At 43.7% G+C, this 71,783-nt stretch overlaps 1 protein-coding gene across 1 annotated transcript; it reads left to right on the top strand.

Annotated features, from left to right (window-relative positions):
- The first annotated feature begins 12,699 nt into the window (after window positions 1–12,699).
- Window positions 12,700–65,696, top strand: LRIG2 (leucine rich repeats and immunoglobulin like domains 2). The gene is made up of 18 exons (XM_056139071.1): window positions 12,700–12,903; window positions 36,380–36,445; window positions 38,559–38,633; window positions 38,788–38,922; window positions 40,062–40,205; window positions 40,314–40,457; window positions 40,959–41,102; window positions 41,544–41,687; window positions 44,730–44,810; window positions 45,480–45,551; window positions 45,689–45,757; window positions 50,646–50,809; window positions 52,066–52,386; window positions 53,796–54,077; window positions 55,819–56,268; window positions 57,190–57,339; window positions 60,433–60,726; window positions 64,221–65,696. The coding sequence occupies exons 3-18, from the start codon at window positions 38,563–38,565 to the stop codon at window positions 64,445–64,447; spliced, it is 2,892 nt and encodes a 963-aa protein (XP_055995046.1). The 5' UTR covers window positions 12,700–12,903; window positions 36,380–36,445; window positions 38,559–38,562; the 3' UTR covers window positions 64,448–65,696.
- The last annotated feature ends 6,087 nt before the right edge of the window (window positions 65,697–71,783 follow it).

Raw genomic sequence — 71,783 nt, 5'->3', positions numbered from 1 at the left:
GTGGACATGGCTATCGAAGAGATTTGAGTAGAAGTCATGGATAATCTTCTCCATTGCCATTCTGGAGGATGTGATGGATCCATCAGGACGTCGGAGGGCAGTCATCTTGGTCTTGTAGTTGGCGAAGGACAGGCGGGCGTTACGAATACTTTTCCCGGCTTCTGCCGCATCTACCAGTACTTCTGCTCTTCTCTCTTTGAGGTCTTCCTTGATCACATCTCGGCACTACTTTGCAAGCTCGGATGTTAGCTTGCGGTTGCCTGAGGCATGCGCCAAACCACGCTGGCGAATTAGCTCAAGAGTTTTCGAAGACAGGCGTTTTTTGGTGGCTATCTCTCTCTTGGCGTTCCTCGCACATTCATGGAGGTGCTGAACCAGTCAATCGTATTCCTCGTCAATGTTGTCAACAATGGCATCTTCCCATGTTGCGGCAATAGTGCCAAAGACTTCCCAGTTGGTGGTCATTCTGGGAGTTCTCTTTTTGAACTTTGCAGCCCTTTCTCCCTGCTCTGTGAAGTAGAATTTTGCACGAAGGAGACGGTCGTCCGATCCCGTTCGAAATTTTGGGACAACAGCGACATCGGTCAGGCAAAACCGTCAATTGAATATGATGTGGTCTATTTCATTGTGGAATCGTCCACCGGGAGACTCCCATATCCAACGTTTAGATTCTGCCTTCTGGAACTGTGAGTTACCATGGATGGTCTTGGTCGACATGATGAACTCAGACAGTCTCTCACCCTGTTCGTTCCATTCTAGGCCATGGGTCCCAATGTGAAGTTCTTCAGCTGATCTTCTCGGTCCTATCTTGGCATTAAAATCACCCACAATGATCTTGTAGAAGGTGTGGTCTTCTTTATAGAACTTCTCCAGCTCCATGTAGAACTTCTCAATTTCTCCTTCATCATAATTGGATGTTGGTGCGTAGACAATGAAGATAGAAACTGCAGGCAGTGAGCCACATCTATTCAAATGTAAACGTCCGATTTGGGTTGTTAAGCATTCGAATGAATCAATGCTCTTGGCCAAGTTTGTGTTGACAAGGACACCGATGCCTCCGACACCTATTTTATCGCATGTTCCGAGGAACAATTCTTCTCCAGTGTCGAAAACGGCATGGTGAGATTCGTGCCTTCTTGTCTCTGTCAGACCAATGATGTCGTACTTGATCATTCGCTCTTGTACCATCAGGTCCTCGATGGATGCATCTGATGCTAGCGTACGTGCATTGAAAGTACAGACGATCATTTTTGTCTTCCTTCATTGTGGCAGCCTAGTTCGGCCTTGAGATTTTGTCGGCCTCTCCTTTCTCATCCTTCTCAGTGCTGCCATGTCGGTGAAGTCTTCAGGGTCAGGTGAATGAGACCAGTTGTAGTTACTGGTTTTGGCATATCGAATACACAACGGATAGCTTGCCAGGCTCTTCCGTGCGGGCGGAATACTCTCGGTAGCTTGCCAGTCTTTCCGAGAGGGATAGAGGCTTTTGGGGCGACCTCTAATCACCCTTGTAGGTGTTACCATATTTGAACCCTATCAAATATGGTACAACAATTCCTGATGATGGGTATTTAGTGTTTTATGATGTGTCGCGCGGCCGCTTTGCGGCCGTGCAGGTCCGGAAAGCGTCCTGAAGTGTGGTGACCGCTGGGTAGTGGAGGTAGTGTCAATTGTTGACAACATTGACGAGGAATACGATCGACTGGTTCAGCACCTCCATGATTGTGTGAGGAACGCCAAGAGAGAGATAGCCAGAAAAAATCGCCTGTCTTCGAAAACTCTTGAGCTTATTTGCCAACATGGCTTGGCACATGCCTCAGGCAACCTCAAACGAACATCCGAGCTTGCAAAGCAGTGCAGAGATGAGATCAAGGAAGACCTCAAAGAGAGAAAAGCAGAAGTGCTGGTAGATGCGGCAGAAGCCGGGAAAAGTATTCGTAATGCCCACCTGTCCTTCACTAACTACAAGACCAAGATGACTGCCCTTCAGTATCCTGATGGATCTATCACATCTTCCAGAAAGGCAATGGAGAAGATTATCCATGACTTCTACTCAAATCTCTTCCATAGCCATGTACACCTGCCGACATACCAAATTCCACAGGATGGATATGTCATTTCCAATGTTCTCCCTTCCGAAATCCGACACACCATTTCATCAGTAAAGAAATGAACAGCACCCGGCCCAGACAAGGTCAGACCTGAATACCTGAAGAACCTGCCATCAGTACTCATCAATACACTGGCTCGGCTCTTCACACGCTACCTTGTCTGAATGCAAGGTTCCGTCCCAATGGAAAACCAGCAGGACTGTACTACTGTTCAAGAAGGGAGACATCCATGACATTGGGAACTATCGCCCGATCTGCCTATTGTCTGTCATCTACAAGTTGTTCACTTGAGTCATCTTGAATAGGATTGGCAGAACACTAGATGAAGGACAACCATGCGAGCAAGCCGGGTTCTGCAAAGGATTCAGCACCATCGACCATATCCACACCATGAGATACACAGTTACAAAGTTGTTCATGATTGGGTTTTAGTCATGGAATGTTTCAATACCCATCCTTTCATGAGTTTCCCCAGTTTCTCTCCTGCCATACTCCCACCTGACGCCCCCTACCTCCCCCAGCCTGTCTCTATGGCAGGCACTTTTCTTCTATCTCTCTCTTTCTCACTTTCTATCTGGGAATTATGTTTTGTGATAGAGGTACTGAGAAGTTATCATGTATATCCCTTTACCGAATTTTAGCACTCAGTTCTTTATCAGAGTGATCATTTCCAACTATCATAATATATAATAATGATTCTTTAGCATAGTCTAATTATCAATAATCTACCTAGGTTTTCTGGGAATAACCACACCCAGAGATGCTCTGGGATTGATCCTGGAGCTACTGGGAGAACCATGTGGAGCTGGAGAATATTGAGTTATCTCTTTAGCTTGCTTTACATCATGTTTGTCTTTTAAAAAGTGCCTTTCCAAGCTGGAGAGATAGCACAGCAGGTAAGGTGCTTGCTTTGCACCTAACTGGCTGGGGTTTGATTCCTGGCATTTATGGTCCCCTAAACACTTCAAGGAGTGCAGCCTGAGTGCAGAGCCAGGAGTGAGCCCTGAGCACCACGGGTGTGGCCCCAGATGCTCAGGGCTCACTCCTGGCTCTGCACTCAGAAGTTGCTCCTGACTCTGCTGAGGGGGCATTATGTTGGATGCCAGGGATCAAACCTGGGTTTGCTGTGTGTGAGGCAAATGCCCTACCCACTGTACTATTACTCCAGCCCCTCATTTTTTATTTTTGAATTCCCCTTCCCGTCTCTCTGTTGATGTTATATTTGTGGTAATAGGGGCTGGGGAATTACACAGGTTTCAGTGCTCACAAACTCAGTCTGTGAGGTGCTGCATCATATGTGGTGTTGGGGATTGAACTGCGTCAACTTCATGCAGGTCATGAGCCTTACCTGCACTCCTGTCTTCCCAGCTCTCGTACATCTTTTTAGTTGCAGCATTCATTGCATCTTTCGCTCTAGTGCTTGCTTATCTCTGGTTGCAGCAGAAAATTGCTAGTGGTTGAGCTGTCAGGCTTAGATAACAACGTTGCAGGGATCAAGCCAGGAGAACACAGTGGCCCCAGTGCCTCCTGGTCTCTCGCTTATGAGGATGGCACTTGAGCCACTGAGTCATTCCCCAGCCTCCTGGCAAACATTATAATGAATGTTTTGAATGTTACATTTTATACATAAATATCTAGATAGCATATATTTATGTATATTTCACATGATGCATGTGACCTGTATATATATATATATGTTTGTATATATATCAGTTTGTATATATGTATGTTAAAGAAGAAAAACATGCTATTTCAGCATATGAAATGATATATGATATGTAATACACAACATGTAAACTGTGTCTGCTAGTGTGGATACTGGTTATCTGATTTACCTGTGAAAGTTTATGCCTGCTGTTGGCTGTATGGATGATTTGAGGGAAATGAGACTGGAAGAAGAAACTATATGAGGAGGCTACCAAGGGTATCAATGAGAGATCATTGTGGCTCGGGCTGGGAGGCAGTCCCAGAGATGCAGAGAAGTGCCCAGTGTTAAGATATGTTTTGGATTTATTGTTGGATTGGTAGTGGAAGGGAGCAGAGGAGATTAAAGAGAAAGACATATGGGGCTAGAGCATAGTACAGTGGGTAGGACATTTGCCTTTTATACAGCCAACCTGGGTTTGATCCTTGGTACCTTAGTATCCCATACGGCTCCCCAAGTACCACCAGGGGTAATTCCTGAGCATTGCTGGGTATGACCCAAAAAGTGAGAGAGAGACAGAGAGAGAGAGAGAGAGAGAGAGAGAGAGAGAGAGACAGACAGACAGACAGACAGACAGACAGACAGAGAAGATACAGAGACAGAGACAGAGACAGAGACAGAGAAGGTGGGTTGGGGGTTCGGCCACACCCAGCAGTGTTCAGGGCTAACTCCTGGCTCTGCACTCTGGAATCATTCCTGGTGGGCTCAGGGGGACCATATGGAATGGAATGCTGGGAATAAAACTTGGGTGGGTGGTGTGCAAAGCAAGTGCTTTACCAGCTGTACTATCTCTCCAGATTTTAATAAAAATTTGTGGCAAAGGGCTAGAGAGATAGTAAGGTAGTGTGCTACCCTTGCCTGACCAACCCTGGTTTGAATCCCTTGTATTACATATGATCCCCTGAGCACAGAGTCAGGAGCAAGCCCTGAGCATTGTTGGGTAGCCCCTCCAAAAAACTATTGCAAAATATGAGCAATACCATTTATTGCAACCATCTTTAGGTGCACAAATCAGAGACATTAAGTCCATTCACATTATTGTGTGAACATTGCCATGACTCAACCTACTCTGGAACTGTTTTCACCATCCAAACTAAAAGTCCCATATGTTTTGTGGGTTTGGGGGTATTTTGGGGTCACACCCAGTAGTGCTCAGGGACAATTACTGGCCCTGTGCACAGGGATAACTTCTAGTGCTCAGGGGACCATATGTGGTACCAGGGACAAACGGGGTGTTGTGTGTGTGTGTGTGGGGGGGCAAATGAGAGATGGGCTTCATGCAAGGCAAGTGCCTTCTTATACTCACTCCTCAGCCCCTGAAGTCTCATAGGCTCACCCCATTCCCTCCTCCTTCCCCTAGAGGCCTGGCAACCACCACTTCGTTTTTGGAATCCAAGGACTGGACTGCTCTAGTCTGGATAGCTCTTGTCCTTGGGTGACTGATTTACGGGTATAATGTCTTCAGGGCCCAGACATGCTGCAGCATGTGTCAGCATTCCCTTCCATGTGAAAAAGAAACATTTTATGCTTTTAGGTGGAGACTGGGGTTGAACCCAGGGCCCCACACAGGCAAAGGACTCACTCACCACTGAGCTGAAGTGCCAAGCAGAATTCCCTTTGTTTTCAAGGGAAATCATTTTATTTTTATCTCTATACCACATTTTGCTTCTCCATTCTTTGTTAATAGACACTTAGGCTGCTCCCCCCTTTGGCTCTTTTGAATAACGCTATGAACATGTGCGTGCAGAGATCTATCTCCTCAAGCCTCTGGATTTAAGTCTACCCAGAAGTGGAACTGCTGATCCCAGAATTCTGTTTTTGAGGAACTGCCTTACCACTTTCTTTTGTTCTTTTTTGGGGGGATGGGGTGAGGGGTTGTCACATCCGGTCATGCTCAAGGCTTACTCCTGGCTCTGCACTCATGAATTACTCCTGGCAATGTGAACCAGGGCTTGCTGAGTGCAAGGCAAGCAACTTACCTGCTATGCTGTATCTCAGGCCCATATATTACCATTTCCTAAGTGGCTGCAATTTTTCGTGTTCTCATCACAATACCAAACAAACTTCCAGGAGCTGGAGAGACAGTGCAGCATTTAGGGTTCTTGATTTGCACGTGGCTGACCCTGATCTGATCCACAGCACTCCATATTTGTCTCCCAATGTGATCACTTCCTGCAAGGAGTGATCCCTGAGTGCAGAGCCAGGAGTGTATTCTGAGCATTGCTAGGTGTGTACCGCCCACCCCCTTAAAAACAAGTTCCAGTTTCTCCACATGCTTTTCAATACTCGAAAATCAACTCTGCGTGTGTGTGTGTGTGTGTGTGTGTGTATGTGTGTGTGTGTGTGTATGTGTGTGTGTGTGTGTGTGTATACGTGTGTGTACTTTGGGGGCTCCCACATGGTGCTCAGAGGTCCAGACCTTTTTTCCTCCCAGTGACTTTCAGCCAATGGGTCCAGGGTTCAGTGCCCAGGGCCAGAGGATTCTGTTGGTATGTTCAGTGCTATTCAGATCCCTCTGGGTATCCGGATTAGCCCAGTCATGTCTGGGGCCTGTAGAGCTGCATCTGGTGATGCTGTGGGATCATGTGGATTGCAGAGGGTCCGGCACATACCAGGCATGTCCCTAACTGCAGTGCTATCTTCTGGCCCCTGAAAGTTGTCTCCCCAGCATGCTCGGGGAGCCAGGGACAACCTGTACTCAGCCTCTAGTGGGAGGATGGTTACATGTTGTTCCATAGGTCCACCAGTGGCTGGTATACCACAGCCATACTCAGTGGGACTCAGGGGCCACCATAGCTTTGTGGTGTCCTGGACAGAACTCAGTGTCCTGTGCACGCTGGACCTGCATTCTAGCCCTTTGAGCTATTTTCAAGAATATTGAAAAAAATTTTTTTTGACCAAGATCAGGGGTCACTACTGGTAGGACTTAGGGATCACTTGGGGTGTCACGGTGGAACTAAGTGCCTGCTAACCTGCTATACTGATGTCTCCAGACCCCTGTGAGTTTTTAAAATAGGGTCACACCCAGCAGTGCTCAAATGAGTCACTGCTGGCAGCTGTTTGCCCTACTGGTGCTTGGGGGATCACTCTTGTTGGGGGGAAACCATGTGTTGCTGCAGAGCCTAGCACAAGTGAGGCACCATACCCCCCAAACCCTGCACCCTTTCCCACCTCTGTGGTTTTGATTTGCATTTCATTAAATTCAGGTGTTTGTTGGGGGTTATATATATATATATATATACACACACACATATATATAATTTTTTAAAAGTAATGTCATTTCAAGTCCTTCACTCATTTTCAGGGTTAAAAAAATACTGAGAGGGGCTGAAGTGGTAGTACAGCAAGTAGGGCGTTTGCCTTGCATGAGGCTGACCTGGGTTCAATCTCCAGCATCCTGTATGGTCCTCTGACCACCACCACTCAGGAGTAATTCCTGAGTGCAGAGCCAGGAGTAACCTCTGGGCATCTGCAGGTATGACACAAAAAGCCAAAAAAAAGTTGGGTTATAGAAACTATCTTTATATTCTGATTCCTAATTCCTTAGCAGATATGACTTGCAAATATATTCTCCCAGTTCATAAGCTGCCTTTTTAATTTAGTGAAACTGTCCTCTGGTGTACAAAAGCTTTTAATTTTACTGAAGTCCAATTTATCTGATTTTTTTTTTTGGTTTTACACTTTTCTTCATAAATAATTATTATTCCTTCTATGTTTTAGCCGGAAAAAAAGAAGGAGGAAGGAAGAGATAGGAGACAAAAGGCATTCTATTTTAAACATATTTTTGTTTTCTTTTATTTTGGGGTCATCCTGGCTGTGTTCAGTGTTTATTTTAGGCAATACAGCCTAAAATTCTCAGGAATAACTCCTGGTGGGGCTTAAGGGAACATTTGGGGTGCCAGCCTTGAACTGGGATTGTATTTTGTGCAAGGCAAGTGCCTTAAACCCTTTATTATCTCTTTGACCTGACAAAAGGTATTATAATAGAACTGAGTTTATTCAGTAGAGAAGCAGTAGCATTAACAATAATTACCTGGGAGTGGCAGAACAATAGTACAGTGGGTAGGGCATTTGCCTTATATGTGGCCTACCCAGGTTCAATCCTGGGCACTCCATATAGTCCCCTGGGCACTGCCAGGAGTAATTCCCGAGAGCAGAGCCAGGAGTAATCCCTGAGTATCACTAGGTGTGACCCCACCACCAAAAAGCAAAAAACCCTCACCCCCCACCCCCCCCCCCCCCATAATGATCTGGCTGGGAATGTGGCTCAGTGGAAGAGCACTGCCTTGCTTGTGTGAAGCTCTGGTTTGAATCTTGCCTTACATGCAACAGACCTGGGTTTCATACCCGGCATCCCGGATAGTCCCCCAAGCCTTGCCAGGAGTGATCCCTGAGCGCAGAACCAGGAGTGAGTCCTGGGCACTGCTTGGTGTGACCCCAAAACAAAAAAACTCAAACAATACATTATTAGACATAAATTTTAATTTAGTCTATTATACTTCAGACATTATACTTAGCACCAGGAGTATAATATGAGCATGGAGATATATCCATATACATGTACTGATAAATGCATATATGTGTACGTGTGTATGTCATAGGCTATGATTGTAGAACTGAAGAGGAAGTAACTAAATTCCTAGAAGAGACAGGAACATTTTTTTTCTTTTCTTTTTTGCTTTTTGGGTCACATCTGGTGGTGCCTAGGAGTTCCTCCTGGCTTTGCACTCAGGAATTACTCCTGACAGTGCTCGGGGGACCATATGGGATGCTGGGAATCAAACCCGGGTCGGCGTGTGCAAGGCAAATGCCCTACCTGCTGTACTATTGCTCCAGCCCCATGAAAAACCCATTTTTTTAAAAAAACAAAGCCATATTTGGCGTACTCAGAGCTTTCTCTTTGTCTGCATCCAGGGATCATTCCTAGGGGAGTTCAAGAGATCATATGGGGTGCTGGGGATCAAACTGGGATCAGCTGCATGCAAGACAAACGTCTTACTCAGTATACTATTGCTCTGGCCCCAGAAAAATCAGTTGAGGAAGAATCTAGGGGAGTAAAAAGTGCCTTACCAGAGAAAGTGGAAGGGTAACTATTAGAAGACTACTGTGTAGGAAATGGTGTAGGTTTGCATAACCCACTTTTTTATTTTTATTATTTTTTTTGGCTTTTTGGGTCACACCTGGCGATGCACAAGGGTTACTCCTGGCTCTGCACTCAGGAATTACCCCTGGTGGTCCTCAGGGGCCCATATGGGATGCTGGGAATCAAACTTGGGTCGGCCGTGTGCAAGGCAAACACCCTACCCGCTGTGCTATTGCACCAGCCCCTGCATAATCTACTTTATGAAAGGCAAATACGTTCCTCAGTTGAACCACAGAGGACATGAAGGAGGTGAGGTGAGAAAGTGTTTATGTGGGAGGCTGTGGCTTGATGATGGAGCTTTAAGTGTAAAAAAGAGTTTGGACTTTTTTTTTTTTGGTGGGAGGTGGGGTCATACCTAGCTGTGCTCAGGACTTAATCCTGGCTCTACACTTAGGAAGTGCTCCTGAGGGGTCAGGAGACCATAAAGGATGCCCGGGATCAACTCAGGTTGGCCAAGTACAAGAAAAGCCACACCTTTTGTACTATATTGCTCTGGCCCCAAGGGCTGGAGCGATAGCACAGCGGTAGGGCATTTGCCTTGCACGCAGCCAACATGGCCAACCCGAGTTCGATTCCTCTGCCCCTCTCGGAGAGCCCGGCAAGCTACCGAGAGTATCTCGCCCGCACGGCAGGGCCTGGCAAGATCCCCGTGACGTATTCGATATGCCAGACACAGTAACAACAAAGTCTCCAATGGAAACGTTACTGGGCCCGCTCGAGCAAATCGATGATCAACGGGAGGGCTCTGGCCCCAGAATTTGGAATGTTAAATTCCTAAATATTAAATTTGGAGTGTTTAATTTTTGTTTCATTTTGTTTTTGAGTGACACCCAGCAGTATTCAGGGCTTACTCCTGGCTCTGTTCTCAGGGGTCACTCCTGGTACCATGAGAGGTGCCAGGGATTGAACATAGGTTGGCCAAGAGCAAGGCAACATTAGTTTTAGTAAAATCTGGTGACATTGGGAGAACAGAGAGATTGAAGGTTAAGAGATGGGTTCAGAGGTTATTTATTGTAAGAGAGTGGAAGGTCTGAACAAAGGTGAAAGAAATTCTTCTGAGAAAGACCTGAGAGATTCCTCGAAAGGAAGCAACAGAGCCCAGTTATTGGTTAGATATAGGAAGGGGAATTAAAAAAGTGTGGCTATCCTAGGATCTCTAGTTTAGTAGAACAGAATTGATCAATAGGATCAGCTCTGATTTAGCCAAAAGTAAAGTCCTGAGATAATAGTGTATATGGCATCTAAACTATAAGGAGATGGTGTTTATACACAATCTGGAACAATAAATCCAGAGTGTTTCAAAGGAATGAACCAAATTAAATAGGAACCAGCGATAGAGCATATGCCTTGAATGTTCGAGACCCTTGGTTCTATTACCAGCACTGCAAAAACAAATCAACAAATGAAACTAAAGAAAAATAAACCTTAAAACTATAAGAATTAAATAATGTGGATAAAGAGATAGTACAGTGGGTAGGGAAGGGTGCCTCTCTTGCACACCATTGGCCCAGGTTCAATCCCAGGTCTCCTCATATGCTCTCTGGAGCCCACCAGAAATTAATCCTGAGCAAAAAAAAAAAAAAAAAAAGGAGTAGTGATTATCAGAAGGAAAGAGAAAAAGGGGTAGGTAAATTGGGTAAAGTGAAATTGAAAGAAAAGACTTGATTTACCTTGCAAAAATACAAAACTCTAAACACTCAAGTGAGTTGTTTTCTTGTTTTTCAGTTTGTTTTGGGCTATACCTGAAGGTGTTTGGAGACAACTTCTGACTCACTCATTACTGGAGGGTGTTCACAGAGGCGCTAGAGGACCGTGCTATGCTGGAGAGTGACGCCAAGACTCCCTCCTGCAAAACATGTGCTCCTGCCCTTTGAGGACCAACCATTTCTTTAGTTTGAGGCTCAGTTTCTTGGTGGAGCCAGGAGAGGCTCAGTATTTTACTTTGCAGTCTCAGCTTCAAAAATTTGAATTAGAACATTAGATAGATATGACCTCGATGGCAAGAAATATGTATTATGTATATTTAATATAATTATATTTCATTATATATACATGAATATATATGTAATATATATAATATATATGAAGCATGTGTGTGTATGTGTGTATATGCAGGTGTGTGTGTTTGGGCCACACCGGGAAGTGCTCAGCGATTCCATTTCTCTCGGCTCTGCACTCAGGAATCACTTCTGGCAGAGCTCAAGGGGATCACTGGCTGGCCAAGTGCAAGGCCAATGCTCTACCCTCTGTACTCTCTCTGGTCCTGCAAGAAACAGTTTAATACTCTTTAAAAAGAAAGAAGGTTAAAAGTATGATCAGGACTTTAAACCTGGGGCTGGAGCCATAGAACAGCGGGTAGGGGGTTGGCCTTGCATGTGGCTGACCCCGGCATTCTGGGCATTCTGTTCGGTGGTCTCCAGCACCGCCAGGAGTGATTGCCGAGTGCAGAGCCAGGTTGCTGCAACCCTGGGTTGCGCGGGGGTTCGTTGCTTAGGAGTGACCCCTGGCGGTGCTCGGCACAGCATGCAATGCAGGAATACGCAAACCTCACCCCTGCACCATCTCAGAACCCTTTTGTCTTTGTCTTCCTGGGCCTTGGAGGTGGGCCATAACCCGCGTCACGCAGTGCCCATGTGCCCACCATGTGACGTGACCCCACCACCCAACCATTCTCTACATTAGGTTTTAATTGATAAGCGTCAGGAAATTCAGAGTTCACCCGCATCTGCCTCCAGATTGATTTTAACCTCTCTGGACCTGTCTCCTGAATGGCAGTTAGTGACTTTAATTTCAGCCAACTGGCCCATCTATTTAACAGTTCACAGCAGGTTTTCCGTAAGTCTTTTGCTTCAGAATAATTTGAAAAAGGCCTTTTTCAAATTCAATGTACTCCAAGCTTTCCTGGGAGTGAGAGTGCATTTGGGCCAGCATTTCCCAAGAGAGAGTCAAAGACGCCATTAACACTGAACTTCTAGCGAGACTAGAAACTGGGGACACAGAAGACGAATAACCAGTGGGCGTCCGGAACACATAGGTCGGTCCACTGATACCGACAAGCTTCCCGTTCTGGTAGTGGGAACGGGCCACTTGCAAAATAGCACCAGCGGCAAAGAGCAGCAGGGGGCAGGTCCCGCCGGACTACTGCGACCCACCGGCGGCTGGAACTCCCGCAACCCTCTTAAGTATCCGCGACTTGGAATGTAGCCCAGTTCTCAAGGCCGCAGTACATAAAGATCCTTCCTAGGTCTGGACTCCGGACTCCGAGCGTGACGGTCCCGCTTCCTCTTAAGGAGCCGCGCGCCACCCAGCGGCGGGAAGGCCCTGCCAGCCCAGACGCCCGCGGCAAGGAGCACCCCATCTTCAATACCTTCTTCAGACCTCCTTAAGCAGCGCCCGGCCTGCGGTCCCGCCCCCCGGAGTCCCGCCCCTGACGTGCGGTGCTGCCGCACGATTGGCTGGCTGGCGTACGTGGGCACGCTGCGTGGCGGGGCGGGGCGCGCGGGGAGGGAGCCGCGTCGGAGGGGCCGGATCCGTGTGCGCTCGGCCGTCGCTGGGCCGCCGCCGCGCCGTGTCCGCCGCCTGTGCCGGTGTCCCGAGGGCCTGGGCTACGGCCGGGGCTGCGCGGGCGCGCGGCCGCTCGGCGTCTGCCCGCGCCCGCGTCTCCGGCTGCCGCTCTACTCGGCTGCGGCCGCGCCGGGCCGGGGGAAGATGGCGCCGGCGCCCCGAGGCGTCCGCGAGCCGCCGCGGTCCGCGCGTCGCCCCGGCCCGCCGCCCGGGCTGCTGCTGGCCGCGCTGGCCGCCCTGCTACTGTCGCCGCCCGCTGGGGCCGTCCCGTGCCCCGCGCGCTGCGCCTGCCGCGCCCCCCTGCTGGACTGCAGCCACGGCAAGGCGGCCGCGCCGGGCCCCGGGCCGCTGTGGACGCCGCTGCCCGCCGACACCGCCAGCCTGTGAGTAGCCGCCGGCGGGAGGGCGCTGTCCCGGCGGGCGGGAGGGCCCGGCCGGCCTGGCCTGGGCTGTCCCGGGCCCAGGCTCTGCGGCGCCTCCGCCCGGGTCCCGCTCTGGACCGGGCCGGCAGCACGCACGCCCTGCAGTGCGGAGCTCGGGCACCGCGCGCCCCCGCCCGCAGGGAGGGTCGGCGTGAGGAAGGGGAGGAGTGTCCTTTCCAGGCAAGTGGTGCCCTGATGGGTGTCGGCGCGCTTTCTTGTGGCGATCAGTCCTCTTAAGTGCGAGGAGCAAGGACGGGCCGTGGTTGGATGCAGCCTTCGGAGACTCCAGCGCCAGTGCTCAGCCCGACAGGCCGTGCCAGTGGCACCCGTAGAGCTCGTTAGTCTGAGTCAGCCCGTTGGCATTAGCACCAACCGTAGGCATTAAAGGCTGCAATTACGGGGCTTCTTAACCACTAACGCAGTTACTTCTCCGCCACTAACTGAACATTGATTGGCAGACATCTAGTAATAAGTCACGTTTATTAATTGACAGCCATCTCACTAAACGGGTGTCACAAAAGGAGTCTTAATTGCTTGGGATGTAATGAACGTGTGAGGGGATGTTTGGATGTGGTGGGAATGAGCACTGAAGTCCTGCCTGTCTCCAAGGTTAAAGTCCCTGCCTTTGCAAATAAGCTGCCATCGAGGGGAAAGAAAGCCACCTCCTATTTTCATTAGGAAAATTACAATAACTATGGTAGTAGCGTTGTTCTACAATATAATACACTTTCGTTTTTTTTATTTTTATTTTTTTTTCTGTCTTTCTTTTTTTCCTTTCTTTTTTGCTTTTCGGGTCACACCCAGCTGTGCTCAGGGGTTCTCCTGGCTCTGCACTCAGGAATTACTCCTGGCAGCGCTGGGGGGACCATATGGGATGCCTGGGATCAAACCCGGGTTGGCTGCATGCAGGGCAAATGCCTTACCCACTGTACTATGGGCTCCCTTTTTGTGTTCTGCTACTGACACTCGTACCTGAGTCTGGTTCTGTTGATGCAGATAAAGTGTTCCTATCGATATGTGCTATGGTCAGAATGCAACCTAGCACCTTGCATTCTGTCTTGGTTATTCAGAAAGTTCCTTTATCGAAGAAATTCTTGGAACAGGTAGAGTAAATCAGGTACAGGTTTTAAAACAGCCCAACTTCAGATGGCAGTTATTGCAGTGAATAAGACCTTTTTTAAAAGAACTTTCGTTGGTAGGTAACCGGTAGTATTAGTTTGATTTAGGTTTATTTTGCATTTGAGTTTTGTTTAATCAAGACAAATTTTCAAAAGTCAAATGAACTTTCAAAATATTTAAAGTCCTCTAATGAAATTGACATTTTCCATTAATGTAAATACCTGGAAAGCAGTTTTGTTTGTAATTAGACGCGTGATTGATGGAAGTCCTACATCCAGAAAAACTCTCCGATTCAAAAGGGATTGGGGGGCTGGAAACATAGTACAGGGGGTAGGGCACTTGTCTTGCATGTGACTGACTCAGGTTTGATCCTGGGTACCCTGCTTGGTCCCCCAAGCCCTCCCAGGAGTGATCCTTGAGCACAGAGCTAGGAGTAAGCCTCGAGTACTCATGGGTGTTGCCCCAAACCTAAATAAATAAAATAAATAGGGGCCGGAGTGATAGTACAGTGTGGGTAGGGCACTTGCCTTGTATGCGGCCAACTGGGTTTGGTCCTTGGCATCCTGTATGATCCTCCATGCACTGCCAGGAGTAATTCCTGCTTGCAGAGCCAGGAATAAGCCCTGAGCACCACTGGGTGTGACTTAAAAAGCAAAGAAAAAAAGAAAAGAAACAAAAGAGCTGTTGAATTGGAGCTGTTGAAGCTGAGAACTATGACATTCTTAAGCAGTTGCCTTGCTTTTAGCCATAGTTCTCTTCCTCTGTTCTTGGCACAGACCTCCTGTAACCCTCATCATTTCCTGTGACTTATCACACAGGGAAGGGGTTCATATGGTACAGCATATGGCTGTTGTTCATTTGCAGGGCTGTCAGTTTGATCTGTAGTGCTCCCAGTCCTCTCAGCACTGCTGGTCTTAGGGCCACTCCTGTGACTGGCCCGAACACCGTCAGGCTGAGGATCTTTGGAGTGGTTCTAGGACCTTAAGCTGTTTTTGTGGGTCGCACAGGAAACAGCTGTTAGTCTAATATTTGGTCTGGGACTCATTCTTGTTGCCAAGCTCCCCAAGTTCCTTGGATTATCCTGGGAAATATATCTGCCTTGATTTAATGGGGTGACTTGGTGGACTAGCTTTGAGATTGGGGTGGGCCTCCAGAAGGACCAAACCATGATTTGGTCCCAACCATTATCTTAGAAGAGGAGAAAGGCTGAAGAAATTTCAGGTGTGGGATTCAGAGAACATCTGGGTTGAAGAGCTGCACTTGAGCTTGTGGGCATAAGCTGCTGCCCGGGGCCCTTCAGATCTCACCCCAAGTCTCTTTCTCTGGTTGTTCATCAGTGTTCTCTGTGATGTAGTAAACCTGAGTGGTTTCCCTGGGTGCTGTTGGCTCTAGCAGGTGACTGGATCAAAGCAGTGTATTATGGGATCCTCTGTCAAACAGAAGTTTGTGAGTAACAAGGGAATATATTACATGTCACTGGTGTCCGAAGGGGTGGGGAGAATAGTCTTACAGAACTGAGCCTTTTGCCTGTGAAGTCTCCAGTAACAGCACAGAGTATCACAGTTGAATTACAGGACACACTGCTGGAGCTGGAGAACTGTTAATGTAGAGGAAAATCCTCCACATCCGCACATCAAGAGGGGGAAAAATTTGCTTCAGAACCACCTTCTGCTAGGTCCATCAGCATTTGTCTTTGTAAGATGCAGTTTTAGCAAGAACCATAGATCAGTTTCCCAAGAAGCCCTTCATACCCATTTATTCTTAGTACCAATGAAGATCCTTCTTCTCCACCGTCCCCCAGGTAATCACTTTCTCTTTCCTTTGGCAAGAACATAGTTAGGTCTTTTTTGCAGACTCGCCCCAGCCCACTCCCCATTCCCCTGATGGTTGCTCTTCATACTTTTTATGCAGCAGTCTAACCATTCCTTGGCTCTAAATTCCCACTCACGCATGCAGTTGAGTTTGTTTTCCCCTCTGCAGAACTTTGGTGTTGGAATCCCTAAACCTGTCAGAACAGTGCTCACCTCTCCTACTGGGATCTCCCTCACCATTCCTGACTAGCATCATTGCAAACTCTCCCTTTAATAGTTCATGGTGCCACAGTTTTGTTAGGATCAGATTTATCACTGACTCTTGGACCTCTCGCCCAGGTCCATTAAGTTCATACCTTGAAACCTTTTTTTTGGGGGGGGGGGTCACTCCCGGCGATGCTTAGTGGTTACTCCTGGCTCTGAACTCAGGAATTACTCCTGGCCGAGCTCGGGGGACCATATGGATGCTGGGAGTCAAATCCGGCTCAGCCGCGTGCAAGGCAGACAGACACCCTACCCGCTATGCTATCGCTCCAGCCCCTTACCTTGAAACCTTTTATCTTCACTCCTGACTGATTGGGGAACCGTTGGTGAGTCTGACTCCTGGGCCACAGTTACAGAAGGATGTCTGTAAAAACTGGTAGGGATATGTTTGAATTTTTTTTTTTTTTTTTTCCAATTTAGGAGTACTACTATTTTTCCGCCATTGATTGAGCTGATCGAATTGGGCAGGAACTCATTACTTTTTTTTAATTAAAAAATTTTTTAATTGAATATCTGTGAGATAGACCATTACAAAGCTGTTCATAATTGGGTTTCAGTCATACAATGATCCAGCACCCATCCCTTCCCCAGTGTATATCTCCCACCACCATTTTCCCCTGTTTCTCTACCACCATCCCTCAACCCCCAACCTCCCTCTATGGGAGGCACTTTCCTTCTTGCTCTCTCTCCTTTTCATTTTGTGCATTATGGTTTGCAGTACAGGTGCTAAGAGGTCATGGTGTTTGTTCAGAGCTCTGTAGCGCTGTCCTCCCGTTCATCGATTTGCTCGAGAGGGCCCAGTAACGTCTCCATTGTGAGACTTGTTGTTACTGTGTTTGGCATATTGAATATGTCATGGGTAGCTTGCCGGGCTTTGCCGTGCGGGCGAGATACTCTCGGTAGCTTGCTAGGCTCTCCAAGAGGGACGGAGGAATCGAACCTGGGCCGGCCGGGTACAAGGCAAATGCCTTACCGCTGTGCTATTGGAAGAGGCTGTCACTGCCCTCCCATTGTTCATTGATTTGCTCGAGTGGGCCCAGAAACATTGTTAGACTTGTTACTGTGTTTGGCATATCGAATTCCTCACGGGGAGCTTGCCAGGCTTTGCCGTGCGGGCGAGATACTCTCGGTAGCTTGCTGGGCTCTCTGAGAGGGGCGGGGGAATCGAACTCGGGTCGGCCATGTTGGCTGCGTGCAAGGCAAACGCCCTACCCGCTGTGCTATCACTCTAGCCCATTGGAAGAGGCAGGTCATAAAAATCTTTGTCATTGGTAGTTCCCAGCTGAATCCTTAAAAAACAATTTCCTTCCTACCCCACAGGATACAGGAACATTGTGAAGGCGTGTTTGTAGGGCTGGGATGATGTGGGAGCTGAGAGCAGGGCAGAAACTGGGGAATCGAGTTGATTCAAGTAGTAGCTCCAACATGGGAGCTCCTGGTGCCTGAGAGACTATTCTTAGTTTCCCTGTAGCTATTTGGTGGAGCAAGGGTTTGTTCAGGGCATTTAGTATTTTTATTGGATGGTAGAGCTGGAGTAGCTTTTCAGTTGGGTGTCCGCTTTGGGGTATGGATGGGACTGCAGAGGCTTCTAGAAGTACAGGGAGGTTGGGGGGGGGGGGGGAGTAGTTCATCCTGACCCTGAGAAAGCCTGGAGATTTCAGTCACAAAACCTGCATACTCAGATTTTCAGCAGATTATATCTTGGTGAGGTTGGTTCTGAGATGGTGGCAGGGATATTTTGGGTTGTAGAAGCAAGCGGCTGTCAGGGACTCTGCTTGGACAGGCACCAGGCCAACCGCCCCCCTCTGGTTTACCCTGGTCTGTTCTGCTGTGCGCAGGTCCGAGGTTAACAGTGGCTTTTGATCTCTTTCGAGGTTTATGGATCTCAGAAATAAGGCCAATAAATGAGCTTGTATAGCTTAACTGGAGGTGGTTTGTGGGTGTGGCTCCCACATACCTAACTTTTGGTCATTTAATTTATTAGTAAACTTGGTCCCAAGTTGTTCGGGTTTGGCCAAAGACACAGCAGCAATTTGGGGTATCGGGAAGCCTGAAGGCACTATGGGGTCAGGGATCAAAGGGTGCTGATGCACTTGCCCCACAGGTACAGGTTGACCTGCTGGTATCAGCATATTCCCGCGTGTTTGAATTCTTGTATTCCCCCCTTACCCCGGGGTGGTGGTGCTTAGGCCAGACTTGGTGGTGCTCAGAGTCCAGGACGTTCACTCCTGGTGGTGCTTGGAGGACCATCTGCAGTGCTGGGATCCAAGTAGGGTTGACCACATGCAGGACGAGCACCTTATGCCCTTTGCTGTTGTTGTGGCCTATATATATATGTGTGTGTGTGTGTATGTATGTATGTATATATGTATATATATGCATACATCTTATTTTATCTTTGTCACTGTGATTTACAATTTTATGATACTGTCAGTGGTAGTGATTCATGCATATATTATTCCAATACCACCTGCCACCAGGGCTTGCATCCCTCCCCTATTGTCTTGGGGATTTCTTCCTCACCCCTGGCCCCCTCCCCCCCCACCTCACCATTCCTACCTCACTTTCCATGTTTTAATTCTTAAGAATCTGTGCCTACATCAGAATATGGTTTGTAGTCCCATTAGATCAGAGGAGGCATTAACCCCAGATTTCTTTGTTTTTAAGAAGGTTCTGGGGTTTGAAAGATAATGTGCTTTTTATGGTTAGTGCCTGTCACTCCATATTGTCCCTCAGACCCCGCTAGACCCCTGAGCACAGAGACAGGAGAAAGCTCTGAGCACCACCGAGAGTGGCCCCCTAAATTAAAAACAAAGCAAAACAAAACACCCAAACAACAAAGAAATGTGGTCTTTGAAAATACTTACTTGGCTATAAATCTTTTTCTTCCTAACTTTTTAATTTTGGTGTATCTTTAAATTTAAAGCTCTGCTTCGTCCTCTTCCTCTTCCATTTTTTAAAAAAAAAAAGAGCACTGCTTACTCACTCCTTGCACTGAAAATCCTTTTCAGGCTCTCTTGTGACATGAGCCAATTAAAAAACTTCTCTCCTAGGACATTCTCACCTGACTTCCACTACCTTCTTGAATGGTGTTGACCTTGTTCTTTACCAGTTGTGTTTACTTCTCTCTTTGTTGGAGTAGTTTTGTTGAAAGTCATGTGGCACCTTCTGACCTCTGGGAAACTTGTGAGCCCCCAGACTGGATTCTGTGGGCTCTGCTCTGCCGTTGCTGTTCTCCAGGCTGCAGTCTTCTCAGGTCTCTCAAGGCCTCTGCGGTAATCCACCGGTTTCCCTCTCTCCACATCAGTTCTCTTGAACCTCAAGTCTTTTAAAGTCGCTTGAATGTTGAGCCAACTGGACCTCCCCCGTTGGAGATTTTCAAAAGAGCTTAAGAGACTGAAAGGAAAAATGGAGCTAGACGGAAGCTTTGACCAGCTGCAGCACTTCAGAGGACGCAGGCAGTCGCTGCAAGTCACCTTGTTCAGGCACTTGTGGGATAAAAAAGTCTTGAAGTTCTCCTTTATAAAACTGGTAGGAAGGTAATCTTGTGCCCTTTGCCAGAAGCCCAGTTCAAATAAAAAGAAAGTGGAGACTAGATGGGTTATATTAACCAGTGGACTTGCACTGCTATGTTTTGCTAATTCGTGGCTAAAATTTTTGAGTGAAAGCATCTGTTTGATCTGTCTGTATGTGGTGTATGCTTTATATATGCTTGTTATGGTTGTGTGAGATTTTTTTGACTGTAGGTGGTATTATCAGATTAATTTATTAAAACCTCTTAATAGAGATTTAGAGATATATGAGCACTTAAGTATTCCTGAAGTTCTTAGGAAAAGATGAATCCCTGTAGTGTCTAGTTCATGTGATACAGGATAACTTTTTTTGTAAATAGAGCTAATTTGAAAATTGTTGATAAGAAAGAGTATGCCATAGAGGAAGGGGGAGGGGGGTGATGGGGGGCAGGATACTGGAGACATTGGTGGTGGAAAATGCACACTGGTAGAGGGATGGATTTTCAATCACTGTATGACTGAAACTCAAACATGATGGTTTTGTAACTGTATCTCAGTGATCTAATAAAAAAATAACAAAATTAAAAAAAGAAAAAAAAGAAAATTGTTGATAAAATAAGAATGTCATCAGTTACCATCATTAAATATAACAGACGTATTTTTTGGTTTTGAGACCACACCCAGCTGTGTTCAAGACTTGTTCCTGACTCTGCTCATTAACCATTCCTGGCAGTGCCCAGGGGACTTTAGTGCTGGGGATTTGATTGTGGGTTGACAGCATACAGGACAAAATGCCTTAACTTCTGTACTATCTCTTTGGTCCCAGATTTGAATTTGTGACCATACACTCGTATGGCAAGTGCTTTTACACTATTCCACTGATCCTGTGTGTATTTTTCCTTCCTAGGTTTACTAGTAAAATCAGCTTGCATTATCTCTACTAGATGTTTAATATTAAAAAAGCTATGAATCCAGGGGCTGGAGTGATAGCACGGCGGGTAGGGCATTTGCCTTGCACGCAGCCGACCCGGGTTCGATTTCCCAGCACCCCGAGCACTGCCAGGAGTGATTCCTGAGTGCAGAGCCAGGAGTAACTCCTGTGCATCGTCGGGTATGACCCAAAAAGCAAAAAAAAAGAAAAAAAGAAAAAAAAGCTATGAATCCAAACAGAATAAAGTGTGCAGTAGAAATTAATTGCTTGGATGTATGTCAAACATGGCAGTAAAAAGGGGTGGAAGGGCTGGAGAGATAATACTAAGGGTAAGGTGCTTGTCTTGCACACAACCAGGCTGGGTTCCACCCCTGGCACTGCATACAGCACCCTCCTACCCCCAGCCCTGCCAGGAGTGATCCTTGAAAACACAGGAGTAAGCCCTGAGCACTACTGGGTGTGGTGGTGCTCACCCAGCAAGGGTAGGAGGAGGAAATCTATGTAGTTTAGCCTTTTGAAAGACTTTCACTTTTATAATACTTGCCTAACATTCATCTGTTGTAAAAATAGTTAAGGAAATACTTTGATTTTATGTCTGTCTAAAATGAAAATCTAGTTCATTCTGAGATAAGTTACTGAGACATAACTGAACTTGTTTGGGCAGTACTCACGGCTAAGTTTGGGCAGTAGTCAGGACTTACTACTGCCTGTACTCAGTGATCATTCCTGGTGACGCTCAAAGGCAAAAAGGTAATCTATGGGGTCAGGGATCAAAGAGGTTGACCAGTTGCATGGCAAGTGCCTTGCCCCCTGTACATGCTCTCTGGTCTCTGCATTTTGTTTTTATGTAGAATAAAGTTGAAGAGGGCCAGAGAGGTAACAGGCTGGAGCTGATGCCTTGCTTTTGTCCCTTGTCCTGAACTCTCTACCTCCAGAAGTGATCCCTGAGATCCAGGCTGGGAGTAGCTTCTGAGTACTGCAGGGCCTGGCCTGAAACTCACCAACCAAAAAAGAAGCTGAAGTTATTGAGATCTTGGTAATCATGTCCTTTGTCAAACTGAAAAATTGTACTATGAGTCAACTTAAGCCTCTAGAAATTGTGAAATGTGATATTTATAAATTTTACCAATCTGCAGCAGAATACTGGTGACAGACTACAACTGACAGACAAAACTATTTCTTAGTTTCTCTATAAAGAAAAGATTACTAATAGTTAGAAATTGTAATTACTCCTAGCTTACTAATGGTTAGAAATTGTAATTACTCCTAGCTCTGTTCTTAGGGAACATATGTGATGCCAGGGATCCAGCCTTGGCTGCCTGCAAGGCAAGCTAAGTTTAAAGCCCCTGTACTGTTTTTTGACTCCAAATATGTGTGAGTGTGTGTGTGTGTGTGTGTGTATTTTTTATAGGGGCCACAGTCTGGTCCCAGTAGGGCCACACTTGTTGGAGCTGGATGTGGACAGTACTAGAATCTAACTCAGCTTCAAGACCTTGTCTACAATTTAGGTTTTCTTTAACAAACATAACTGCCAGAATGACAGCTAGAAAAACTAGTGATTAGCAGTTTCAAAGTTAAACCATTAATGAAATGTGGTATGAATAAATTTGTAAGCAAATGCTTAATTTTGTATTTCTTGTCTACAGTTGTATTTAACATACCTAATTCGCAGTCATTGTGGCTTGCCTTGTATGAATAAATTTGTAAGCAAATGCTTAATTTTGTATTTCTTGTCTACAGTTGTATTTAACATACCTAATTCACAGTCATTGTGGCTTGCCTTGCTTATCTCACATCTTGCTTGCATAAGCAAAATCTTGGCAGGTTGCAGCAGGAAGTGTCCAGCCAAACCTAAGCATAAGTATGCTTATTTGGGGAGATATTAATGACTTGGTGCCAGGTTAAACTATGTGGGTATTTAAAAAATGATGGATTACATTAGTAATGAGAAACCCAACTAATGCTTGGCTTTGATTAGATCTTCCTTCTTGCCAATAATGTCAGTGATTTAACCATTGGTTTTTGATACTCTTCTAAAATTCTTTACAACCCCTTATTTTAAGTTTCATTTTAGGCACAGTGGTTTACAGTACTTCTGGGGGGTTGGGTCACACCTGGAGGTGCTCAGGGCTTTCTCCTGACTTTCAGGGATCATTCCTGGTGAGCTTAGGGGACCACTCTATGGGTTGCCAGGGATCAAGCTGGGTGGACCATGTGCAAGGCAAACACCCTACCTTCTGTACTTTGACTTCAGGCCTAGTAGCTTTTGTTCTAATTGATGCACTGGTATTTTTTTTCCTAAGTGGGGAAGGGGAAAAACCATTAATTATGCAGTGTTGCCTCCTCTTGCCACACCTCTTACCTGCATAAACCTCTTCTTAAAGGGGGTTAAGCCTAGTCTGTCTTACATAGGAGGTTGGGGATAAGAGGTTTGAAGTTCCTGATGAGCTAAATACTGGGGTTGCTGATGGGGCTCATGGAACCCCTCTATCCTCTCAGTATTTCTTCATTAGTTTTATTTTTTTTCTCTTGTCTAGTGTTATAATTAAAACCCCCTCAACTATCTATCTCTCTGACCTTCCTTTTCTGTAAAACACATCCACCCACCCACTCATACACACACACACCGTACATACTCATACTTTGTATTATGTATAATTATATTCTTTATACTGCAGAAATTTCGATTGAAGGGAAATAAGTTAACCAGTTTCATTCTGAAATATTTAGATTTTTTAAAATTTTGTAATTATAATCTAGATTTTTAAAAAATTTTGTAATTGTATTATTACTTTTAATTTCTTGGTAGATATCTTCTCATAATTAGGTGAATAAACATGTATATAGGAGGCCAGAGAAACAGCATAGTGGGTATGGATCCCATATGGGCCCCCAGCATCTCACCAAGTACCTCCAGGAGTAGTTTCTAAATGCAGAGCCAAGAATAACTCCTGAGCATTGCAGGGTTTTGCCTCCTTCCCCAAACCCCCTCCCCCACACCAGTAATAATAATAACACCTTATAGATCCCAGGTCTTTTGTTTTTGGCTACACCCAGAGGTGCTCAGTGGCTGTTCTCAGTTCTGTTCTCCTGGTTGGTTCGTGCTCCTGGCTGGACAGTAGGGTATGTGCAAGGCTAGTGCCTTAACCCTGTGTTCTTTCTGGCCCCAAACATGGAGATTCTTAGAAGTATTGCTGGCTTATTCTAAAATACCAAATCTTGTGATAATAGTATACTTCAGTAATTGACCAAATCTTTGTTATTTAACATCTTTTTCGTAAAATTGGAATTTAGAAGATGCAGTATTTACTACCTTTATAGGAGAGTCGTTTAAAATAATTAAGATTTTATCTTGGAAAGTTTATTATTTCTGAATATGCATAACTATTTATCCAGCATTAAATGGAATGGAAACCGCGATGGAAATCATCTAGAATAATTAGTTGGAAAAAGATGAGAATCAATTAGTTTTGTGATTTATTACCTAATGATTTTGAGTATTCTTGGAATAAATATATATATACACATGTTCTTTAAAAATGTGTATATATATATTATACTCAACGGAGGAGGGACTGGGGTAATAGTACAAGGGCTGGAGCACAGCTTTGCATGTTGGAGGTCTGAGTTTGATCCCTTGTACAGTATAGTCCTGTAGATAACACTAGGGACCCAGATGTCCCAACTCCCCCCCCCCCCGCCAAAATAAAAGAACAAATAAAAACTGGACAAGAGCATACGATACTTGCCATGCATGTGGCTAACCCATTTGATCCTCAACATCACATTTAGTTCCCCTAGCCCTTTCAGGAGTAATCCCGGCGCACAGAGCCAGGAATAAGTCCTGAGTACTGCCAGATGTTGCCTCAAGCCCTGATTCCTCCAAATTGGAAAAAAAAAAAGCAAACAAAAATTAAAAACAGGAAAAGGAGTTTGTGTTGGACCATTGCATTTCATATCAGATGCTTTATAACTTAGTATTTGCTCAGCAGCCATGCGTTTATTAGCATTTTATGTATGTTCTTTCAATATGAACAGTCTAATGGGGTTGGTTCTTGAATTCTCATTTAACTGTAAAGGAGACTGGAATTAGATGAGGCTAAATGATTTACCCAAGTAAATGATTTACCCAGTACTGGGCATGAAAAAAAAATTATTGAATGTAATTAAAATTCATATTTCCTATTATTGATTTCTCCAATGAAACAATATTTTCAATTCTTCAGAACCCATGGAAGGAAAATTAAACATGCCTCTTCTAGAAATGAATATGCATATATTCATATCTCTTGCTTTTATATAAAATAATGTGTTGCATGTTAAAAGTAAGTAGTGCAAATTATGCATAGCTAATAGCGTTATGCTTCACACTATAATAAAAAAATTTTGTGTGTGTGTCAAAGGTATTTTATCCAGTATCTCCAGCCATCTTAAGTTCAGCCAAAAAGAAAAATGCTTTACAAAATCATTTTTTTCTGGAAGGGAGCCACTCAGGGCTCTAACACTGCCGGCTTATCCAGCTCTAACCGTTGATAAGAAACAATGAACTAGGATGAGTAATTATTAATAGCACTCTTATAGAAAAGCTAATGGTTCCCAAAAGGAGTAACTTTTTAAAAATGGAGGAAAAAAATGGAGGTACTGGGATTTACAATCCTGTTAACTACACTTTTCATGTATACATCATTACATCACCACACCCATTGCCAGAATGCCCACTTCCCCCCAGCAGTGTTCCACAGGCATCTCCCCCCAACCACTCCACCACCAGGGAAGCTTAATTATGTGGACAAGAATCTCAGTTTTGCTCCTTTTGACCATTTATTCCTTTTCTGTGTTTCTTTATATCAAAAAGTCATTTGATTTTAAGCTGTTGGTGGTAAATGAGAAACAAACCTAAAAGGAGACTCTTAGGAGTTGTTTTGGAATTCCTGTTTTTATTTTATTCCAGGAATACTCAATCATTAGCATGATAAATCACAATACTATAATTGATTCTGTTCCTTTTCTAACTAAATTATTCTAGATGATTTCCATTGGGCTATTGGGGTTTCTATTCCATTTATGCTGGCTAAATAGGTGAAGCATTGGTGTATCACTTTTATTAGTTATTTTGCTATTGTCAGGGTCGTAGTTGGCCTCTGGGTGCATATTCTTAAAAAAGATGACAGTGACTCAGTGGTATTCATATGGGACTGGGCGGAAGAAACCCTCTGCACCCCCGTGACTGCAGTGCTTCGCTATTAGCTCGCAGAGCTTGATTCTCATCCTCAAACTGTTGTGGTGTCATTTACGTGTACAACCTATAAATTATTTACACCCTGATGGTACTAAAGACCACATTAATGGCACCTCTGGCTCCTCATGATATCAGGAACTTTAATAATTCATCATTTATTACAGCTCTATCCCTGTAGATTAGCATGAGTGGGAGCTGAGTTTACAGTACTAAAATAAGGGCTTTCCTGAGACTTAATCTCCAATCATAATGTCCATAAACTTTCAGATATAGTAGTGTTCAAAAATAAAGATTAATTTTAAATGTTATAAAACTAGACTTTGGGCTGGAGAAATAGCACAGTGGGCAAGGCGTTTTGCCTTGCCCGCTGCCCACCTGGGTTCGATTCCTCCGCCCTCCTGGAGAGCCCAGCAAACTGCGGAGAATATCTCGCCCACACAGCAAACTCTCCATGATGTATTCGATATGCCAAAAACAGTAACAACAAGTCTAGACGTTACTGGTGCCCGCTCGAGCAAATCGATGAACACTGGGAGGACATTGCTACAGTGCTACATAAAACTAGACTTTAGTTATATTGATTAAGCTTTCAATTAAGTATATTTTAGAGATATTACAAGCGGAGGGCATCTTCTAAGACAGTTCTCCATCTTAGGAGTTTTAGTTGAAAAATAAATCCCCACACAAACTAATAGTAAATTATGCAAACTAAGTTTAATTAATGATTGGCCCTTGGGGGAATAATAAGAGACTTTAAAGAATGATTAAAATTCTTAACCTTTTAACAGTGAAGTTGGAAAGGCATGCTTATGGGACTAAGAATGTATCTCCACTCCCATATGCACATGTGCTATGGTTAAATTCCAGATTGAAATTTAAGTATAAAGGAAAGCTAATTTACTGTGAATTTAGATTTCTAGTGAAGGAAAATAATGGAGTCGATATTGAATTTAAGTTTATAGTTTTGGAAAACTGTGTAGTATATATGTCTCTAAAAAAACAAAAAGGATTGCTCAGGTCAACAGTATTATTAACCATAACATTAACTCCTTTCCCTTGCTGATTTATTTTTGCTTGTGCCCAGGATCAAATCCAGATCCTCACATGTGCAGTTTGAGTGCTCTAGTATAGCTCCATCCCTCCCAGTTGCGGCTGCTCCTGTTTATCCGTGGCTGCTGTGATGTGATGGGTAACCACGGATACCTGTCTTCTTGCCTGTGCTCACCAGGAGTCACACCTCAGGTTGCAGGGCTCCAAGTGCAGTCCTTTGGTTGGGTGCATGTGTGGGCTCACCAGGGTTGACACTGTTGGCACATGTGTCATGCATGTGTTTCACATGTGCTTGCCGACTTTGCACTCTGCAGCTGTGGTATTCCCCTCCTCCTGCTGCTTGATGCCCTGGATCTCAGAGCCACTGGGTCAGAGAGCAGAAGCTCCTGCACTGGGCCGGGTGCGGATGTCATGAAGATTTCAGTGTGGTCATACTCTTCAGGGCAGCTGCCCAGTCCCTGCCCTCTTCCTCTGGGCCTCACTTTCCATTTCTTTGTGTCTTCTTTTAACAGGGCCAGCACTACATTTAACAGTACTCTGCTTCTTTTATTGGTGTCATATTATTTTTCATAATTGGACTAGAGATATAGTACAGCAAGTAAGGCTGTTCTGGATCCAGTCCCTGAACCCTGTCAGGAATAGTAAGCCCTGAGCACAGCTAGATGTGTTAAAAAAAAAAATAAAATAAATCATAGTAGCAATGGGTCTCATGTTTTATTTTATACTTGACTTTAGAAGAAAAGTTTTTAGTTTCGGGGCTGGGGAGAGTTTAATGGGCTTGGGCATATACTTTGGGCATATGGGTGGCCCAAGTTCCTTCTCCTGTATCCCATGGTACCTGGAGAATGGTCAGGAGTGACACCTGAGCACAGAGCCACGAGTTGCTCCCAAACACCACTTGGTTATTGCTCTGCTGCCCCCCTACAAAAAGAATAAGGAGGCTTCATTTTTTCCCCCCATTATGTTCCTGTGGGTTTATCTTTTATGGCCTTTATTATGTTTGGTTTTCCTCTCCCATTGCCTTTGTCACATCGGACTGAGGTGCTCCCACTCTAGGTGTGGTGCCCAAACACATCTGGTTGTGGTGTTATGGGTATGAGGGGGGAATGGTTGCTGAGAAGAGGCTCACATGTACTTGCCATTTTATGGCTTGGACTTCATGACCTTTAGTGGGTTGAGGTATGTTCTTTCCATCTTTTTTTACCAAGATGTTTTGTATCGGAAGTGGATGTTGGATCTTGTCAGGTGCTTTCTCTGTTGACACAGTTGAATGGTGATTTTTCTTCCCTTTACCTGGTGTTTTGACAAATGACAAGACTGCCACTGATTGTATTCTACGGTGGTGCACCTTTGCGAATGTGTTTCTGCTTACTTTGGTGTCCTCACTTTTTTAAAATTCCATTCAATGTGGATTTATTACAGAAAGGTATGGAAAGTTTATATGTGCAATTCTGGTGATCTGTGAGGCTCTTTTAAAGTACAAAGCTTGAAGACAGCCTTATTCTTGAGTGGCTTCAAAGTCTTTCAAGAATTTCTTGTGTTCCATTAAAAAGCCTTGAAGTTCTTCAAAGATAGAGAAGTTCTTTAAAAAAAAAAAGGCTCCATCTTAGTAGAGACACTGGACAGTTTTCACTGATATCAAATACAGAGTGGTTTTTACCATATATAAATTGAGTTTTATTTGATTGCTTGTGATTTCTTTAATAATGTTTTTAAGAGTGATTATCTGGTCATCATTTACAGTTTATGAGTGAACTCTCGGGATAAATACAGTTGAGTTTTGCTGCCAGAAGAATAAGGTCTTAAAAGACATGATGAGCTTTGTTGTAATGAAATGAAAGCCCTTAATCTGTAAAGCTGGGGTGGGAATGGGCGTTTAAATTTCAGTAAGCATAGAATGAGAATGAAATCATACCCATGCTACCTTGCTGTGCAAATGTTAGTTCTCTGTTTATTAGTATGCTGGTTGGGGGCAGGTTGTGAATAGCTCGACTCAGTTAGCAGAGCTACGTTTCTCCTGGAGATGAAGCACCACAAAATATACTCCTTTCATTTCTGTGAAACTGTTTGCTCTTAAGTAGTAAGTTGAATTGGGAGAAAATATATGAATATAAGATTTTTAGCAGACTTTTTTGGTTTTTTTTTTTTTTTGGGGGGGGGCATACCCAGCAGTCCTCAGTGTTTCCTGGTGGGGCTCAGGGGCCATACAGGTTCCAGGGATTGAACCTGGCTTGTCGGCATGCAAGACAAGCACCATTCCCACTGTACTGTTGCTCTGGTCCCTGAATATTAAGATTTTGATGTGGAATAAATTTATGCTCTCATCTCGTTTCCCAGCATGCCCCTTTATTCATGCATACTCTGGGTATCTTGGTTATCTTGGCTTTTATGCTGTTGAGGAGAATCTGGGAGATAGTTCATAGGATTGGAGTGTGTGCTTTTTTTTTTCTTTTATGGGTCACACCCACCAATGCTCAGGGGTTACTTCTAGCTCTGCATTCAGGAATTACTCCTGGCAGTGCTTGGCGGGGGACCATATGGGTTGCTGAGAATTAGAACTCAGGTTGGCTGCGTGCAAGGCAAACACCCTTCCTGCTGTGCTATTGCTCTGGCCCCTGGAGTGTGTGCTTTACATGCAGAAAGCTGGAGTTTGATCCCTGGTACGTCATGGCACCTGGGCACCACCATGTGGCCACCCAAGATAAAAATATAATTATTGATATTATCATATGATTTTTATCTTTTCTTTTGTTGATGTGGTGGATCATGTTGATTGATTTCCTAGTGTTAAACCAGCCTTGCATCCCCGGGATGAATCCTACTTGGTCATGGTGTATGATCTTTTTGATGAGTAGTTGAATTCTATTTGCTAGTATTTTGTTGAGAATCTTCGCATCGGTGTTCATCAGGGATATCGGCCTGTAGTTTTCTTTTCTTGTGATATCTTTGTTTCCTTTTGGTATTAGAGAGATATGGGCTTCATAGAAACTGTTTGGGAGAGTTTCCGTTTTTTCAGTTTCCTGAAAGAGCTTGAGAAGGACTGGCAGCAGGTCCTCTTTAAATGTTTGGAAAAATTCGCTAGTGAATCCATCTGGGCCCGGGCTTTTGTTTTTGGGAAGGCTTTTGATTGCAGTTTCTATTTTGTTGATGTTAATAGGTCTATTCAGATACTCCAGGTCTTCTTGATTCAGCTTTGGGAGCTTATAGGAGTCCAGGAATTTGTCCATTTCTTCTAGGTTCTCTTGGTTCGTGGCATACAGACTTTCAAAGTAGTCTCTGATGATCTTTTGGATTTCTTTGGTTTCTGTTGTGATATCCCCCTTCTCATTTCTGATTCGGTTTATTAGGGTTCTCTCTCTCTGTTTCTTTGTGAGTGTTGCGAGTGGTTTATCTATCTTGTTTATTCTCTCGAAGTACCAGCTCTTGGTTTCATTGATCTTTCGGATTGTTTCTTTGGTTTCCATGTCATTGATTTCTGCTCTAAGTTTTATGATCTCTTTCCTTCTTCCTGATTTAGGTTCTTTCTGTTGATCCTTTTCTAAGGACTTGAGCTGTGAGGTCAAGTTGTTTATGTGCACCATTTCTACAGACCTAAGATATGCTTGCAGAGCTATAAATTTTCCCCTTAATACAGCTTTCGCTGCATCCCATAGGTTCTGGTAGCTCGTGTCTTCATTCTCATTTGTTTCCAGGTATCTTTTGATTTCGTCCTTGACTTCGTTCCTGACCCATTATTGTTCAGCATCGAGTTGTTTAATTTCCAGGTGTTTGATTTGGTTCTCCGTGTCTGTGTGTGATTCACTTCTATCCTCAGTGCATCATGGTCTGAAAAGATGGCTGATACTATTTCTATTCTGCACCTCAAAAGAAACAGTGAACAAAATACAAAGACAGTCAACTGAATGGGAAAGGATATTCGCCAGCTACACATCTGATAAGGGGTTAATTTCAAGGATATACAAAATACTGGTTCAACTCCAGAAAAAGAGAACATTCAACCCCATCAAAAAATGGGGAGATGAAATGAATAGAAACTTTGACAAAGAAGAAATCCGAATGGCTAAAAGACACATGAGAAAATGTTCCACATCATTAATCATCAGGGAGATGCAGATCAAAACCACAATGAGGTATCACCTCACACCACAGAGACTGGCCCATATCCACAAGAACAAAAGCAACCGGTGCTGGCGCGGATGTGGTGAGAAAGGGACTCTCCTTCACTGTTGGTGGGAATGCCGACTGGTTCAGCCCTTCTGGAAAGCAGTATGGATGATTCTCAAAAAACTAGAAATTGAGCTCCCATTTGACCCAGCAATACCACTCCTGGGAATATATCCCAGAGAGGCAAAAAAGTATAGCCGAAGTGACATCTGTAATTGTCTGTTTATTGCAGCACTCTTTACAATAGCCAGAATCTGGAAAAAACCTGAGTGCCCGAGAACAGATGACTGGTTGAAGAAACTCTGGCACATTTACACAATGGAGTACTATGTAGCTGTTAGGAAAGACGAAGTCATGAAGTTTACATACAAGTGGTACTACATGGAAAGTATCATGTTAAGCGAAATGACTCAGAAAGAAAGGGATAGACATAGAAAGATTGCATTCATCTGGGGAACATAAAGTAACAAAATAGGAAACTAACACCCAAGTATGGCAGAGATTAGTACCAGAAATTTTACTCAATGACCCGGAGGACAACCACACATGTTAGGGGAAGGGGGAGCTCAGAAAGAGAAGGGAACACCAAATGAAGGGTGTTGGGAGGATCCGCCCATGATGGGAGAGCATGCTGAGGGTAGACTGTCGACCAAGCATGATTGCCACTCAGTGCCTCTTTTGCTGACCATGGCACTCAAAAGGAGAGAGAGAGGGAAATGCCCTGCCACAGAGGCAGGGTGGGATAGGGGCTGGGGGGGGAGGGGATGCTGGGATCTGAGGTGGTGGGAAATGCGCACTGGTGGAGGGATGGGTGTTTGATCATTGTATAATTGAAACCCAAGCACAAAAATGTGTAAGTCTACAACTGTACCTCATGGTGCCTCACTATTAAAAAATAAATAAATAAATAAATAAATAAATTTAAATTAAAAAATATAATTAGACAGTTGGGGAAAATTGATTTTTACCCTCATTTAGTTATACTATATAAACAAATATTTAAAGATTATACAGATGAACAGAGAATCTAGCTGAGAACACATTGTTCAGTTGTGCTTGAGACATCTTGAAAGTCCTCATGCACCTGTCACTGAGCAGTGTGGTGCTGCAAGATGAAGTCATTGGTAGTGTTGTGGTGGTGAGTCCCTCCCTATTGCTGGCCATTTTGTGATTTATATCTTTTGGTAGACAGTTTGTGTGGGCTGGATTCCACCTCACCCTTGTAAAGATGCCAGGAAGCATCAAAGTGAATGTTTTTTAGCCTATTTAAATATTTAGACTCCTGGCTAATTTCAGTGAGATCCCTACTGTAGACAATAAACTCCTTGCTAGAAGTGAGATGGAATTTCAAATTCATGGCTTCCTTATTACCTGTGTGGTTTTGGATTGACAAATAAGTCATCTTGGCCTCTTTCTGTGCTAGAAAAGAGAAGGCTATAGAAAACTATTTGCTTCAGGGGCTGAAGCTATAGTACAGCAGGTAGGGTGCTTGCCTCGCGCGCTGCTGATGGGTTGATCCTGGGTACCTCCTTTGGTCTCCTGAGTCCCACCAGGAGTGATTCCTGAGTACAGAGCCAGGAGTAAGCCTTTAGCAACACTGGGTGTGGCCCCCAAACCAAAAAAAAAATGTATTTAGCTTCATTAAGTTGTGTTAGACATAGGAAGTTAAAACATAGAAAATGAAAAGAATCGTGTCTTTGTACTTAAGGGTTAAGCCCCACCCCACCATCATCATCAACTACAGCATATTTCCTTCCCTGAAGCCAGGTTGCTGTCAAGTTCTAATAATGATTTTCACAGTCTCGGGGCTGGAGCCATAGCACAGTGGGTAGGGTGCTTGCCTTGTATGCTGCTGACCCAGGTTCGATTCCCAGCACCCCATATGGTCCCCTGAGCACTGCCAGGAGTACTTCCTGAATGCATGAGCTAGGAGTAACCCCTGTGCATCGCTGGATGTGACCCAAAAAGCCAAAAAACCCACACAAAACAATGATTCTTACAGTCTTGAATTTTGAAATTTTAAATTATAAATTCAAATTCACATTCATAGTGTTATATACTCTCAGTAGCTTGCTCGGCTCTGAGAGGGATGGAGGAATAGCATAGTGGGTAGGGCATTTGCCTTGCATGCCACTGACCCTGGTTCGATTCCTCCATCCCTCTTGGAGAGCCTGGCAAGCTACCGAGAGCATCCCGCTTGCACTGTTTGCACAGCAGAACCTGACAAGCTCCCCGAGGCATATTTGATATGCCAAAAACAGTAACAAGTCTCACAGTGGAGACGTTACTGATGCCTGCTCGAGCAAATCAATGAACAATGGGAGGACAGTGCAGTGCTACACAGTGTAATATAGTGTATGTTGGTTATATTTAAAAGTACTTATTTTGAAAGTGTATGGAATATATCACTGAATGGATTGAAGAGACTCTTTATAATCTTGCTATGGAATGATCTATAAAAACTGTTAAAAATTTACTGTATAAAACTATGGGAGGGGTGCTTAGGAAGTGATTTCATTTCCTTTGTTGTTATTGGAGGGAGAAATTGACTAAATGGACACAGTTGGGAAACCTTTTGGACTTTGCTGATTGAGCCCAGTGAATGTGTATGCATTGAAAGACGTCTCAAATGGAACAGTAAAATAGCTATTTTGAAATTAACAAAATTTTTTACTTTAAATTTTTTTTAATTGAATCACTATGAGATACACAGTTAGAAAGTTGTTTATCATTGGGTTTCAGTCATAGAATGTTCCAATACCCATTCCTTCACCAGTGTGCGTTTCCTACCACCAATGTCCCTAGTTTCCCTCCCACTACCACCCCATCCCTCACACTGTCCCACCATACTTCAATGGCAGGCACTTCCTCCCCTCTTTTTCTTTCCTCTCCCTACCTCCTTCCATCCCTCCCTCCCATTCTCTCTCTCTTTCTTCCTCCCTCCTTCCTTCTTTCTGGGCATTATGGCTTGCAAAACAGGTACTGACAGATTATTATGCATTTCCCTTTACCTACTTTCAGCACTCAGTTCTTGTCCAGTGATGATTTCCAGCTATCATTGTTACAGTGGTCCCTTCCTTCTCTCTCCTAATTGCCTAATTGCCTTTCTCCTCCCACCTCCCCCCACCTTTGTGGCAAACTACCATCTGTGGACCTGTTTCAGTTGACCATGGCTGTTAGTTTCATATTACTTTAAAAAATATATATATATCCCGCAGATGAGTGCAGTCACTCTGTGTCTGTCTCTCTCCTTTTTGTTTCATTTAATTCAGCATGATTCATTTCATTCTCCATATCCATCCATTTGTAAGCAAATTTCATAACTTCGTTTTACCTGGTGACCACTTAGTATTCCATTGTGTAGATCTACCTTAGTTTCTATATCCAGTCATCTGTTTTCAGGCGTTCAGATTGTTTCTAGTTTCTGGCTATTGTGAATAGTACGACAATGAATATAGAGGTGCAGATGGCATTTCTGCTGTGATTTTGAGCTCCCAGAGTATATTTCTAGAAGTGCTATTGCTGGATCATATGGAAGCTCAATTTCTAATTTTTCTGAGGAGTGACCATATTGTTTTCCAAAAAGACTGGACAAGTCAACATTTCCACCAACAATGAATGAGATTTCCTTTCTCCCCACATCCATGCCAGCACTGGTTGTTCTTGTTCTTTTGGATGTGTGTCAGTCTCTGGTGTGAAACCTCATTGTTGTGTTGATTTGCATATCCCTGATTATTAGTGATATAGAATGTTTTTTCTTGTGCCTTTTGGCCATTTGTATTTCTTCTTTGAGGAGGTTTCTGTTCATTTCTTCTCCCCATTTTTGATAGGGTTGGATTTTTTGTTTTCTTGTGATGTTTTGCCAGTGCCTTATATATCTTGGATATTAACCCCTTGTCAGATGGGTATTGAGTAAATAATATTTCTCATTCTGTGGACTGTCATCCTATCTTGGTCACTCTTTTGAGATGCAGAACTTCTTTTTTTTTTTTTTTTCCCCTTTATTTTATTTTATTTTTTTTAAAGTTGTAGATTTACAATTTTTTGTGCTTTGGTTTCAATTATACAATGATCAGATACCCATCCCTCCACCAGTGCCCATTTTCCACCACCATGGATAATATCCCTCCCACCCCCATCCCCCCATCCCCCCTGCCTCTGTGGCAGGGCAATCCCCTGTGTTCTCTCTCTCCTTTTGGGTGTTGTGGTCGAGATGCAGAACTTCTTAGTTTAATGTAGTCCCATTTGTTTTTATCGTTGCTTCCATTTTCTTGGCCAGTGGTGTTGCATCTTTGAAGATGCCATTAATTTCAGTGTCAATGAAAGTTCTGCCTACATTTTCTTCCATGCATCTTATGGAGTCAGGTCTGATATTGAGGTCTTTAATCCATTTTTATTTGACTTTTGTGCCTTGTGTTAGAGGTTTGAGTTCATTTTTTTGATGTTTTGCATGTAGCTGTCCAGTTTTCCCAGCTCCACTTGTTGAAGAGGTTTTTCTTGCTCCACTTATTGAAGAGGCTTTCGTCGCTCTGCTTCGTATTTCTTGCTCCTTTATCAAAGATTAACTGATCACATATATGAGAGTGTGTGCCAGCATATTCAGCTCTATTCCATTGGTTTGCAGGACTGTCTTTCTTCCAATATCATGTTGTTTTAATTAATATTGCTTTGCTTCATAGTACAGTTTGGAGTTGGGGAAGGTTATGCCCCCCTTCTTCTTTTTCCCAAGGATTGCTTTAGCTATTTGTTGAGGGGTTACTGTTCTGTATGAATTTCAGGAGGGATCTAGTTCTTTAAAAATTTTATCCTTATAGGGATTGTGTTGAATCTGTATAATGCTTTGGGAGAGTACTGCTATTTTGACCATGTTAATTCACCCAATCCATGAGCAGGGGATGCGTCTCTATTTCCTTGTGTCCTCTTTTATTTCTTGAAGTAGCATTTTGTAGTTTTCTTGGTCCTAGTCCTTTTCCTCTTTAATTAAGCTGATTCTGAGGTAGTTAAGTTTTGAGGAACAGGATTTTTAACAATACCTCTTTTTCTCCTTCATTATTTGCATATAGGAAAGTCATGAACTTTTGGGTTTTGTTTTCGTAACCTGCCACTCTGTTATACAAATTTATTGTTTTTAGGAGCTTTTTTGTAGAGATTTTAGGATTTTCTAAGTACAGTCTCATGTCCTCTGCAAATAGTGTTTACTCATCTTTTAAAAACTTTTTTTGGTCTATGCCGTAAATTGTATTTGATAGGGTTTATGGTATTCCTTTTTTAGGTTAGTTTTTATATTTTCCTTTTTTAAGTCTGTTTCCTAACACTGCACTCAGAATGGTATTTTCTTCTTCTTTAGGGATTTGAGTTATAACTGGTTGTCTTATTGGAACATCAGCTTGGAATCTCAGACGTTACAAGAAGTGTAAGTTCTTTTTATTTACTTAAAGTTATATTTCTAAAAGTGATTTCAATGAAGTATGAATGAGAACATTATTTTTTATGCTTAATTTTTTAAGAATATGATTAAAAATGGAAGGTAAAGTTTTAAGTTATTTTAATTGCTTAAAAATCTTATCTCTTGCTTGCCAGAGTGTTTTCCTTATAACTATCCGTGATTTGATTCCTGGCACCCTGTATGGTCCACTGAGACTGCCAGGAATGATCCCTGAACACAGAGCTAGGAGTAAGCCCTGAGCACTGCTGGATGTGGTCCAAGCCACCCCTCTCCCCCCAAAGAAAACCCCCAAAATTATCTTAACTCTTTAATATTGTTCCTATCACAGAATCAAGGAATTTTCCCATTGGGTTAGTGCTTTTAAGCAAACTGTGTAGAAATATACTTTCTGGGACCAAAATTAAGATCTCTCCCCACTTCAGAATCATTGTTTATTTGTTTGGTTTTGCCAAAGTTTTAGCCAGCATCTGAAATGAATCACTGTAATTAAATTTTCTACTTAACTGAAGTAGAAAAAAATGAAGTTTTTCTTCGTTAATGTCATATCATGATGGTGCAGATGTATAACTATTGAGATATTCTAGGCCTGTTTGTCGTTATGTTAAACACCCTCTAAGGTCCTCAAATTTCCTCCCTGTTTTTCATTTCTAGCTAGCTTGGTAATTTTTTTGTCCTGTCATTGTCCCTGCATTCTCTCCTTTCCTTTCCCATATTGAGTGCTTTTGATATCAGAACCATTGCCCTCATTAGTGGAGAGCAGGCCCTGAGAAAAAGCCTGACGAGGCTGCATTGGCAGAACCTTTCATTGCCTGTTCTTTATTCCTTTGGGTTGGTGTCTTGGAGGCCTGTTACTTACAATTGCTATTCTGGATTTTATTTTGCTGTAGTTATCTGATGATTGGGGCTGGAGCGATAGCACAGCAGGTAGGGCGCTTGCCTTGCATGTGGCCGACCCAGGTTTGATTCCTCTGCCCCTCTCGGAGAGCCCAACAAGCTACCAAGAGTATCTCGCCTGCATGGCAAAGCCTGGCAAGCTACCCCTGACGTTTTTGATATGCTTTGATATGCCAAAAACAGTAACGAGTCTCACAATTTGTTGTGAGATGTTACTGGTGCCCGCGTGAGCAAATTGATGAGCAACGGGAGGACAGTGCTACAGTGCTATCTGATGATTGAAACCAGGTTATTGAAACATGTTGTGTTAGATTTGCTTACTGAAACATTAGAGACAGTTTGCTTTAAAAAGATCTGTGCTATAAAATTAATTATAGGTTTAATCTCTGAATGGGCAGATTAATTTTAATATGTGGTCTGAAGCAACCCTCCCTAACTTTGAATAATATATATAACTTGATTCACTAATGTTTTATTATAAACATACATGTAAAGATCTGGTTGGATTGTTCTTTGTTTGAGAAGAATTTGTATTAGGTCTTGTAAATAAAACTTTTCACAGGGTCTTGTTGGGATTAAAAATATTTAATGTGGGCCAGAGAGATAGTACAGGAGCTAAGGCTGAGACTGTTTTCTCCTGAGCACTGCCAAGGGTGATTCCTGAGTATAAAGCTGGGAATAAGCACTGCGCACAGCCAGGTGTGGTTCCCCCACTGAAATGAACAAATGTGAAAAATGCTTATTAATATTTCTAATGGTAACAGTTGAAGATACAAGCTATGAAAAACATTTGTAATTAAGCCATCTTGTACCTTTGTTTAATTCATTCTAAATCATAAAGGTAAAGGTAAAGGCCCTCCCGTTGATCGTCGATTTGCTCGAGCGGGCCCAGTAACATCTCCATTGGAGACTTTGTTGTTACTGTGTCTGGCATATCGAATACTCTCAGTAGCTTGCCGGGCTCTCCGAGAGGGGCGGAGGAATCGAACTCGGGTCGGCCATGTTGGCCGCTTGTAAGGCGAACGCCCTACCCACTGTGCTATCGCTACAGCCCATTCTAAATCATAGGTATTTTTAAAAAATTTGACATCTTTTAGGAATATGTATTAGACAGAAGTCAGAACTTCAGGACTAACTCTCTCTCATTTCCCCCAATTGAACCATGAAATCTGTTTTCTCTATCTAGAAAAATGAATCACAACGAGCTGACAGAAATTCCGTATTTTGGAGAAGCAACCCTTAATATTACTCAACTGTCATTGTAAGTAAATAATGATGTTAAGATTTATTTAAATAATAAGGTTACGTAGTTCTGTATTGATGTAGCCTTTATTGTTGATCCTAATTATTTAATGTACTTGTGTCCTGGGATAGGTCACTGGGAATTGTGCTTCAATATAATCTTTCTTTTGTAGAGTTCATAATACAATTTCAGAAATAAATGCAGAGGCGTTCCAATTTTATACTGCTCTTGAGAGTTTAGACCTCAGTACAAATATAATATCAGAAATCAAGACATCTTCATTTCCTCGAATGCAGCTTAAATACCTGTGAGTAACATAGAGTTTAAACCAAATTTACTTTAAATACATGCTTTATATTCAGTAATCCATGTTATTTTATTTATTTATTTATTGTCTATACCCAGTGGGCTAGAGCGATAGCACAGCGGGTAGGGCGTTTGCCTTGCTTGCAACCAACCCAGGTTCGATTTTTCCGCCCCTCTTGCAGAGTCCAGCAAGCTATCGAGAGTATCTCGCCCGCACGGCAAAGCCTGGCAAGCTACCCAGGATGTATTCGCTATGCCAAACGCAGTAACAAGTCTCACAATGTTACTGGGCCCGCTCGAGCAAATGATGAATAACGGGAGGACAGTGACAGTGACAGTCTATACCCAGTGGGCTGGTAGTGATAGCACAGCGGTTAGGGCGTTTGCCTTACACGCAACCGACCTGGGTTCGATTTTTTTTTTCGCCCCTCTTAGAGAACCCGGCAAGCTACCAAGAGTATCCCGCCTGCACGGCAAAGCCTGGCAAGCTATCTGTGACATATTTGATATGCCAAAAACAGTAATAACAAGTCTCACAATGAAAACGTTACTAGTGCCTGCTTGAGCAAATCGATGAACAATGGGAGCACAGTGCTACAGTGCTTATACTCAGCGGTGCTCGGGGCTTACTCTTGGCTCTGTGCTTGGGGGAGGGAGGGGTCACTCCTGGTAGGGATTTGGGAAACCATATGGGATTCCAGGGATTGAACCTGGGTTAGCTGTGTGCAGAGCAAGAACCCTGCCTGCCATACTATCTCTCTCATTCTGTTATTGTGATTTTTGAGTGACCTTGCCCTATGTAATAATTATGATCATTAGCATATGCACATATATATGCTCATATATATAAAATACACAGTGTATGTTTTTATAAAACGCATTTCCACTTAGTTTCATGATCCAAATAAAGTAGGTACTCTAGTTGTTTTGTTTTGTTTTGGTCTATACCCAGCTCTGTTCAGGACTTCTAGCACGGTGTTCAGGACTTACTTCTAGGAGTGCCAGGGGTCTAACCCAGGTCAGAGCAGGATAAGTGCACCGTCTGCTACACTGTCTCTCTGGCCCTATCCTCATGATACAGTCGAATGAAGAGCAGTTACATGATTTGTGACTTCATATATTTTACTTTTTCTTTTTTAGAAATTTGAGTAATAATAGGATAACCATCTTAGAACCTGGTTGCTTTGATAATTTATCAAGTTCCTTGTTAGTGGTCAAGTTGAACCGGAATAGAATTAGCATGATTCCACCCAAGATCTTCAAGCTACCTCACCTTCAGTTCTTGTGAGTGACTAATTTGATAATGAGATCTTCTGTTTTACTTACAGTGTCTTTTAAAATTTTATTGAAGCAAATCAACAAACATTACTAACCATAAAACTTTTTGTTAAGGGAACTGAAAAGAAACAGGATTAAAGTTGTTGAAGGTCTGACATTCCAAGGACTTGACTCCTTAAAATCTTTGAAAATGCAACGGAATGGAATAAGCCAGCTTAAGGATGGAGCTTTTTTTGGGTTGGACAACATGGAAGAATTGTAAGTACTAGAAACTACAGTAAAAATCAGTAGGAAAAGTGTGTGATGCGTACGCTTCAGTGCCAGACAATTAGGTTTAATTACTGCTTTAATTATTCAGAGGAGCACTAGTTCTTTTTCTGTTTTCTGATGTGAAATAATTGTACAGAAAACTCTTTAAGCTTTATTAAATGGTATTTTGGTTATACTTTTTAAAACATTTTACGTAGAAAGTTCATATTTCCTTAATGTTTGGACTGGTGAGAAGTATCAGAATTTATGTAGAAGTGATATAGCATAACTCTGGGATTTTTATTTGGTCTCCTGTTTTGAACAGTCATAACAGCTTCAAGGCACTACATTTTAAGTCAGATATAAACATTTATTGAACAGAATTTGTTGGCTTACTTGGGTTGAGCAGAGATAGATGCTGCTTTGAGCAAGACATAATCAGGATTTTTGGAATCGCTTCATTGCAGTGCCTTGTTTTGAAACATATTTTCTCTTTTCTCTAATTCTCAGAGAATTAGAACATAATAACCTTACAGAAGTGAACAAGGGGTGGCTGTATGGTTTGCGAATGTTACAGCAACTCTATGTGAGCCAGAATGCAGTTGAAAGAATCAGCCCTGATGCATGGGAGTTCTGCCAAAGACTATCAGAACTGTAAGTGTGGCTGGAATTTCAGTCGAAGCTGTGAGAGCAGAGCATGTTAGAATGAACCATTCCCAGGTCCTGTCAAAAGTGCCAATGTTGGGGCCTGAGAGAGTACAGGGTTTAACTTGCCTTGCTTATGGCAGACCTTGGTTTGATCCCTGAGCTCTAACATCCCTCTACTATAAGTATGTTGGATGCTCCGCATGTATCATGTAGCTAGAATAAGAATGTGAACTTTCTCTGTTAGGGCTTAGAGTTAGCTCAGTGCCCTGAGTGCTCACTTTGCATATAGCTGGCCTGGGTTTGATCCCTGGTGTTACGTGGTCCCCAGAACATGAACACATGAGCCCTATCAGTTTTGTCCCCCAAATCAAAAGAAAACCCCAAGAAACAAAGAATATGGAAGTTAAACTAAAATAATTTTTCACTTTTCTTGTTCTCTGTTTTTAGTGATTTGTCTTATAACCAGTTGACCCGCCTAGATGAATCTGCCTTTGTGGGTCTGAGTTTACTGGAGAGGTTGAATTTAGGGGATAACAGAATCACTCACATTGCTGATGGTGTATTTAGGTTTCTTTCCAATCTTCAGACGTTGTAAGTATAGTTTATTATTTTTTAAAGCAATAAAACATAACACAAAACCCTACAAACTTACCTATGTCATTACTTTGTTTCTTATGTCCTTGTTTTTATCCCCATATTTCTAGCCACTTCAGCTAGTACTTGAATTCTGAGTTAAACAGCAAAACATCTTTTTTTGAACACAATTGTTAGTCTCAAATGTACACTTTTTTTTTGTGTGAAGCAAGAAAGTTTTTATTGAAACTTAGATGTGAGGGGAGAGAAAGGGAGTAGTAGTACATGTTTGAGAGAGAACACAGGCTTCTCTAGAGTAGTAAAAGACAGGCACAAAAACAGACAAAATATTTTTTGAAAATCCGTGTTCAAGGGAGAAAATCCGTGTTCATGGGCTTAAAAGAGCAAGTCTCAAAAATACACATTTTGAGGATGTGGCTCAGTGGTAGAGTACATACCAGGCATGCGTGAGGTCCAGTTTGATCCCTAGCCCCCTGTACCTACATCTCTGGCTTCCTACGCACGTACACATGCACATTTTCTTGTTTCTCTGACTAGAACAGTGTACCACAACAGCCACCTCTCATCCAGAAGGCCGTGGAGGACGTGTAATGGCAGTGACTCCAGCAGGAGACCTCAGGAGACATATTAACTGTTAATAATTTATTACATAATTTTGGACAGAAAAAATTCTTATTACCTGGGGCCAGAGAGGGAGTTTGAGTGCATATTTTGCTAGCCAAAAATTTAGGTTTGATACTACATGGTTCCCCAGGCAGTGCTGGGAGCGACTTCCAGGCGTCATGCCAGGAAGAGCCCTTGAATGCTACTTGGGTATGCCCCCCACCAACCAAAAGCAAAGCTTAATGTGTATACTCTTTCATGTGCCTGGTGTTTTTGATACTATGTTATTTACTGCACCTTCCTGCATTGAGAGGCTGAGGTTCAAAGAAATTAAAATTATTTTGTTTAAATTTGTGGGGGCTGCAGAGACAGTACAAATGGGTAGATCACTTGGCCTTGTTCACGGCGAACCTGGGTTCCATCCCTGCATTCCATATGGTGTCCTGAGCACTGTCAGGGGTGATCTTTGAGCACAGAGTCAGGAGTAAACCCTGAGCACTGTTGGGTGTGAAAACCAAATAAGTTAATAAATTAGTAAAGTCACATAGTTTGGGAGCTGGAGAGATAGTTCAGGGGGTTAAGCACTTGCTTTGCATGTGGCCCTCCCCACTTTGGTTCCAGCACCTTGTGATCTTCTAAGCCCCACTGAAAGCAACACCCCTGCCCCCCCTCCCCCGCCCTTGCCCTAAGCACAGAGCCAGGAATAACTACTAAGTACCACTGCTGTGCCCAAAACAAAACATCACATAGTTTTAGTAAGTTTGATGGTAAAGCTTATGAACATTTCCCCCTACTTATTTCAGGTGAAGGGACACACTTCTTTCCTGGGAGTATTTTCTCCATCTCTGCAGTCAGGGACAGGAGGACCTAGGATTAGATGATTCCATAGACAGTTTTAACAGACATCTGTAGTTCTTTAAATGGAATGTTTACCCTAATCATGGAGCATGATTTTATTGGATGAAAAAGTATAAAAGTATTTTAATGAGTAATGTCAAACATAGTTCAGAATAAGGAAAAAGAATGATATTAGTAGAAATTACAGATTGGTAATGTTTCTAGTAGAAGACACACTCTGCTCATCTGGGTCAGAGTTGGTGTATGGTCTCAGAGAAGAGCTCTGGGACCTGCAGCCAAATGGGCAATGAGAATGTGAGCTTGGCAGTTCAGAGAAGGCTCATATAAATGCAGTGTTGGTGTGGTTTCAAATATTGTTGTAATAATGAGGCAATCTTCAGATTTAGTCTTGGAAAACCAGAAGTGACCCCCTCCTCACTTTCTACAATATCACAGGTAAAATGGACTTAGTGCCTGCTCAGAATTTACTTCGGCTGCAACCTTTTGGCAAGTCAAGGGATGGTAAATAGGCTTTTTAGTAACTGACTGATTATTTTAATGCTTCAGCCAGGAAAGTTATTGCAAAAGTAAATGCTTGCCTAATGCCACAGAGACAGTGAAGGCAGAGTTAGGAACTGATATGAGAAATTCTGACTCTTTAGCCCGTTGCTCTTATCAGAGTAGAAGCACTTCCTCCTGGACGTGGTAAGTGACTTCCGTGTATACTGTGCTGTAGAGGCGGGGCAGTGATCTCAAGAGTTGAGCTGTTGAGTGTTAGAATGTTTATTGCCCAGTAAAATAAAATGAGCTTTTTTAGTTTTACGCTTCACGTAAGAAGAACTGGGCCGGAAGAATGATTTCCAGTGTCCTGTTAATCATACAACTTTGCATGTTTTATAGCACATAAAGTTTTATGAGACGACTTACGGAAGCAGAAATGATTGAATTTCTTCCACCGATATTTTTCCATCAGGGCATGATGTGGTGCAGTTGCATTTCCTCTGAGAATGGATCAAAGGATTTTAAAAGATCTATACTTTTCCTTTTAAAGAAAACAGAGTGATGCTATGATCGCTTGGGCATATCATTCTCACCTCTGGGGGATATGTTCAGTCACAGCAGAGCTGTCAAAATCTGTATTGATGTTAGTTACTGTTTGTCAGTCCTTTCAAGTTTAAGGGCCCCGGGGAAGGCTTGGGTCACCCAGAAATCCCATTAATCTGAAATCAGATTTCTAAGCCTTGTCTATTGCATCTTCTGCTTTTTTTTTTTTAAACGGGACCATGACTATACTTTCTAATATGCTAGCACACATAGAGTTTATTTACTAGAGGAAAATGAATACTTCTAGGAAGTAGCTTTATTTATCAAGTCAGATTAGTTACTAGCTTATGAGATTCAGTTCTTTCATGTTTATTGCTGTTCTTAAAAGAAGAGTGAGGTCCTGGGTTCACTTCTCGGCACTACAAGAAATGAAAAATGCCAAGAGATAGATAAAGCAAGGGTCAGGATCGGCATGTGTACAGCCATCCCAGATGCTGCCAGTGGTGTAGTGGTGATGTGACTAACCTAACCTCTCTTTTCTGGTCATTTTTGTAGAAACTTAAGAAACAATGAAATTTCTTGGGCTATAGAAGATGCTAGTGAAGCCTTTGCTGGACTCACAAGCCTCACTAAATTGTATGTATTTATAATACTTGCATATCTACGAGAGTTTATTTTCATGAATCCATTGTAAATGGGCCTGGATTATGTCTATTTAACAGTGACTGGAAAGTCTAAGCCTTCTGTTTTCACTAAATGATGAAATATTATTACCATTTTTTCCTTTGGTTTTTAATTTGTAGGGTTTCTTTTTTTTTTTTTTTATGTGAGGTGGTGTACTTAAGTTATTTCTGGAACCAGAATTTATATTTACGGGAAGGAAATGCACTGAGAAACCAGAGTTGGATCAGTAATCTATCTATTCTTGTGAGATTTATGGATATGTATCTAGCAAGAATGGGTTCTCTTAACTAAGAATTTATATCTGCTCCCATGAAAATTTCCCCAAAGTTTTTGTCAGATTTTTGTAGACCTGATACTCTTTTGCAAGGGAGAAACTTGGAAGAGAATACAATTTTTGCACATAGAAACTCCCAGTGTATCCGAGGGTGGTAGTTGTCAGGTCCCTGTTGAGTGCCAGCATTTTAATAGAAGCCTCTGTTCTGTTATTTACATTGGTTAATAATAAAGCTTTGAAGCTCTCAAAAAATGCACATTAAGCTAATTTTCACTTCTTATATAGGTAAATGTTTAAGTTTAATTTTACTGGGGACCCTTATTAGAAAGACCTTGTTTGTGTTTCAGAAACTTACAAGGAAATCAGATTAAGTCAATTACAAAGAAAGCATTCATTGGCCTTGAATCCCTTGAGCATCTGTAAGTATTTTGCATCCATTTTGCTCAGCATATAAATAATCTTGGCTATTTAGTAGAGGTTTTCATGACCATTTAAAGTGTTTACATAACTTAATTATAGAAATGATGACTGGTACTGTTATTTCTCTTCATTTCAGAGATTTGAACAACAATGCTATAATGTCTATCCAAGAAAATGCTTTTTCTCAGACTCACTTGACAGAATTGTAAGTAACTCAAGTCACAAGTCAGATCATTATCCCTGCTTATTGTGCTTCACGTATGATGAATGGGGTCCACATATTTCCCAGCGCAGACAGGGAGGAAAAAGAAAGTGTTAGGACTCATCACTCTAGTGGCTGGGTGTGATTTAAAGATAGCCCAGCGGGTTGGAGCACCTAGAGCTCTGTTCCAGGCCTTCCTTTCTGCCTGAGCTGCTGATGCATTGCCCCTGTGCTGTGTCTGAGCCGTAGAATTGGGCCCAGGCCCACCCCTGCACCCTTGGAGGTGCTGTGTGATGATCAAAGAAGGGGGTCAGTTCTTTGGTTTAGACTACTGGAACTGGGAAAGGCCATGAAAAAGTTGTCATAGAAGAGTGTATACCTTCTCATCCATTCTTTATTTTAGCTGTTTATTTCCCCCTGCTCTCGGTTGTTGCTCTCACTGGGGCTCATATGCGCGCAGGGCTGTGCTTCCCGAGGGCTGTGCTCCTTTCATGCCTTTCATCGTGGTGTCTGAGCACATGCTAGTGCTCGCCAGGAGCCCCTATAGTATTCCGGGGGCTTGCCAGGGTCACACACGGTGGCCACTGTGGTACATGGACCGTTTTCTCGTATGTGTGGTTCCCTTTGGGTGGTCATGTCTTAGTTATGGTACTCACCCATTGCTGGCTGAGCACACCCAGAAATGGCTTGTGGTGCCAGGGAGTACAGCCAGTAGCACTGTCAGCTCAGATGCTCAGGTAATGAGGTGGCACCAGGGATTAACTACAGACCCTGTGTTTGCAGGTCAGGGGCCCTTAGCTGTCGAGCTGTTTCCTCAGGCCACTCACGTTTTATTTAGAGATTTTCCAGGGAGAGGGGTTGTTAGCTGAATGTTGGTAATTGGGCAGGGATGCGGGGTGGAGAAGGGAGCGTAAAGGAGGGGGACACTTCTCAAGCAGTGCTCTGGGTTTTGGGGGCACTGCTTGCAGCCCGACAGTCACTGGATGAGATGGTTCCATGCCCCAGCCATGTTTGTGGACCTCTAGAACTTGAGGGACTGTGTAGTGCTAGGAATTGAACTTGGGTTCTTGTGCTTGAAAGGCATGCACCTGCACCCCTATTCTTGAATAGTCATACCAGCTCTTGAACTTTGGTACTAATGGAAATTCTAGATTTGAATATTCAGCTGGATGAGAATCTGTAGCCTTGCCAGAATGCTATTCAAATGAAGGTCTGTGGACCAGAATAGTTATGATAAGGTGAGGGTAAAAATTCACAGGTCAGGCATTTAGAAACTTTGAGAACTATTTGATGTTATAGTGACACTTTTGTAATTTATGAAATTGTTGACCTACAACGGTTTGGAAAGTTAAAAACTCACTCTTGAGCACAAGTAGTTTGAGATCTGGTTTAAGTTTGTTGAGTTTAAACTGATTTTGTTCACATCCTTGTTCCCTGTGTACTGTGGGACTCAGGCAGATTGTCTATCTTAAGACCTGGTTTCCTGTATCAGAAGGGGAATAGCTCCTTCCTCAGGGTTGTGTGAGGACTACATAGAATGAGTGACTGTTCAGGAAATGATCATGGTCATCTGTGAACATACTGTTCTCCACCCTGGCCTCCTTGCTGGGTAGCCCCATGGGGCAGGCAGTAAGTGTCTCTGCAAGGAAGGACCAGCCACCAAGCTCAGGGTGTCATACTTGCCCGGGCACTTCCCTGCGGGCCCCAAGCCATATTCTGGGCCTCTTCTCACTGAGGCTCCCCAGAGGGGTCTGTTACAGATCGTGGCAGTCTCTGGGGTGCTGGACAAGCCCTTCTCCAGGAACATCACACAGATCTGGGATTGTTATTATCACTTCAGTGCATGAGGTGGCTCCAGGGTTTGAAAAAATAAATTTAAATTTTAAAATCAATTTGTTTTTTATCTTTTTTGGGGGGCCACATCCACCGATACTCAGGGGTTCCTGGCTCTGTGCTCAGAGGACCATATGGGATGCTGCAGGTTAAGCTTAGGTTGTCTGCATGCAAGGCAAGCGCCCTACACACTGTACAGCTCTAGCCCCAATATGTATGACCTTTGATTGGTAGCAGATGTTTTAAGCCAGTGAGCCATTGTCTGGGACCTGTGAGACACTGTCTAGACACTAAAAGCTCAGAAATGGACACAACAAAAATTCTTTTCTCTTAGCACCCTAACTAACTTGTAATAAAGAAGAGAGTAAGCCAGTTGATTCAGAATGTCTCATCAGTTTCTAAATACTCTGAAGAAAAATAAAACTGGGTCAAAGGGGGGCTGGAGCAATAGCACAGCAGGTAGGGCGTTTGGCTTGCACGCGGCCAACCCGGGTTCGATTTCCAGCATCCCGTATGGTCCCCTGAGCACCGCCAGGAGTGATTCGTGAGTGCAGAGCCAGGAGTAACCCCTGTGCATCGCCAGGTGTGACCCAAAAAGCCAAAAAAAAAAAAAAACTGGGTCAAAGGTACAGAGAGTGGTAGGATTGCTGAAATAGTAGTGGTAAGAGAAGGCTTTCTTGAGGAGAGCAACATTTAAGCCAGGTTCTGGCCTTTGAAAGCTGACTGAGCTGAGAAGAGCTAGTGCAGAGGCCCCGAAGGAGGAGCACCATGTTTTATTATATAGTAGTGTGTTCCTGTCCTCTCTTCTCATTGAAAATAGGTCCCTTACCCTGGTCTCCTCTCCCCTCCCTTTCCCTCCCCTCTGCTTTTCTTTCTTTCTTTCTTTCTTTCTTTCTTTCTTTCTTTCTTTCTCTTTCTTGCTTGCTTGCTTGCTTGCTTTCTTGCTTTCTATTGTAGGGTCACACCTGGCAATGCTCAGGGGTTACTCCTGGCTCTGAACTCAGTATTTACTCCTGGCATTGCTGGGGGGACCATAAATGGGATTCTGGGGATTGAACCTGGGTTGACTGTGCACAAGGCAAATACCCTACCTGCTGTACTATCGCTCTGGCCCCTTTCTTGCTATTAACATATTTGAGAAATTGAGGTTGACTGTCTAAATTGATTTTCCGTGACTAAATGCATTTTATTTATTTATTTATTTTTATGTAGGAGTGCTGCTATTTATTCAGCCACTGATTAGGCTGATTGAATTTTGCATGAACTCTACCTTTTTTCCCCCCATTTTTTATAATTTTATTTATTGAATCACCGTGAGAACAGTTACAGAGCTTTCGGGTTTAAGTCTCTGTCATACACCCATACCTTCACCAGTGTCCATTCTCCACCACCAAAAACCCCAGAATACCCCCATCCCACACCCTCCCCCTACCAGTGGGGCAGATGATTTCCAAATTACTCTCTCTCTACTTTGATCACATTCAATATTTCAACTCCAGACCCACCATTATTATTTGAGATTTTGCCCCAACACTCAGATCTGCTGAAAAGGCAACAGTAGACAATTTGTTTTCTATTGCTGGTCATGAATAACATATGATGTTGTGTGACTGCAGTAGTGGCCGTGCGATTTTGAAATTCTGAAATTTTAACACTTAAATCTGGAGGGATTTCTGCCAAAACCTGCTGGGTTCCGAGATTTGCTCCTGAGTCTCTGGGATCATGGCCGTTAAGCAGCTTGATCAGGAGCCAGAGAGGCTGTTCGTTGGCGGTGACTTGTGGTCTCATTGGGACGGGGAGGAAAGGGCCGGCTCCACTCCCATCCTGTGAGGCCCCGCGTGTCTCGTCACTGCAGGCCCAAACCTCACGGTCCAATGGCTTCTGGCGGATGGCGGCCACCGAGCCACCTAGGGGGAGCAGGCGGAGGGACAACACCCTTTCCCCCCTCGGGTGGCCCGGCAACAGTAACCTACTGCGTGGCCCACACGCATTTCCGCCAAAAGCCGCTGGGTTTCGAAATTTGTTTCTGAGACTGGGATCATGGCTTGTTAAGTAGCTTGATCAGGAGCCAGAGAGGCTGTTCGTGGGCAGCGACTCAGGGTTTCGTTGTGACGGGGAGGAAAAGGCCGGCTCCACCCCCATCCCGTGAGGCCCCCATGTCTCGTCACCGCGGGCCCAAACCTCACTGTCCAATGGCCTCTGGAAGATGGTGGCCACCGAGCCGCCTAGGGGGAGCAGGTGGAGGGACAACACCCTTTCCCCCCTGGGGTGGGCCGGCAACAGTAACCTGCTGCGTGGCCCACATGCATTTTTGCCAAAAGCCGCTGGGTTTCAAGATTGGTTTCTGAGTCTCTGGGATCATGGCCGTTAAGTAGCTTGATCATCAGGAGGCAGAGAGGTCGTTCGTGGGCGACGACTCGGGGTCTCGTTAGGATGGGGAGGAAAGAGCCAGCTCCACCACCATCCTGTGAGGCCCCACGTGTCTCATCACTGAGGGCCCAAACCTGAACTGTACAGTGGCCTCTGGAGGATGATGGCCATCGGGCCACCAGGGGGAACAGGCCAAGGCACAAAACCTATTCCCACTTGGGGTGGCCCAGCATCGGTAGCCTACTGCATGACCGGACGCATTTCTGCCAAAAGCCATTGGGTTTTGAGATTTGTTTTTGAGTCTCTGGGATCATGGCCATTAAGCAGTTCGATCAGGAACCAGAGAGGCCTTGTCTCCAAGTCTATAGCTGAGCCAGAGGTGGTTTGTGGGTGTGTCTCCCACATACCTAACTTCTGGCCGTTTACTTTCTTGGTAAAGTTTGCCCCAAGTTTTTGGGGTCTGGCCAAAGAGTTTTGGGGTATCTGGCAGTCTGAAGGCACCATCAGGCTGCTGATGCACTCGCCTCACAGGTACAGATTGACCTGCTGGCAGCACCATACCCCAGACTAAATTCATTTTAAACATTTCTTGCTAAGGAACAGTGCATAGCTGTGTAGTTAAATCTCAAATGCTGAAGCAAGTACACTTGACTGGTAAAGGGGCCTTCTGCCTATGCTCTGTCTGCAGGATTCTGAACACAAGCAGTCTGCTCTGTGACTGCCACCTGAAGTGGCTGCTGCAGTGGCTGGTCGACAGTCACTTCCAGCACTCTGTGAGTGTCAGCTGTGCACATCCCGAGTGGCTCGCCGGCCAGAGCATCCTGAATGTGGATCTGAAGGATTTCGTCTGTGGTGGGTATTTCTCTATGAAAGTTTTGCGTAGGCCAGATGCACCATCTTCGCAGAATGCTCTCCTACTAACGTAGCAATTATCCATTTCTCTCTGGACTTCTCAAGAATTGTGAAATTACTTTTTATTGTAGTATTAGGATTTACAGTAGTTTTACTACTAAGATCCAAGACATAGAATGTTACTGTACCCCACCCCAGTATTCTTGTACTGCAAAATGCTTAAATTTTGTATTCTTTGACTCAGTGTCAGTTTTTCCCCTCTGTGTTGATAATTCATTGTCTTAATTGCAGTATAGTAGCATTTCTATGTAGGCCTTTCTCCTTTAAGGTTTAATTTTTTTTTAAATCATAGTTAGGTTACGTGATTACAATAGTGTTAACATTTAGGTTTTGATGTGCAAAGTTACTGCACCTACATAAATAAAATGAAAGGTTGTTAACCTTAGAAATGATCAAGTTGTAAGATTCCTGTACTGAGAAAATGAGGATTTTTTTGTAAAAAAAACAAATTCATTCCAATGCAGAATTTTTTAGGAAAAGAAAGAATACCAGGGATCTGGAGAGGTAATAAAGCAGATAGAGTGCTTGCCTTGCTGGAGAGATAATACAGTGGGTATGGTGCTTGCCTTGCATGCAGCCAAGCTAGGTTTGACCCCTGGCACCCCATATAGTCCCCCAAACACTGGCAGGAGTGATCCCTGCATTCAGAGCCTAGAGTAAGCCTGAGCATTGAGGGCGTGGCCCAGGGTAACTGCTCTAAAAGAAAAAATCTAGGGAGTAGGGGAGATAATGCGAAGGGTTCGAGGGTACCTTGTCTGCTGAAGGGTAGGCCTGTGCTTGATTTCCAGCACTGCCTGGTCCCCTAAACACCTCTGTGTGTGGCCCATAGTACCGTGAAGAGGGACCGTCTGAGCACAGAGCAGCAGAAGGGATCAGAGAGGAAGCCTCGGTTCTGGGACAGGCTGTGCTGGCACTTCCATACTCCCGCTTTCCCAGTTTACACAGCAGAATTGGAATGTAGTGAAATTGTCTCTAATTGCCATTTTGTAAACAATACAGAATTTTACATTGCTTATTTATTTGGTTTTGAGCCACACTTGGGGGTGGGGCCACTTCATCAGTGCTTGGGGGACCCTGCAGGGTTGGGGATCGATCCCAGGCTTCCAGCCCTTTGTGCTCCCGCCCCCCGTCCAAGCATATTACTCTATAGATGCACAGAGAAAGAACTGACTTGACTCCATCCTGTTTCCCCACAGATGATTTTCTCAAGCCACAGATTCACAGGCACCCTGACACCACCATTGCTCTGAGAGGCACGAACACGACGCTGACCTGCAGTGCGTTCAGCAGCAGCGACTCTCCCATGTCTGCTGTGTGGCGGAAAGACAGTGAGATCGTGTATGATGCCGACATTGAGAACTTTGTTCGGTACCAGCAGAAAGCTGGAGAAGCCCTGGAGTATACGAGTGTCTTACATCTTCTCAGTGTGAATTTCACCGATGAAGGAAAATACCAGTGCATTGTTACTAATCACTTTGGTTCTAACTATTCTCATAAAGCCAAGCTGACTGTGAATGGTAAGAGATTATATGATGGTTTATAGCTTATAGTTAGGATTTTCTGCGTTTAATTTTTTAACTACTTGGCCCCAGAAAATTAGGTCAAACTAGACATTTGACTGGGGCTTGGGGAGGGGTCTTACTGTTTTGTCTTCGGTTGTGATCATGCATCAGACATTGTCAGTTTACCCACTTTCTGTCCCTAATTTTTGGTTGAGAGGTGAATTTTCTGGCTCAGAGAGATAGACTATTTTTATTTTTGCTTTTGCAAAAAAAAAAAAATTAGAATTCTCCATTTTTGTTCCAGAACCATATCTGTTCTGAAAACTAATTTATTCCTGACCTTGACAGAAATGTACTTCTAACATTGAGTAGAATCTTATTTAGGTATTTGGGACTTTTCTAAGTCCTGTGATAATCATCATTGTCTAAATATATTCAAAAAAATTTTTTGAAATTAATGCTCTTTACTGTAGCTGTAAAAAGCTCCCTCAGGACAGCTTGATTTTTCTGTTGCCCATCAGATTTATTAACTAGCATTTGGGCCTTGTGCAACTAAAAGGTGTACTTTGCTTCTCGATTCTTTTATGAGGCCCTCCTGTTGATCGTCGATTTGCTCGAGCGGGCCCAGTAACGTCTCCATTGGAGACTTTGTTGTTACTGTGTCTGGCATATCGAATACTCTCGGTAGCTTGCCAGGCTCTCCGAGAGGGGCGGAGGAATTGAACTCGGGGCGGCCATGTTGGCCGCTTGTAAGGCGAACGCCCTACCACTGTGCTATCACTCCAGCTGGCTAGTTTATCATGTAGTTACTTCGAGAGCTTAGTAGATATTAATTTAGGGAGTTAAGCTTCTTAAGTCAGGAGTTGTAGTTAGCATCAAGTTTAAAATAAGGCATTCAGAAAGATCTGTGGCTTTTTGTTTTCCCTTTTCCTGTGTGGGCGATGTCGTAGCTGTAGCTCTTATTCTAGAGGAGGGAGTTAGACATCACTACCCCAAATCCTCAGAATTTGTATTCTCAGAAGTGACCTCTGAAGTTGCGTTCACTCTTTTTTTTTTTTTCTTTCTTTTTGGGTCACACCCAGTGATGCACAGGAGTTGCTCCTGGCTCTTCACTCAGGAATTACTCCTGGCGGTGCTTGGGGGACCATATGGGATGCTGGGAATCGAACCCGGGTCAGCCACGTGCTAGGCAAACGCCCTACCCACTGTGCTATCACTCCAGCCCCTGAAGTTGCATTCACTCTTAATCCTGAGAGTCTGTATTCTCAGGAGCAGTGAAACATGAGCACAACAGTTTCAGATTCATGTATGTTTGAGTGTGCTTATGTGTGCGTGCGTGCGTGTGTACGCGCATGAAGGGCAGGGTGTATGTACATGTGTATTTTGCCCCACCCATTTTATCGTGACCATCTTTTTTGTACCAGAGATGCCCTCTTTCCTGAAGACACCCATGGATCTTACTATTCGCACTGGTGCAATGGCCAGATTGGAGTGTGCTGCGGAGGGGCACCCTGCCCCCCAGATCTCCTGGCAGAAGGATGGTGGTACCGACTTCCCTGCTGCTCGAGAAAGACGCATGCATGTCATGCCTGAGGATGATGTCTTTTTCATTGCAAATGTGAAAATAGAAGACATGGGCATCTATAGCTGCATGGCTCAGAACATAGCTGGAGGCCTCTCTGCCAACGCCTCACTGACTGTGCTGGGTATGTGTGCTCACTGCAGGGTACTCAGGGGATACTGACTTTGCTGGGTATGTGTGCTCACCGTGGATACTCAGGGGATACTGACTGTGCTGGGTTTGTGTGCTCACTGCGGATACTCGGATACTCAGTTGCAGTGGCAAGAAAAGTCTAATTTGTGGTTGAAGTTGTGATCTTTAATCGTTGTCAACTTATTTTTACCATTTTTTGCAGGATTATTTCAACCTATAATAATCATTGGGTCACAACAGGACTAATCTAGGAAGTGTTGCTGAAGGCAGAATCAGGAACCATTTCACATGAATTGAGAATTATTCTCAAATCCCTTTCTCCTTCTCTCTCTCCCTCTGCTCCTCCCTCCTCTATGGTTTCTGCATTGTGTTTTTTCTACTCTTCAGTCCTTGGCTGTTTTATATGTCTAGACAGAGAACTCTTAAGTATTTCTCTCCCTCACCCATTTAAAAAGAATTTTAATCAAAAAAATTTTTAACCTGTCTTCTGGTTAGATTTTCTGTTTTCCTTTTAAGCATACTCTTCTTAGTCCCGTGTTCTAGTATATCTTTCCCCCCCAAAGACTTTTCTTTACTAGACTTTAATCTATGAAATAATCTATTTTTTAATGGACCTCAAATCCAAGGTGAATTCTGTTTTCTAGTTCCCTACTCCCCTAGAGCAGAGATTCCCACATTTATTTGGCATCTGTTCTCTTTTAAGACAGGAAATCACTCAGGGCCTTCTTTTTTTTTTTTTTTTTTCTTTTTTGGGTCACACCCAGTGATGCACAGGAATTACTCCTGGTTCATGCACTCAGAAATCTCTCCTAGCAGTGCCCAGGGGACCATATGGGATGCTGGGAATCGAACCTGGGTCTGCTGTGTGCAAGGCAAACACCCTACTCGCTGTGCTATTGCTCCAGCCCTACAGGGCCTTCTTTAAATTACCCATTCTTTCAGTAACACAACAAAAGAATCTCTGGGAGTGCACTCACTGTTGCTGCTGCCTTCCTCTCCCATTGCCATCCCAGCGCCCCCTAGGGACAGTATCGTGTATCACTTTGGAAAACACGTTGGAGATAGTAGGGGTTGGTTTGGGGCCACACCAGCTGTGTTCAGAGCTTTCTCTTGGCTCTTTGCTAGGGATCACTCCTGGAGGGCATAGAGACGATGTGGGGTGCTGGGGATCTGGCCATGGTTAGCTGCATGCAAGTCTTCATTGGCACTGTCACTATCCTCCTGTTGTTCATTGATTTGCTCAAGCGGGCACCAGTAACGTCTCACAACAAATTGTGAGACTTGTTGTTACTGTGTTTGACATATCGAATACGTCACAGGGAGCTTGCCAGGCTTTGCCGTGCGGGTGAGATACTCTCGGTAGCTTGCCGGGCTCTCTGAGAGGGGCGGAGGAATGAAACCCAGGTCAACCGCGTGCAAGGCAAACGCCCTACCTGCTGTGCTATTGCTCTAGCCCATATGCAAGTTTACCCACTGTATATCTTTCCAACTCTTCTAGATGGGTTTTAAAAGAATCTCGTTGGTTTGTGGTGTTTACCTGTAGCGTCAGAAAAATGAGTTATTGTTTTGGCAGATTTTGGCCTTTTGAATACTCATTTTCCTATGTTTCCCCTCACTTAGTACTGCTGTGTCAGGGGAGCTCTTACCCTATCATGAGGTCCTATTCAGTTGGATTTAAGGTACATAGTTGCTTGACAAGATTTTAAAAATCCATCTTTTTTTTTCCCCCCCAGAAACACCATCCTTTATTAGACCCTTGGAGGACAAGACTGTGACCCGTGGTGAAACAGCTGTGCTGCAGTGCATAGCCGGAGGGAGCCCTGCTCCTCGCCTCAACTGGACCAAGGACGATGGGCCCCTGCTGGTAACGGAACGCCATTTCTTTGCTGCAGCCAACCAGCTGCTCATCATTGTCGACACAGGCCTGGAAGATGCCGGGAAGTATACCTGCATCATGTCCAACACCTTGGGTACGGAACGGGGCCACATTTACCTGAATGTCTTGTCTTCCCCCAATTGTGATGCTTCTCCAAGCAGCATGGGCCACGAAGATGATGGCTGGACCACTGTTGGCATCGTCATCATTGTGGTGGTCTGTTGCGTTGTGGGCACCTCTCTGATCTGGGTCATCGTTATTTACCACATGAGACGGAAGAATGAAGAGTACAGTATCACCAACACAGGTGAGTACCCATGTGACTCCTGTGGCTTGTACTTGAGTTGGGACTATCTAATAAGGCTCGTGTAAGCTATAAAACAGAAAGAAACTTTGATGCTTCATCTGATTTGTGGTGGAAGGAACAGTATTTCTGTTAAAATGCCTGACTTTGACCCTGTCTGATCACTAATTTTAAGAATTTACAGGTACTGCCTTAAAAATGCTTCTGAAAAACACTTTAAAGGGGAGAGATAGTACAGTGGGTAAGCCACTTGTCTTACTGCATCTTACCTGCATTCAGATCCTGGCACTGCATTTGGTCCCCTGAGCACTGCTGGGGTGTGGCCAGAAACAAATCACATTATTGGATGCATTTTTTTTACTTCAGTGCCCCAAACTTATTTCCATTGTGATTTCAGAGGGAAAGAGGTGCACTCATAACTGAGATCAGTGTAACATACACCTCTCCCAAAATCATCAGACTCGGACTAGCCAGTTAAGATTGTCAGAGTGCACCTGGGGATGAGATGTTGGACTTCAACTTGGGGATCTTTTGCTAATACTTGAAAATGATGCTTTAAGAAAAATTCTGGGGAACGAAAAGATAGTAGCTATGGCATTAAGATAGTACAGTGGGTAGGGCGCTTGCATTGCTTGTAGCCAACCTGGGTTTGATTCCCAGCATCCCATATGCTCCCCAAGCACTGCCTGGAATAATTTCTGAGTGCAGAGGCAGGAGTAAGCCCAGGGCATCACTGGGTGTGACCCCAAAACAAAACAACCTGGTAAATTATTTTAGGGGAAATAGTAAGAGCCATTAAGGCCTTAACTTCAGAACGTTCTCCTAGCTTGAAGCACCAAAGTGGAGCGCATTAGCAAAATGGTCTTCGGGCTGTTGGTTAGAGTTGTGGACTTCATTTGCAAGTTACCAATGTCTCTCTTCCAGAGGACCTCAATCTGCCTCCAGACATCCCCAGCTACTTGTCTTCCCAAGGAACTCTGTCTGAGCCGCAGGAGGGTTACAGCAATTCGGAAGCAGGCAGTCACCAGCAGCTCATGCCTCCTGCCAGCGGATACTTGCACAAAAGCGCTGATGGTATGCAGGGCCCTTAGCTTCAGACTTTCCTGTCAAGGTCCTTTGTCAATGCACAGATTTCCCCGTTAACCTGAAGCGGGATTTTAAAGTAAGATTCTCAGCGAATTCTGGAATTCATGCCAAAAGATGAAATGTGACTAAAATCTTTTTTTTTTTAATGTAGGAGTACTGCTATTTATTCTGCCACTGATTAAGCTGATTGAAGCAGGCATGAACTCCACATTACTTTTTTTTGGGTTTTTTTTTTTTATTTTTTTTTATTTTTTTGGTTTTTTGCTTTTTGGGTGACACCCGGCATTGCACAGGGGTTGCTCCTGGCTCTTCACTCAGGAATTACTCCTGGCGGTGCTCGGGGGACCATATGGGATGCTGGGATTTGAACCCCAGTTGGCCTCGTGGAAAGCAAACGCCCTGCCCGCTGTGTTACCGCTCCAGCCCCTCCACATTGCTTTTTTTAAAAAAAGTTAAAAATTTTTATAACATTGTTTATAATGACTATTTACATTCAATATTTCAATACCAGTCCTACCACCGTTGCACCTTCCTACCACCTTGCATTGAATCTTCACACCACCACCCCAGCCTGCCCCTTAGGCAGATGTTACATGGCTGCAAAAGTGGCCCAGTGCTCCTGGAATTCTAAAATTTTCAAATATTTGGGGTATGGAGCCATATCTGTGTTGTGCTGCTCTTCTGAGATTCGTTTGTGAGTCCCTGAATCATGGCTATTAATGTGCTTAAGTGGCGCCCACAGGGAGTTCTTGGGCATGACTGCCAGGAAACTGGAAGGGCAGGGAGATGATAGGAGGTCGCCCGTTCCCAACTCCATGAAGCCTGGAGTTTGCAGCCACTGGTTCCGCATACCTGAATTTTTCAAGGGGTTCATTCTCATGCATGGGGTCTCAGTATGAGCTAGTGAAGGTTGGCCACGAGCGTGGTGATGATTGAGTTCTGGAGGTTTGCAGCTGCCAGGGTTCATTTGGGGCAGGCAGAGGGGCACACCTGCCCCCCTCCAAGGTGCCCTGGTGAAATCAGCCTGGTGCGGGGTGGGGAGACATCTTTGTGGAGAGCTGCTCTCCAAGATTCATTTGAGAGTCTCTGAATCATGGCCATTAATGCACTTAAATGGCATGCTTTTGATCTTTTTTGAGATTTATTTATGGGCCTGTGAAGCAAGGCCGATAAATGAGCTTGTATAGCTGAGCCAGAGGTGGTTTGTGGGTATGACTCCAACATACTTAACTTTTGAATGTTTGCTTTCTGGGGAAAATTGGTCCCGAATTGTTGGGATTTGGCCAGATGTACAGCAGCAATTTTGGGATATCAGGAAAGCCAGAAGGCCCCCTCAGGCTGCTGATGCACTCACCCTGTAGGTACAGGTTGACCTGCTGGGTGGCGCCGTACCGCGCGCCCCCCCCCCCCCCCCCCCCCCCCCCCCCGTTTGACCAGTCTTAACAGAGAAGAAACTTTGATCTGGAGAGAGAAATGGCATCCTTCAGCAGGGGAGTAGCACAGCAGAGGCCCCCCAGAGCACAGCACTGCAAGGAGAGGGTTCTAGAGACTTCTTGGGCTTCTTTTCAGGCGTGCGCATAGACGTGTCTCGGAGACCTAGTATCTTTTGCTGACAGTTACTCACCGAAGTGTGGCTGTTCTCCATGTACACTGGAGAACTTCAGAGAGAGAAAACGTTCTCTCATCAAATGCACCTCACATCTCAGCACTTTTCCTCTCCCACTTCCCCCTACACACAGTGGGTGGCAGACTCGGAGACGGAAGAATGGGGTTTGATTGCTAGTTCCTTTTTCCAGCTTGTGGCCACAAACAAAGTGTTTAAGGTCTGAGGTTGAATTATTTCATTTAAATAATGTAATATTTTAAAAATTACTCATTTTAGATTCTTGCAGGTCCTTTTAACAAATAGTAGAACTCTACCAAAAAAAAGAAAGACCTAGTCCATTTTTATGATAGACTGAGTATCCACAGAACTGATTTGAAATTGGGTTTTATTTTGGCTTTCCATGTAAAGAAGTGTATTTCAAACTTCTTTTGGGGGAGGGGGCATAGGTAGAGAGGAGAGAACTCTTATTTCTTCATTTCAAACTTAAATTTTTATTTTTTTGGTTTTTGGGTCACTCCTAGCTCATGCACTAAGGAATTACTCCTGGCAGTCCTTGGAGGACCATATGGGATACTGGGAATCAAACGTAGATTGAACACGCATGCAGTGCAAATGCCCTACCTGCTATGCTATCGCTCTGGCCCCTTAATTTCAAACTTTTAAAGGAATTCTTAAAAGTGTCTGTTTATTGGAATTTATGGGAAATAGCATTGCTTTGTGTGTTAAGCTCAGTTACTTCTAGGTCATTTCTAGTTCTAACATCCTATTGGTTGATTAAAAATAAATACTTATTTCTCTTTCTTTTCACCATTCAGTTTTCACAGTTCAGGGAGATTATTAAGGCTTTATTTCTGCCAAATGCATATACATTTGTCAGGCAGTTACTGTGAAATCACTAAGTTATTCATGACTGAGGTTCAGGCTTACATTATTTCAGCATCGCTTCCTTCATCAGTGTCCACCAGTGCCATCTCCCTCCCACCAGTCTGATGGGCAGGGCTTTCAGCACTGAGACTTTCCCTCAGCTCCAAAGGTAATGCAAGCTTTTGTGACTGAAGTGGGAGTAACTATTTTTCCTCTGGTTTCAATCTAGTAGCATGGTGCCAGCCTTCTTGGCTCCCCTGGTCTGAATGTGAACTTCCAGGTTGGGCAGAGATGGTTTAATAAGTAGAATTTGAGAACATAAGCTCTGGATCCCAAGGGCCTGGTTTCAAATTGCACTACCCACTCTGGTGATAGGTCTTTGGTCAAGGAACGGCTTCCTGTGCTATAGAGCCCCTCTGTAGAATGAGGTACATGAGAGGCTGCCTCTCGGAGCCATCGAGAGAGTCACACTAGTGGGAACTCACCGAAAGACCTTCACACCTTGATTATGTGCGGGGCTGAGTAAATGTCAGCTGTGAGGAGAGTGGTGAAAACTGATGGCTGGCAAAACCGGTTCCTGAACTGAAAGATGTTTGGGTTCTTTCCCTTAGGTGGTACTAGTACCCGGGTTATCTGCTCAGATTGTTACGACAATGCCAACATCTACTCCCGGACCCGAGAATACTGTCCATACACCTTCGTTGCCGAGGAAGATGTTCTGGATCAGACACTGTCAAGCCTCATGGTCCAGATGCCCAAAGAAACGTATTTGGTACATCCGCCCCCAGATGTTGGTGCGCTGGATAGCCTGGTGTCCTCGGTGGAGAGAGAGACGCTGGTTTTTCCCACTGGCCAAGAGAGGACACATGAGAAGAAAGCAGTGACCACCACACACATGGACAGTGGTAAAGGACACAGGCATTTAGGATCATTTTGTTTTGTCTTTTTCTGACTGATTTCTTTCCCCTCCTGCTGTATAGTATATATTCATACCATTGGGCAGGCAGCAAACAAGTGAAAGTAGTATATAGAATAATTCACTAGAGTTAACTCTGGGGTCAACCAAAGGCAGATTCTGAGACTATAGAGTTATAAGAAATCTTTGTGTGATCAGAAAAGCTTTTATGGGAAAAATAAGATTATCTGTCTAAAAAATGCAGAGAACTGACAAAAACTTTAGAAACATTTCATATAGGATCTAATTTTTTTTTTTTTGGTTTTGGGCTGGAGCAATAGTACGGCAGGTAGGACTCGTATGTGGCTACCGGGGTTTGCTTCCCCAGCTTTCCTTATGGTCCCCAGGCCCACTAGGAGTGATGCTGATTGCAGAGCCAGGAGTAAGCCTTGGGCACCACCAGGTGTGGCCCACCCTCCATTTTTTGGGGGTGTGGCGAATGGCACACCTGGCAATGCTCAGGGATCACTTCTCATGGGCTCGAGGAACCATGTGGGGTACCAGAGATCATTTCTGGCAAGAGTTCAGGGCCCCTTATGGGATGTCGAGGATCAACCTTGATTAGCTGTGTGCAAGGCAAGCACCCTGCCTACTGTACATAGTCAGGTCCCATGGGTCTACTAATGTTTTGCCCTGTATCACGGTCATCTTGTTGTTTGTAGATTTACTTGAATGGGCGCCAGTAATGTCTCTCTTTGTCCCAGTCCTGAGATTTTAGCAGCCTCTCCTTACTTGCCTTCTTCACGATTAGAGGCTCTTTCAGGGTCAGGGGAATGAGACCTGTTATCGTTACTGTTTTTGGCATATCGACTATGCCACGGGGAGCTTGCCAGATTCTGCCTGTGCGGGTGGGATACTCTCAGTAGCTTGCCAGGCTCTCCAAGAGGTGTGTGTAATATATCAATGATTTGTTGTTTAATGTCTGAACCCCATCAAATATGGTGTGATAATTATGGAAAATGGGTAGGAAGTGTCTTATGATGTTTCTGGAAAGTGACCTGAGCGTGGCGGCCATTGGGTAGTGGAGATCGGCTGCTGAAGCTGGTTCTCTTGGGGCGGGGAGGGCTCTCACCTGGCTTCCCCTCTGGGGCTCCCTGAGTGAAAAAAGCCTGGCGCGGCGTCAGGTGGCATTGTTATGGGAGCCTCATTTTATGCTTCCTTCTGGGAGAAGCAGCTGTGAGTTCATCTATTGAATGTTTTGCCCTAGGAATGTAGTTTGGAAATAAGTGGTGATAATTTTCACTGAGACTTTGATTTGATTATCTTTCGGGTAAGTGCTGAGTGTTGCCATCACTTGAGAGGTATTTACTGTGAGCCCTGTGGGGAAGCAGCTTGGGTTGGTGTCATCTGTCCCACAGGACTCAGGAGAAGCAGCACAGTTTATATTGACAGAGGAGGCATGTGTGCCTGGGATCATCCCCCGTGAACTGGTCTGGAGCAGGGCACAGATATAAAAGGATTAAGAAAAGTGACAGGAATAAAAAAAAAGCGTGGGACCAGGGGACTGGCAGTCTTGTGAACTGAGAGCCCTGATTCTCTATTGCATGCCTGTTATTGTCTCAAACCAACAGTGATTAGAAGAGCAGGGCAAACATTTATATACATTGCCTACAAATGCTAATCTAAGCGGGGTAAGTTTTTATACATTGAAGGGGATTAGTGGCTGTAGGTGCAGAAGTCTCTGAAGTGGGTTTATCTCAAAGGAATCTTCACTGAGAGAGGTAGCCGAGATGACTGTTTTCTTTCAGGAAGCTTGCTTCCCATGGGACAAAGATCCCATAAATCCCTCTACCCATCCCCTCTCCAGGATTATCTAAGTAATCTTTTAAACTAAGCATCTCTATTTCCCTAGTGCATGCATATCCAACACTCTTGGTAGCAAGTTGATTGTAGCTCCTTGTAGGCTGTGAAGATACTGTTGAGGAATGAGTGATGACTGCAGGGTTATGAGGCTCTGCTTCCCCCAGGGGTCTAATAGCAGTCTGTGAACGAGTAGGGGACTTTGAAGATAGGCTCTGTTGTAAACTAGGGCCAGTTTCAAGGGCATTTCTAAAGAGGATAGAGGTCCGAAAAAAGTACGGAGTTTTGGTTTTGTTTTTTTTTTTCCTCTCAGGGTGGGGAGGGTTTGGTGCCTCCCAAACACTGTACTACTCCTGGCACAGTGCTCAGGTAACCATGTGATGATGGAACTTTGGGCTCCTCATGCACAGCATAGCACCAGCCCTTTGTGTAGCCTCCTCGGTCCTAGTCCCTTGTCTTTGTAATTTAGTGCCCATGAATTTTACAGCCACTCAGTAGACTTTCCTGTGTCTTAGAAGAATTAGAACATAGCGTACTTGAAGTTAAGCCAAAAATGCAGTATATTTCTAATCTAAACTTGTGGATAGCTTAATAAATATATAATTTTTTTTTTAACAAAACAGTTTAAATTTTATTTTTGGTCCTAAGCAAGATTTCATAGACTAGGATGAAACCGTGGGGGAAGGGGCTGTTTTGATGCTTTGCTCAGCCCTAGCCCCTTGCCACTCAAGCTATGGTTTGTCCACATCAGTGTTACTTGAGTATTGTTAAGTCTCCAAGATCTAGTGAATCAAAGTCTACAATTTAATGGATCCCTAGGTTATTCATATGCATATTAAAGCTAGAAAAAAATCTTGCTCTAAACTTTACATATTTTATTCTTTGTGTCGGTGGGGAGCAGGAGTTAGCAGCCACACTTAGTGGTGCTCAGGAGACCATATGTAGTGCTGGGGGATTAAACTTGATGCAGCCATGCAAGTCCACATCTTTTCTCCTATGTGACATATCCCTCCCACCCATTATTATTATCTTTTGTGTCCAGAATGTTTGGCTCTCTAAAAAGACAGATGCAATACCATTGAAATTAATAGAACTCAGTTCATGATTATTGGGGAAATAGCTCTTTACTGCATTAAATAAAAAACAAGACTTGCACACTTTTAGGTCAGATAATCTGAGTGAAATGAGCTACTTTGGGTTATTGGTAGAATTACTGACATTTAAGAAGCTAGGGAATGATTTATTTTTAAAACCATGTTTTTTATTTATAGGCATTTTGATCAAGATGAAATGGCTCTGCTGAATCAGTGATTCTTCCACATTTTAGTTCAGTGTGGACACTGTTGAGTTCAGATCTGTTTCCACATATCCAGGGGGTCTTATTTTTAAATATTTGTAGTAGCAGAACCAGTAATAATGGTGAAAGTAGATGGCATGTAGTGTGGTTTCCGGCAAATAACTAGTGAAGTTTATTGAGTAGAACATAGTCCAGGGTTAATTTTCTTATTTTTGGTTGCCAAGAACATGGCAAATAAGTATACATTTGTTTCTAGTGTCCATAGTCAAGTTGTTTCTCTGCTGAATTTTTGGAAGTTAGTTCTGAACTTGTAGTTGCCGCTGGTAATACTTGTCTTTTGTCTTCAGAAACATTGCCACGACCTCCATGGAACATGAGCCAGGAACTGGGCCGCCCGCCCCCTCCTTTTGCACCAAAGCCAGGCCTCGAGTCTCCCACTCTGCAGCGAAGTGAGGACACACTGGAGAGTGACCCAGACTGTCCGGCTTCCCCCAGGCCCTGCCACACATTTCACGACCATGCTTTTGATTTCAGTAGAACTCGGAACATTCAGGATGGTAGTGAGGGTACCTGAAACCCTCCAGGATGAAATCTAGGCAAAGACTCTTAATGAATTCGTTTCGCATTTACTACCTCAGCGTTCAGAAGCAGCCCCAGAGGCAGCATTCGCTTTACTCTTTGTCTTCAGTTACATCTGACCCCAGCACAGTGGGCAGGCATTTGTTTGGGCTTATACCTGAGGAGGAAAGGTAACAGCTGATCGAAACGGGCACGTTTATAAACATCTTGAAGGCTCAGAAAGCAGCTGGCAGGGCGAGTCCCGCACTGCCGAACTTGCTAGTTTACTGAGCTGTCTCCACCTTCATCTCTCCAGAACAATCCCAAGGAAACATCAGTTCTGTTTTGTCTTTCAAGAAACAAAAATAATTTTGGAGACCTCTGTGGTGTACCTGGGATTGTGCAGTGGTTAAAGCTTACAGTTGAGACTGAGGCTTTGATATTCAAGGTCTTTGACGAGGATCCCAGGCTTGACCTGCTGTAATCAGGTCAAAGGGGTTTGTATTCTTGTGAATATTTTTTTTTTAATGATCTCTGTTGTCCAGGGATTGTATTGTAAATATATGTGCATTTATAAATGATTTTTGTATTCATTGACCATATGTGTTGGTTGTAATGTAAATATTTTTATATGCCAAAATGAGATATGATATTGAGTAAAATATTGACAGAAGACCACAGACAGAATTTGTATAACTCAGATGGATGAAATCTAGAGACTTTAAAGTTTGAAAAATGTATTTGTTCAGAAGTTTATGTATAGAGTACATAAAGTTTATGTATAGTGATCGCATACACATAAATACAATCCTGGTGTAATAAACCACTTTCTTCATACCTCTAATCATTTGCCGTCTGTTTCCAGGGCCAGGTGATGCTCCTTTTCTAGAAATAAAAGGTGCTTTCAGAAGGCCAGCAGTCTGTCAGAGCCTCTTGTCAAAGCTGTGTACACAGAGATATAGGAAAACTTGTTTTGGATTCTTTGCAGCAAAGTACTTAGTTGGCAAGGAAACCAAAGATTGTTTCTTTTCTCTTGTGTGTATGTGTATTTTTAATAACATTTCTTCTGCCAGTGCACACTGCTTCTTAGGAAGGCAAGAATGCTTTGGGAAGTAGAGCATACAGAAATCCTTACACACTGAAGCTTTGCAGTGATCCTTTAATAAATGTGCAGGTGATTATGTATTAAGCCAAAAAGTTTTCTTGAACTTCTGATAGCAGAAAAGCTTTATGTAAACAAAGACTTAATTCTCAAATGGACTCCAGCCCTTCGCTCTGCTTTCAGGTTTCCTCATGTCGTGTCATTTTTGTCTTTTCATTCTAAGTCTGTAAAAATTTCAGTTGCTTAAAATCTTCTAAGTCACTATACATTTTAAGGCTTCCACTAAACACAGAAATTCTCAGCTTTTTGGCAGAATTTCATACAGATTTTCAGTACTCAATTTTTTCAAAGGAAGCAGCATGGCCTTAGGTTTTTGTTTTGTTTTGTGGCCACACCCAGCTTGTTCAGGGGTTTACTCCTGACTTTGTGATCAGGATGACTCCTGGTGGGTCTTGGGGGACCATATGGATGCTGGTATTGAACCTGGGTTGACTAGGTGCATGGTAAGTTCCCTACTGCTTTACTGTAGCTCCAGTCCTGGCATTAGCTGTTTCAAACCACCAGGTCTTTCTTTCTTGCTCTCTCTCCTATTGCAGGGAGCAGGGGTGGGGTGTGGGGGTGGGGGTGGCTGTCAGGGATGATTCATACATAGGAAAGGCAAGTAACTGACCACTGAGCTATGTCCCCAGCCCCACTCCTTTTCCTTTTCCTTTTCCTTTTCCAGGATCTCTCAGCCTCTGATCATTTTTAGTTTGAATTTCTCAGATATCTTTTTTCTTACCCTTCCATTTATGTCTCCTCTTTTTATTTGGTGGTACTGTAATTTGTCCAGGACTGACTCTGGGGATCTAGTTAAATTTCTGACTCTGCTATATCCTTGTTTATAGTGCAGCTCCCTTTTCTCAGCTCTGATTTTTTGCACTTAAAAATTAGGCTCACTTTTAGTAGCTCTCACTGTTCCTGGTAATGTGCTATGAATCTGATCTCTCCTGGAACCAAGGATTTTGCTACTCTAATAAAAAGCTGCTTGCATGAAATGTTTCAGCATAGAACCAGAGATGCTGCTCACTCTGATCTGAGCCGGATAGATTTCCTTTGTAGCAGAGTCATACTGTAAGAAAGGCTTGGAGGAGAGAAAAAATATTTTGATTCTAAACAGAAACAATATCAGTAGACTTGTACCACCCATTCAGTTTCTAGATGAGCCCATCTGAATGTTCACATCACAGAATACCAGTGTTTGTTAGTTTATTGAGAGGTGTCAGCGACTCATTTAGAACTAGTCTGTCACCCACATACCTTTCCAGTGTATTTACAGTTACTGCCCTAATCATAGTGCTGTCATTCCAATTTCCATGGACATTCTTGAGTGAAAAGCGTAGCTATTACTATTAGTACTACCAAGGCCAGGGAGCATTGGCTGACACGTGTGATGAGAAAGAAAGAGGTTTGTGAACTAGCATGCTGGAAAGTGTAAAATCTGATTAAGCTTCTCTACTTGCCCAAAGAGTCTGGTCTTATGAATGGCCAGGTTCTCCTTTATGTCAACCTTTATGTAAAGATGTCAGGACTTCGTTTGAATGCACTTGAGTCTGGTGTTTGAAGGAGTGGGAAAAAAAAAAAACTTAAAGACCAATCTCCTAAGTTCTAGTCTTGGGAGAAGGAATTCTTGGAATTGTGATTGCATAAATTTTCGACCAAGCAAGGATCTCACCCTCTGCCCTGTAGTGTACGCAGGGTTTGCCGGCCGGTGGACTCCTAGCAGAGGAGTGTCTGTCCCAGCTGGGCCTATTTCAGAGTGAGACAAAATGCAAGGATGGGAAAAATCGCCTCTGTTCTCCTCCAGTTCTACTTCCTGTCAATCAGGATATCACGTTCTTTAAATTTGCTTGTGTCTCTCCTACGTTGGTCCTTCCAGTCTACCTAGAAGACAACTAGTGTTTTCCTTAAGTCCAAGACTTAATGGCATAGGTTTGACTCGGATATCACCTGCTCTCTCTCACCCAACACCTTCTAAAGTGCTTCCCTGCACAGTAGGATCTGCAAATGCCCAGTCCTCAGCTGTGAAGGTTTCAGCCTTCCACAGCTGTGGCCTGTCAGCAGTCCATGGACCTGAGGTTAAAGAATATTGGTGATACAGAAGTTACAGGGAAACCCAGAACATACTTGCTTATAATTCTATTTAAACTAACTCCCTAAGAATTAGAATTTCCTGAGAGTTGTAATATGAACCTTGGGGAAAGTATGTGCAGAAGCTAAATAGTCATTGGTTTAATAGCACTGGAAATATTTTTTCATTGAGATGGAATACGAACAAAATGACTTTAAGGTTTCTTTCCTGTTTATTACCGTCAATTTTTCATAAGCAATTTGAGATTCTTAAAAGTTTATCCTCTTGAATCCTTTCTGTATTCGTAAGTGGAGAACATTTGAGAATATTTATTTGGGTGGGGGACATTTGGTCCACAGCTGGTATTGCTGGGGACTGCTCCTGGCCCTATGCTCAGGAGTGACCCCTGCCAAGTGGTGGTTGAGGAACTGTTTGCGCTACCAAAGATTGAGTTGGGGTCTGCCACATGCAGACCACCATAATCCCTGTGCTATCTCTCCAGCCCTGAAATTTATTTTTCTAAACTAAAGAATTTTGGGCTTTAGTTTGCCAAAGAGGACTTGACTAGTGTTTTCGGATAAGTCTATTGTGAGCATCATTACCAAAAAAGAACTGTAAAAGTCTCTTCTGTCTTTTAATTTTTATTCCTGTTTTCTGTGGTACTTCTCTGGAATGAGGTTGAAATTGTGCTTAGTTTTCTACCCATTGTTTTACCCAAGTGTGTTACAACTTTTCTTATCATTCTACTATCCAGACAGGCTGAAAGGTAATGGAGCCACAGAGACAAAGTCACTGTCATTTCACACTACACCCGTCATTTCTTGTTTTGCTACTTGATGTGGATTCCCGAGGTAATGGTGAAACAGTTGGACTCCAGAAGGTTGCTAAGATTTTTGGCAACCTGAAAGTAATGTTTCATTTTTCTATTATGTGATCTCTTTCTCAGTGCTGTTGGCAGAAGCTTTTTCCCTCTTGCTCATTGCAGTGTATTTTTTTGCTGTTTGTTTTATTGTTTTGGTTTTAATTTGAAGAGCAACTTAAACCTACATCTACTAATATTAATCTTCTGTATATTTTTTGGACAGCTGCTTCGTTTGTTGACAGAAATAACAGTTCTGAATGAAAAGGTACATTACAATCTTAAAACAATCAAAATTTATCTGAATATTTTGTGGGTACTGAGGGGTGTGTGTGTGTTTAAGAGAGCTGTTAAGGGGTGTGTGTGTGTGTGTGTGTGTGTGTGTGTGTGTGTGTGTGTGTGTGTATTTGACTTGATCAGGCTGTAAGTGGAGTGTTTCTTGAGCAATCCTAATTACCACCCAGAGGTGGTGTGAAAAGGGAAAAAACAGTTTGATTTGAGCCTATTACCAGGTTTTAGGAGTAAATTGATCCTTTATTCCTGGTAACTGTCTTGAAAGAGGGATTGATCATCAGGTAGTCAAGTACCTTTGGGTCTCTTTTGGATGTAGTGGTCTCTTGATCTCCAAGAGAGTCTGCCTTCTGCTCCCTTTTCCCCCAGGTCAGATGTGATTCCGAGCAGCCCTGGTATTAGGTATAAATGGAGAGTTGTAAGCCATGACATTCATTGTGGCTCTTTCCTATCTATTTATATTTTCTCACACACGAGAATGTATATTTTATAAAGCATGTGTTTGTCTACTTGTTTGGTCTACTGTAAAATATCTTCAATAAAGCTTTAGCTCTGTGATGAATTTCCAGTCTTGTCTTCCTTTAAGTACCTGAGTGAAGTAGTGTGGTTTAAATACGACCTTTAGGAAAAGATCTCCGAGTAGTTACACTGGCTCCCAGGGAAGAAGCTGCCCTTCTCTGGTTGCTGCTGTCTGTGCCACAGAACTGCCTGGCGTCCAGGCTGTGCAGAGCAGGCCCTCCGCTCTCCTGCCTCTCTCTTGTCTCAGGCAGCCAGGCCACTGTGATGGGATGGGAGTCATATGCCGAAAAGATTGCAGGGAGCACAGGCTTCACGTGTCTGTGGCCTGGGGCTTGAAATCCAGCACCGAAAATAATAAGTTCATTAGGAAGAGAGTGCTTTGGGTGCATGGGGAAGAATCTGAAGTCAGCATTTCCCTCTGGGTGGGTTTATGATTTATAAAATCTCTAAGAAATACTGGTGTTCCTAACAACTTGGAGAGTTGTTCCTCAGAGATGCTACTCTTTGAAGATTGGGCTCAACATACTTCCTTTTTTTTTTCTTTTTGCGGGGAGGGGTAGGGGTGTTGGGGTCATGTCCGGCAATCCTCAGGACCCTTTCCTGGCTCTTCTCAGGCATGACCTCTGGTGGTGCCAGGGATTTGAACTGGGGTCAGCTGCATGCAAATCAAGTGTATACCCACTGCCGCAAGTTGCTTTGGTGTTACTTCTGGCCTGATGCTCTGGGATCTCTGAAGCACATTTCACACCCACTTCTGCTCACACAGACACACAAGTTCTCATAGAAGCTTCAGGAAACAAGCCCCATTCTGACAACTCAGCCAGTTAGGATTTTCTTACAAGTTTGCCTAAGGTCATGGATGCCTGCCTTCATAGAAGGCCCTCAATAATTTATTTTATATTGCTTGTTATACTTTAAAAGAAATGTGTTCAGCACCCAAAAGGAGAGAGAGAACAAAAGAGAGTGCCCTGCCACAGAGGCTTGGGGGGGGGGGGGGCAGGGGGGGGAGGATGGGGGGGGTGGGAGCGATACTGGGATTATTGCTGGTGGAGAATGGACACTGGTGGAGGGATGGGTACTCGATCATTGTATAACTGAAACCCAAGCACAAAAATTTGTAAGTCTACAACTGTACCTCATGGTGTTGCACTAATAAAAATTTTTTAAAAAACTAGAAATAAAAGTTGTTAGCTTTTGGACCTAAAAATAAAAATGAAAGAAATGTGTTCTCAGAAGAAAGTGAAGATTGTTGTATTTCACATGGAGCTATTAAGCCCTTGTATAAGAGATTACTAAAATGTTACAAGTTAAACTTTCTGTGTTAATATTTTACTTACTGAGATTGGATGCCTGCCTACTACATTGCATCCCATTTGATCTGGTTGCTGCTCCTGGTTTAACACTGTTGTAGACTTGGAGATGTTGCATGGCCATGTGCTCCAGAAAGTCCAAAATTTTTAATGGCATGATATAGCTGGAGTTAAATTTTTAACTGGGTGTTGGCTTTGGGGTGTGCCTGGCTATCAGTGCTTCTGGAAGTACAGGCAAATGGGAGGTAGTCCATCCCTGATTTCGTGAAACCTAGAGATTGCAGTCACAAAACTTGCATACCTGTGTTTTTCAACAGACTAATTTCTGGATGAGGCTGGTCCCGAGCAGTGGGGTCTGGCCAGGAGCGTGGTGGTAACTGTGGAGTGTGGAGGATTTTTGCCACTGGGGCTCTATTTGGTGCTTTCTGGGCTCACCCACCAAATAATATTCGTGGGAAGGTGCATTGGTGGTGGGATTGGTGTTGGTATATTGAATGTCTGTAATCATTAAGAACAACTTTGTAAAACACAGTGTTTATAAAGTGTGAGAGGAAAGCAAGAGCCTGAATGGGGAAGTGATACTTTATTGAAAAAACAGCTGGCCTGTGAGACCACAGATGAATTCCGGGGCAACCATAAAACTTGGACAGTCAGAAAAAAATTAAAATTAAAAATTTTAAAATTTTTAAAAAAATTTCAATTGAATTATCATGAGATATCCAATTATAAAGTTTTTCATGATTGGATTTTAGTCATGCAATGTTCCAATACCTGTCCAACAGTTTACATTTCCCTCTTGACATGGATGATCACTTCCTTGTAGAAGAGTGAGATCCTGGTAGTGAATCCAAAATACAGCTCACGGAGGATCCTGATATATTGAGTTTGAACACCCTGTTTGGCTAGGGCTTCAGTGACTGCTTCCGTCTCAACAGAATCAAAAGCCTTCTTTAAATCAATGAACATTGGACAGAGCGGTATCTTGAACTCCCGAGAAATTTCAGTGAGCTTGGTTATTTGTGGATATGGTCAATCGTGCTGAATCCTTTTTGGAACCTGGCTTGCTCGCATGGTTGTCCTTCATCTAGTGTTCTGCCAATCATATTCAGAATGACTCAAGTGAACAGCTTGTAGATGACAGACAACAGGCAGATTGGACGA

This window comes from Sorex fumeus, unplaced genomic scaffold (genome assembly GCF_029834395.1).
Source record: "Sorex fumeus unplaced genomic scaffold, SorFum_2.1 ptg000131l, whole genome shotgun sequence".
NCBI lineage: Eukaryota > Metazoa > Chordata > Mammalia > Eulipotyphla > Soricidae > Sorex > Sorex fumeus.
This window is presented reverse-complemented; position numbering and strand designations above follow the sequence as displayed.

Bases quoted from the DNA above. Each gene is read 5' to 3' on its own strand.
- LRIG2 (XM_056139071.1), top strand. From the start codon at position 38,563: ATGAATCACAACGAGCTGACAGAAATTCCGTATTTTGGAGAAGCAACC. The intron at 45,758-50,645 runs GTAAGTAACTCA...CTCTGTCTGCAG, and splicing joins CAGACTCACTTGACAGAATT to GATTCTGAACACAAGCAGTC. The intron at 56,269-57,189 runs GTGAGTACCCAT...TCTCTCTTCCAG, and splicing joins GTACAGTATCACCAACACAG to AGGACCTCAATCTGCCTCCA.